The sequence below is a fragment of the Lycium barbarum genome, chromosome 10 (assembly GCF_019175385.1).
Source record: "Lycium barbarum isolate Lr01 chromosome 10, ASM1917538v2, whole genome shotgun sequence".
NCBI lineage: Eukaryota > Viridiplantae > Streptophyta > Magnoliopsida > Solanales > Solanaceae > Lycium > Lycium barbarum.
In genome coordinates, this window is record NC_083346.1 from 102,870,834 (window position 1) to 102,942,922 (window position 72,089).

The 72,089-nt window shown below is 37.0% G+C and overlaps 4 protein-coding genes across 5 annotated transcripts in view; 1 reads left to right on the forward strand and 3 right to left on the reverse strand.

Moving 5' to 3' along the window:
* LOC132613835 (phosphoenolpyruvate carboxylase 4) overlaps positions 1-5,919 on the reverse strand; it is a 13,180-nt gene extending 7,261 nt beyond the window's left edge. Inside the window, exons 1-12 of the mRNA XM_060328117.1 lie at positions 5,617-5,919; positions 3,762-3,925; positions 3,449-3,563; positions 3,277-3,354; positions 3,105-3,173; positions 2,944-3,022; positions 2,784-2,860; positions 2,602-2,697; positions 2,065-2,206; positions 1,190-1,321; positions 349-422; positions 1-209 (exon numbers count right to left, since the gene is read on the reverse strand). The exon at positions 1-209 is cut by the window's left edge and continues 40 nt beyond it. Coding sequence (XP_060184100.1) covers positions 1-209; positions 349-422; positions 1,190-1,321; positions 2,065-2,206; positions 2,602-2,697; positions 2,784-2,860; positions 2,944-3,022; positions 3,105-3,173; positions 3,277-3,354; positions 3,449-3,563; positions 3,762-3,925; positions 5,617-5,772 — 1,391 coding nt within the window. The 5' untranslated portion in view covers positions 5,773-5,919. The remainder of the gene's footprint in view (positions 210-348; positions 423-1,189; positions 1,322-2,064; positions 2,207-2,601; positions 2,698-2,783; positions 2,861-2,943; positions 3,023-3,104; positions 3,174-3,276; positions 3,355-3,448; positions 3,564-3,761; positions 3,926-5,616) is intronic.
* Positions 5,920-33,060: 27,141 nt separating this feature from the next.
* On the reverse strand, positions 33,061-37,656 carry LOC132616052 (uncharacterized). Of its 2 annotated transcripts, XM_060330660.1 has the most exons (7): positions 37,271-37,656; positions 36,440-36,678; positions 36,191-36,343; positions 35,973-36,065; positions 35,766-35,867; positions 34,146-34,469; positions 33,061-33,331 (listed from the first exon to the last, which is right to left on the reverse strand). In XM_060330660.1, exons 2-7 carry the CDS (start codon positions 36,482-36,484, stop codon positions 33,308-33,310), a joined length of 741 nt encoding a protein of 246 aa, XP_060186643.1. In that variant the 5' UTR covers positions 36,485-36,678; positions 37,271-37,656; the 3' UTR covers positions 33,061-33,307. The 2 variants fall into 2 exon arrangements, with proteins under 2 accessions (XP_060186643.1, XP_060186642.1); XM_060330659.1 differs by lacking the exon at positions 37,271-37,656 and having other exon boundaries at positions 36,440-37,181.
* A 14,972-nt stretch (positions 37,657-52,628) lies between these two features.
* LOC132613218 (putative late blight resistance protein homolog R1A-10) lies at positions 52,629-66,744 on the reverse strand. The gene is made up of 5 exons (XM_060327259.1): positions 65,830-66,744; positions 65,371-65,668; positions 65,169-65,266; positions 64,093-64,225; positions 52,629-52,756 (listed from the first exon to the last, which is right to left on the reverse strand). Exons 1-5 carry the CDS (start codon positions 66,742-66,744, stop codon positions 52,629-52,631), a joined length of 1,572 nt encoding a protein of 523 aa, XP_060183242.1.
* Positions 66,745-71,838: 5,094 nt separating this feature from the next.
* Positions 71,839-72,089, forward strand: part of LOC132614481 (putative late blight resistance protein homolog R1A-4) — a 4,074-nt gene continuing 3,823 nt past the window's right edge. The window contains exon 1 of the mRNA XM_060328941.1: positions 71,839-72,089. This exon is cut by the window's right edge and continues 2,506 nt beyond it. Within this exon, the coding sequence (XP_060184924.1) occupies positions 71,991-72,089 (99 nt within the window). The 5' untranslated portion in view covers positions 71,839-71,990.

Here is a 72,089-nt window from a genome sequence, read left to right on the forward strand (position 1 = left end):
ATTCCAGGTCTCTGTGATGAGCTTGGTTCCAGTAGCTTTTGGAAGCTGGCCCTTCCAACCTGGGTCTCGGCAAAAAGTTTCCTTTGGAGAAGCTGACTAGCGCTTAACGAAGCAGAACGCGGTGTTATATTTCCATTTCCATATGCCTTTTCAGTAGTTTTACTGGTATCAACAGCAAGGGAACCCACTTTTGAAGTAGGCTGACCATCCTGTAAAGATTTCTAATGCATGAGAAACCGAGTATTTTTCTGGGGTAAGTAACAATAAGGAACACATTAATTTGTGAAGATAGAGGGGCATAGGCAGACAAGAATGACAACTGTAGTGAAATCATAAAACCATCTTAACCTGATTTTTTAGTGGTATGAATTCTGTCCCAGGAAGAGCCAGTCTAGGATAGTGGGACTCAACATCACTGCATTCTGTAAAAGATCATGTGTTATGTTTATCAGTAACTAGTTAACGTTATTTTTATATTGAAAAACAACTTAGGAGAGAAAGATACAGAATAAGCAGAAAATTGAACTTCAGAAACCATGATAAACAACAAATGTCAGTTTACGATTTGAGCATCAATAATGTATTACAACAGGGAGCATATTATGGTATCTGTTTTTACAGTGATTGGACATTGAAGGATCTTATTGCAATGACACCTAAGAAATCGGTGACTGTTGAAGCATCTTGAAGGAACAGCAAAAAAGTCAACCTGATAGATATACGTTCGTTATTTCTCAAACCCTATTTGACAATCAAGGATATCAACAAAATATCTACCAATTTACTACAGCGAAAGGAAAATAACGAGAAGACTAGAGAAAGTTTATGCAACATGGAGTATATGTGATGCACTATCCTTTTTTATTTGACGAAAAGAATAACTTTCTATGTTTCGAAACAAGTTAACTTTAAACTTCCATTTTAACCTTAATGAGATTATTTATAGCCATACAAGTATCTATGGCATGTTTTAAACCACTAGTTTCAAAAGTTATTCTCTGTTTCCTAAATTACATGGCCAGTCAAGCACCATCACATAAAATGGGAAGGAGAGCATATCAACTTAAGAGTACGATGAATAATGACCGAGCTGAATGAAGAAATTTGAGCCTTTTGAAGGCATTATTGAATTGGATGCTGGAAGTTGAAGTTCTCAGTATAAATGAAATGGATAATGAATCTGTACTACCTGTGCAAGAGGGCAGATCAGCTCCGGTAGGGAGCTTTGTAGGGAAAGGAGGAGCATGTTGTCCTTGATGTTTTGATTGACTCCAATTGGAAGATTGATTCCACGAATCAAGGTGATCGTCAGAAGTATTTCCTGGAAGGGATTTCAAGAGACCATAAGAAAACACAAATACCTGATGCAAATTCAGTACTAGTTCTTAATCCAGATGGCCTAACTGCTTGAGAATGTCATTAAAAAAAAAAAGGCAAATAGATATCTGAAAAGGCCTCCATCTGCTCTAAAAAATAAGCTAGAATCTGTTGTATCTAGCATAGAGCTTATTTTAGGAGTCATAACACATCCCTTATCAAAGAAAATTTTTTGGACCATGCCAAGTAATAGAATATTTGATTGACATACAAGTTGTACATTAATAGTAGCATCTTAACAAACATGACTAGCAAATAAGGTCCAACCTCAAAACAATAGAATTAAAATAATGTCCAGCGAGTTTCAAACCGTGCGCCACTGGCCCTCGGGGATTTCTCGGTTATCAAAAAAACAGGAATAAAAAGTTTCGATGCTAACTAAATTAGCACACTTTTGGTGAAGGAAAACTAAAGAAAAAGAGATCAACCAACAGGGAACACTTGGAATTTTTATTTAGACTTCAAAAGGAAAGAAGAAAAGAGAGTACCATCGGGTACCTTCGCTTTCTTGATAATCTGAATCATGTTTTTTAATATTTGGAAAGCTGATTGATTAAAAAGTTACCAGATTCATTTGTCACTCACTGACTTAAACATATAGTTGAAAACCAAAAGCCAAACATTACCATCACCTAGCAAGAGGATGAACCACTGAGCAAATTGCCAAAAGAGTTTTGAGAAACAAACCTTTTTCTAAGAGATCATGTGCCAGTCTTGCAAATCTTTCACTGCATTGATTCATGGAAAGTTCAAATCTGAGGCTATCTATTTCTCTTACATAAAGATCTATAGCCATCCACCTGGACAGAAGAGAGACATCTTTTGTGACCTGAAATAACAAAAAACATATGTTAATTTTATAGATGGAAATTACTGCATCAGTACAAGTTATGGATTTGCTTACACAAACAACGAAATGCAGGATCAAAAGAACTCTGCTTCTCGTCAAGAATGTGCTGAGCAAAAGTTTATTTTTTTCTTATGATTGTTTACTGAACTTATACTAGGAAGTTTCATCACTGGTTATGAGAAAAGAAACATTACCCAAGTAGAAGCAGGACTTTACCGTGACATAGGTTCTATTTTATAGTGGGATTTGAACACAGAAAAAGAAAGAAAAAAAGAAATGTATGCAAACTCCATATTCACCAGAGTATCAAGAAATAATTGAGTTTAGAAATACAACAGTAAGTCTTTTACATGGATAAGCATATTAAACTTAACCTTTGCTGTGACATTTGGATTTCCGTCTCGATCGCCCCCCATCCAAGATCCAAATCTTATCGGCGTGCAAGTCAATGGTAGAGGCCTTCCAGTATGCTAAAAGGAGGAAGCAGAACCAATTATAACATATTGTATTTGTATGCCTTCGTTATAACTCTGTGAAAGATCATATTATAGAAAACCTTTTTCAAAGCATTGCTGACTCGACGTAAATAATGGGGTACAGCTTTCCACAGCGTCTGTTCCACAATATGTAAACCTGAAAGGTTTTAAACTTGGTTGTGTTTCTAGAATGAAAAGATGTCGAAATCAGAATTTGTACAAATCTCCAAAAAGAAATACCAGCCCTAGCTTCATCGACTGGAGTAGGTTTGTGCCGTCGGAGCTCATCTGTTTGCCATATAGATGTCATCTCTCTGACCTACAATAATCACACAGATTTTTGGATCAGTAACGATGTTCAATATGTGGCTTGAATATCCACAACACTTAATGGCACCCACCAGATCTTCAATTAGCATCTCTCTGTCTTCAGTCCCAAGATCAGGCCTGTCATTATATTCCAAAAGGTGCTGCACAAAATAAAGATTCACAGAGCAACAATGGTCAAAGATGGTTTTATCTAATATAAAACTGTACTCTTTTCCGGTAAACATTCTGGGAAAGAAAACGCACTGCAATCCTGATGTGTTTGTATTGTAAGGTACGACGGTTTATTTGTGTGGGATGTGCAGTGAGAACAATCTCAACCGCCTGCAATAAGGAGAAAATTTGCTTAATCAGAAAAACCCCTGATAAAAAAACTTCCACATTTCTTAATCTGATAAATTGGATGAATAAAGCAGACCTGCTTGCAAACCGTGTCATAAAGCTGATCTGGAGGAATACCACTCTGCAAGAGGTGGTTGAAAATGTCATCACAAGATTTTGACATTTGTGCTACTCCTCGCGCCTTGCGTACTCTACAAACATGAGTCAGTTATCAAAATTACCTTTATGTGGTTCCTACACCTTATTATTGAAAGGCCAAAAGACAAGCAGTTAATCTATCACCAGGCAAATTCAACATTCAGAATTACTACCGTAACTACGATATGCAAGCCATAATGCGCTTGCTAGGAGATGAAATAGCTGAACAACGGGAAATGCGGGCAACTCACCTATGATGTGTTTCTGCAATTCCCATCAAATTAAGATAATGGCTAAATGTGCGGGCAAGAGCAAGAGCTTCCTCTAGCGTCATTTTTGACAACTCCGATGCCAGTTGTTTCTCAAGAAGCTCTGCTGTGTCCTCAATTCCCGCCATTCTCATGTTACACGCACCCTGAAGATAGAAAAAAAAAATCTTCCAATTAGTATAACCACATATATATACCCTATACTCTGAGTTGTAAATTCTACACTACGCACAGACCTTTTGAACAAAGAAATCAATACACTGAGACAGCAACAAGGAATCACAAACAGACGTTCAAAACCCAATAGATTTAGCAAACTTCTCCATTGTATTAATTTTTCAATACAACAACAAACCCAGTGTAATCTCACAATTGGGGTCTGGGGAGGGTGGTGTACGCAGACCTTACCTCTGTTTCTGATAGACCCTAGGCTCAAGTAAAGCATGTAGTCCCTCCGTATCAATTTATGTGACACAATTCGAATTTCGAGAGTCAGACTTCTTTATTTTAACCATGAATTCAGACATACAATATTTAAGATTTTTGAAAAATTATTTACATATTTAGAAACTACATAAAAAGTACTATAAGTCACAATAATTAACAATTTAATGTATTTAAAGGACATGCGAATAAATCGCAGTAAAAAATTTACTTGTTCGACTCTCGAAAAGCGAAAAATGTCGCATAAATTGGGACAAATGGAGTATTAATTTTTTAATGTGGGTGTTAAAAGGGATTTCAAAAGATCAGCTATAGATACTAAAACTTGCTAAGTCTACACATATAAATCATTCAATAAGTATCAGCTCTGTATCGAAACACATAAAACAAACGCATCAAAGAACATCAAACACTAAATCCACATGATTTTGCGCACATGCATGTACAAGGGGAAAACTACAAACAGAGAAATAGCAAATCCAGAAACTACATAACCATCAATGCATGCAGGGAACCGATCTTTCATGGAAATGAAATGGGACCCACTATTTTTAGAAAAAAAAAATTTATTATTACACAGGGATAGTGGATTACAAGGTGGGGAATCGAATCCTAACCAACAAGGTAGAAAGTTCAGATAGCCAACCAAGCTACTAAGATCCCCATGAAACGGGACCCACGTGACAAACATTCAAGGAACATTCAACAGTACTTCAATGTGTTTATAGTTCTAAAATAAACAAAAATATCATTCCTCTCTAAACATCGAAGTAATTCGCACAATTTTGCGAACATACTGAGGAACAATCACATATTTTTAAAAATATACAGCTTTTGAAACTATTTACGCCGAGTAGACCATATACAACATTATACCTAGGGAAAGCATTATGTATACATAATATATCAACCTTGTATAGAAGTGTGTAATAGTGTATAAAAAGGTGTTTATACACAGATACGTGCTAAACATAACACAAACTCAAAATATGGGCTATGTGGCGTAAATACTTTCTCCCAGTAGACATAGAGCGTAATTTTCCCCAATCCTCCAGAAAAATACATAACCATCAACACATGCAGAGCACAGATCTTTCATATAAAATAAAATGAAAAAACAACATGATAAATAATCAAACGGAAAATCAACAGTACTTCAATGTGTCCTAAAATAAATAAAACAAAATCATTCCTCTCTAAAAATCGACGTAATTCATACAATTTTAAGAACAGACAAAGGACCTGATCATCACAAAATATTTACTCAACCAAGAGAAAATTTACACTGTGTATATAGGTTAAAATTATTATTTGAATGTAGAGATAGTAGATATTGAAATCCAGTGGTAAAATAAAGGCATTGAAGGAAAGAAAAAAGCAATGAAAAGTGGACCTGAGCAAGGACACGAATGCGTTCAACTTTTTCCATGAATTGAGGGCCAACTTCTCTATTAAGAACATCGTTGAGTAGGCTTTGAAGAAGCCTACAATCATCTTCAAATCCCTGGAAAGATATTTCTTCTTGTATATCATCTGTTACGTCCGTCATTCTTACTGTTTTCGGGCGGAGATTGGGATGGAGCTGAGAGAGAGTGAGACACTGATATTTCTCTCCCTGCTACCTCAAAGTCCGTCCTCCACAGGATGCTGACAAGTGGCATTTTCAGCGGAATATCCTATACATTTCTTTTTCCATTTATATATTAGTTATGTGAGATTGTTTCTTATTCATCATTAATGTATTAGAAATAATAAATTTTTTGTAAAAAATTCGTTGTTTAGAAAAATACCCTCCATACTATACTCACAGGCTTATCTAGCCTTATATGAACGGGTTCGACTGAACCACAAATTTTATATGCAGACCATTTATTTATGTGTAAAATATTACAAAAATTATAATCAAAAACTTTTATATTGCTAATATCATGGTTTGCCATGTATTAATTATACATAAGATAATACCAAATAGGGTATATAACTAATATTATAGGTTGAAAAAGGACATCAAACAAAATATTATAGCAATACACAAAACTAGTGCATGTATTGTTTTTTTTTTTTTTCCTAATGCATCCTACTAAACGACCCCTAAGTGAGTGTTTGGTACGAAGGAAAATGTTTTTTATGTATTTTTTCAAAAATAAGTGATACTTTAATTTATTTATTTTGTGATGTTTAATAATTAAGCGGATGATATTATTCTAAAAATATTTTATATTATCTATGGATGATGGGTGGGGTGGGGTGGGAGTGCGGGGTATGGTGTGTTAGGAGGGTGAGAGAGAGTGAGAGTGTGTGTGTGTGTGTGTGTGTGACAGTGTGAGATGAAGGAAAAGAAAAGTTGCTTTATGAGAGGATCTGATATTTTCTCCCTACCTGAAGAACGGAAAAGGAGATGTTGACAAGTGGCGTTTACAGCGGAATATCCTATGCAATTCTTTTTTCGATTTTACTTTATATATATAGGAAGTATATGCATTATTTTTTATTTTCTCATTTGGTGACCTGTATCCCTATCGGAACCTAATTAATTTAGTGTTCAATATGCACACTTAAGCTCCAACTAATCCGAATTCACACCGAATAAGCTCCATTGGTACCTAAATCGCGGAAGCGCTCCCTAATAAAATATTTTTCATTTTCGGAGTTCAAACCCAAAATCTCTTATTAAGGGTGAATGAATCTTATCCATTTCATCACAACTCTTCGTTGATGAGGAGTATATACATTAATAATGGATTTTTACTCAATCAATTTTGTTCACATAACCTTACATTTTCCAGATTATTAGTCCATTTTTTATGGAGAGTGATTTATAATTATAGTATCTTAAATTATTTAAATAGTATAAAATTATTTTACTATCAATATATAAAAGTTAAGTTAAATTCTTTTTACGAAGTGAATATAGTATCTTTGTGAACCTCTTGGCATTCCGGTAAAAGTTGAATTAATAGTGTTATTCAAGGTGATGGAGAATGGATTCTTGCTAATACTCAGTTGTTAGCCTCAACAAAAGGACTTAGAGTCTGTTTGGATGAGCTTATTTTAAGCAGCTTATAAGTTAAAAAAAATAAAAATGGGGTAGCTCAACTCATTTTTTTTTTTTTTTGCTTATAAGTTGTTTTGAGCTTATAAGCTGCTTTAGATAAGCTAAGTCAAACGGATTCAATTATTTTTTTCAGCTTATTTTAAGCACAAAATGACTTTAAGCTGACCAGTCAAATATTCAAAAAAATTAAAAACAACTTATAAGCCAATCCAAACGGGCTCTTAAAGTTGCTCAAACAACTGGATTTACTATACGACAAAATAATATTGATTCTACAAAGGTAATCGCCCTTTTAATTTCTCAAAAACCAAATTTACTCTAATATTCTTAGTATTTATAGGATGATGTTGCACCAGCTTCGTGATCCGATCATCTAGTGGATTTTACAGGGTGCAAAACCAAATAGCATACTTATTAGTCAAAGATAATGCTAGAATGCAGTATAATCATCATATTTATCTAGTAATTTCTCTTAAATTTGTTTCTACCTTCATGTAAACAAATAAATTAGGAATTGTTTTGCTCGGATAGTTGGGAATAATTGTATTTGTCCTTTAAATGATCTAGTACCGCTAACAATGCGAATCTAGGATTTTTAGAGCATGGCTTCACCAAAAAAAAAAAAAAGAGGAAAAAAGTGTGTTTAATGGGAATTGTTTCCTAGTCTTCTTGATAAATAACTCAACTTTCAACCAAGTGTACCATTTAGCCTTATTGTAGTATGTGTTCCTGCAGATAATATTATACCAATTTTAGAAAATATATACATAAAATACCTAGTTTTATGGAGAGATCATGTGCTTATGTGCCCCAAATTTAGTTACTAAATTCATCCCTGCTAACAATACTTGCTTTCAAAATGATGCACAAGTAGTATTATACTAATATTTTCCTAATTAACCAAAAAAAGAAAAACTTGAACATCAATTTTTTAATTTTAACTAAATATACATATTGTTCAAATACTTATTCATCCTATAGCACTATGCTAGGTGTCATCTTGAAACTTCCATTGCTTTCCTTTCCTATTTTGGGCATTTTGTAATAAGGGAATTATCACATTTAATCGCCTAACAACGAACAACGATAAAACAGAAGCATATGCGTGAATAATAGTTGGCTTTTCAGTCAATATGCAGACGTAAGCTTTTATACTTGGGCCAGACCGAAAAGCAATTAAAAGTTTAGACCCCTTTTTGAACATGGTTTGAAATCATAATTTGAAACTATGTTTGAACATATAATTTGAACATTTGAAGTTGTATTTTTTTTTTATAGACATAAAAATCCCACAAATTATGAAAATTATTAAAACATTCTCAATTCTTATATAATCTTACCAAATGAGCAAATTATAGTTTATAACAAAATTGGTACACTACTAGAAGACCTTTCTAAAAAATCAACATCAATTAATCAAACTTTAGTTCAATAAAAACGAAAATTTAACATGATGAGTAATGTAACTACTCGTTAATATAATCTTTCCACATAAATTAAAGGTTGGTAGACATAAATAAAGGTTGGTGGAAGTTAATGAGATTGGTAAATGATTGATGGGGGTAATTGTTAAAAATATCTACCGACTTATGAGTCTTTTTTACAAAATATAAATTTATGAGTTAAATTTTATATTTTAAATAGTTGAAACTATGATTTCAAACCCCAAATCATACCTTTTTAGATGATTTGAGGTTTCAAATCATGATTCCAAACGTATGTCCAAACGCTGATTTCAAACCATGTGTTGGCCAAACGCCTACTAAGAAAACACGGCCTTGAAAATTGTCTATTTTGTCTTTTTCTTTAAAAAATCAAAGCTTATAGCGTAGTGTGTGCAGAGTGAAGACTCTACTCAATAATTGATCACTAGGGGACCATTTCACTACCAAATTGACTAACAAATATTATGAAAAACAGTACCAAATGGACCAACAAATATTATGAAAAGCAAACCTAACGAACTTCTTGCTACACTAGGGGCGAAGCATAGGGTTCATTGAAAAATGAAAAAAGTTCAAATATGTCATCGAATTATCGAAAATGACTCACTCATCAATAGTTTGGCTCATTTATGCCATCAAACTATTGAAAATGACTCATTTATATCACTCATTAATAGTTTGTCTCATTTATGCCATCGTTGTTACTAAAATGATCCATCCATGCCTTTTTTCATTTACGCCGGTTTTATAATACCAGATATGACACGTGGCCTCTAATTAGAGGTCTACGTCGTTTAATTAAACTAGCCCAATTTCAAATCTCAAATTAATAAAAAAAATTGATCCATGCACCCTACCCACCCACAATTGTAATCTAGTTGGAGATCACGTGTCATATTTGGTATTGTAAAACCAACGTTAATGAAAAATGGCATAGATGAGTCATTTTGATAACGGGCGATGGCGTAAATGAGTCAAACTATTGATGAGTGGCATAAATAAGTCATTTCTGATAATTTCATGGCATAAATGGGCCAAACTATTGACGAATGGCATAAATGAGTCATTTCCGATAGTTCGATTGCATATTTGAGTCTTTTCTATATTATGTAGTAGTATAATTTTTTTTCATATATATATATATATATAAGTTGTTCAATCACTTTTGCATAAAACAATGAATTTCCTTGTTTGAATTTCTAGCAAAAAAAAAAAAAAAAAAAAGCCTAGTTGCGCCGCTGGCGACATAGCCCCCCTTCAAACACATTAGGAGTAAACTTTGGAACTCTTTAGCCAAGATTTAGTTATGGTAAAACCAACCAGAGCTTAATAGGGAATAAAGTATATATCCCCGTACTAAATGATCGATTCCGAAGCATGAAGATCATAGCATTTAATATTTGATGTGAATCTAAAGAGTGATTTCTTTATACTTGGTCAGGAATTACATAAAAAGTATTATGGTTATACTATACAAATATCGTTTATAAAAAATTCTGTTCGCGCCAGAGGAGGGTCGATTGAAACAGTAGCATCAATAATGTTTGGCTAATAAAGTATTGAAGTTGCCTCATAATGTGTTTTCAAAAAGGCAATAATAATTTACTTAAATGAATGCCCCAAGAGTAGAGAACGAAAAAGACAAGCTATCTTTTTCATTGGACAAAATTCACATCATTTCGAGTGGGATATTTGCCCACAGATAGCTAGTGTGGGGATTCATTAGCATCGTACCACTCACTTTGACCATATCCATAAAGTCCCCAAAAAGTTGGATCACCACCAAGTTGCAAATACATGTAATTATATTACTAGAGGAATTTCTCTTTTAAAACTAGACGATAGAAACCCGTGCTAGGACGGGCTCAATATAAAAAATAATATTATACTTTTTTTTGTCTGTCTAAAAAAAATAATATATTTTTATGTTTAGAAATCATTTAACTTGAAGTTTTCTCTTTTACTTTTAATGAAATGATTTAAATTCACATAAATATTTATGACTTGTTTTCGATCACAAGTTTTAAATATCTTTCCTTTTAAAAAAAAAAAATTTGTGTCTAGTCAAACTATGTCACATAAATTAGGACCGAGAGAGTACCTTTTAGTAATATAATTATGAAATTTTTATTATAGAAAGTATTATAATTCAATTAATTGAAAATATTAATAAATTATTTTACTTAGTCCGCTTCTCCCATATATGACTTTCCTGGTTTGGTTCTCCAATTGAAAGATTTGAAATACACCTTCTCCTACCGAGTTTCATGCCATCATCTCTTTCTACTCAACAACATTGAAAGTGCTTTCATATGTCACCATCTGTTGTAGTCTTGAATTTTAAGTATAGACCAACTTCATCATTTTAAGAAAATATGTGTATATGTTTCTTGACCGTTTATATTTCGTCTTCTTGATGTTATTCCTCATTATTTGTGTGAGACGTATGTGTCTAAACTTATACCCAAAAGTATAAGTTTTAAATCTTTTGGTTTTATGACTTCTTTAAAGGTTTTTGTGTTCAATTTAAATCGTTATTTCTTTTTTCCTGAATTTCTCTTCTTTAAAGTTTCTCTAAGCATACTTTTACCATTTTCTGAACTTATTATCATTATTTAAATGTGCTATGTTTTTTTTTTTTGTAATTGTCTCCTACTTCTTCACGTGGACCCCACCTTATTTTTTTTTTAATTTCTACTATTATAGAAGATTGGGCCCCACCTTATTTTTTTTTTAATTTACTATTATAGATCAATTTAAATCGTTATTTCTTTTTTCCCGAATTTATCTTCTTTAAATTTTCTCTAAGCGTAACTTTACCATTTTCTGAACTTATTATCATTATTTAAATGTGCTTTTTTTTGTTGCAATTGTCTCCTACTTCTTCACGTGGACCACTTAATTTTTTTTAATTTCTACTATTATTGAAGAGTGGGCCCACCTTATTTTTTTTTAATTTACTATTATAGAGCAATTTAAATTGTTATTTCTTTTTTCCTGAATTTCTCTTCTTTAATTCGCTAAGCGTACCTTTACCATTTTTTGAACTTATTATCATTATTTAAACGTCCTATTTTTTTATTTTATTTATTTATTGCATTGTCTCCTACTTCTTCACATGGACCTCACCTTTTTTTTTTTTTGCAATTGTCTCCTACTTCTTCACGTGAATCCCAAATTAAATTTTATTTTGCAATTGTCTCCTAATTCTTCACGTGAACCCCATCTTATTTTTTTTATATTTCTACTATTATAAAAGAGTGGGTCCCACCTTATTTTTTTTATTTTTTAATTTCTACTATTATAGAAGAGTGGGCCCCATCTTAATTTTTTATTTTATTTTAAATTTACTATTCTAGAAGAGTGGGTGGACGACGATCCAATCCACTCTTCTAATATGGTAGAAATTTTAATTGGGACCATAGTAATAACTTCTGTCATAATCCATTTTGTCTGATGCTTAAATTACGTTTATATACTTGTATAATGTTATATATTTAGGCTAGTTTATGAAGAAAAATGAATTGTCGTTACTTCACAAGTGTTGAATTAACAAAAGTGACGAGTTTTATCAGCTATGGTCAAAACTCACTTAAAATGTGATTACGTTAAACGATGGCGGAAATGTAATATTTAATAATTGTTAAATTTTCACAAAATACAAAAAAAGTCCACAACTTAATATATAACTCCCAACTGATCACAATATTTTAAAAATAATAAATGCAGCCTTTTCGGATTGGTACTTCTCAATTTCGACGGTTTTCTCTCGGTTTTCTTCTTCTCTTCTTCACTCCTGTCAGTTGCGAAAATTTCCATTTTCGTCGTTATTGTTGTTGTTGCTCGCCATTGTTGTTGTGGGTCTTCTTCATTGCCTCATTGCTTGTCTCTCTTCGCTGGTGCTGCTTTTCTCTTTTTTTTTTTTCCTCTTTCACTTGGCTCAACAGTTCGGGTTTGGATGTCTAAAAGGAAAAATGATGATTTTGGTTAAAGAAGCAGAAGAAGAGCATGAGTTTCTCTTCAAAGTAGCATATATTGTTGTTGCATGCCTAACAAATCCTTTATTTGGTGATGTTATTTATGTTGCGGTTGTGTGTTCTTAAATATTGTGCCCGTATACATGGTAAAACGGGGCTTTACACGTGGCGTCCAGCTAATAGAACACGTGGCAGTTAGAGTAGGAAGTGTTGGGTCATTTCAGCGAACCAAAGAAGAAGACTACGTTTTTTGCCCGAGGAAAATCCACCGAAGTAAATCCGATCCGAAGTGGTAGCCTAACAAGCTCATTAAATGAGGACATCATCTTTTGCAGCCGTTATTTAACCGGACCAGATTCGGTGCAGACGTTACGATTGGCATTCAAGGCAGCATTTAAGATTCTTTATTAGTCATTATTGAGAATGATTATGGGCTAATGGTTGATTCATTTACTGAAACTGAAAACCTAGACATGAACATGAGCATGTGTACATACGTATATATATAACATAAGTAAAACACATGATAAGTAGGGAGAGCATTTTATAAACCGACACATGATATCACCACGTGGATACGTGGAGTCTGGTACCTCGCCGGACCAGCAGAGCCCCTATACCTTGCCAGGGTATAAGGTGGTAACGTACCTGATGGATCCATTCAGTGTAAAATGAAGGCATCGTCCTAACTAGGCGGAGCGATCCTTGTCCTATGGTGGCTACATAGTTTCAGGCTATCTGAGCCTTCTCGGTAATTCGTGCAACTCCCAAAAACATTAACATAATATAATTGGCTAAGAAGTCCATGATTTTCGTGAATTAACTTGTACTTATCTTGTAATAATGATTTCACGAAATAACTTATAAACATGGTTTCATGAAATAGCTTGTAAACATATTCTTGATTCATGAGTAATAACAATAGTTCATAATCATATATGTGTAATTGACTTGAAAACATGGTTGTAACTTGCAAAATAAAATCATAAGTTTCATATGAACATAATGAGAACACATGAGGAAGAATTCATGATTCATGGATTAAGCTAGGATTCCTAATATCCGTAATGGAAGAGTAGGAATACAATAACGAACATAGATACAAAATTCACGTACATACATACATAATTTCGGGCTACCAATATGTTGGGTTTAATGCCCTAGGATTCGAACTTCATGGATTTTACGAAACGGATCATGGGGAAGAACGTAGAGATTCCCACATGTGGATGGAAGTTCTACATACCTTAACTTCCCGCTTTTGAGCGTATCACAATGTCCTTCAATTCCTTCAACTTCAATCTATAGCAATACAGGTCATAGGGATTCTATATTAGCAACAATATCCATGCTTTGTTCATCTAAGCATTTTATCAAACACTTGGTGGGTATGAAGCTCTATAACCGTCATTAATGGTGTTTTCTTCACCCAATCCCCATTCTATTACTTCTAACTACTTCTACAATCTTAATTAGATGTAATTAACATCATTCTTCATCACCCATATGAATACAACAATCCCAAGTCAACAATCCAACAACTCTAGCATAGTTCATATAATTCTCTCTATCAGACCCATTTATTTTTCTTCCAATAATTCATCAATTCACAACTATAAATGATTAGGGAGTAGAAACATTACCTTTTATGAGTAATCACCACGAAATAAACATCCCCAAGTTCGATCTTTAGCTTAGAATGACGGCAACAACTTGTACTACACTTTATCCTTCACGAGCCTCGGGATTCGGGGCCTTAAACTTGGTTGATTCTCTACTTTATCTCTCTAACTCTCCTCTCTCTCACTTTATCTCTCTAAGATCTGAAATTATGGGGAAAATGGGCTGCTAGGGTTAACATTTCCCTTAAATACCAAGGGGAAATGGGTTTGACCCAACTTGAAAACGGGTTGGGACTTTTCTGTCTTAAAACGTTCATATCTCCCTATCCCGATGTCACTTGTGAACCCACAACCTATGGTTGGAAAGGTATTTCAATTATCTACAACTTTCGTTCTTTGGGTTTTCCCAAATTTCCAATTTATTATAGGGTTATGGCCTCCCGAAGTCAGGTGACCCGAAACGTACTTACGGACCAAGATACGGTCACTGTTACGGTCACGTAACACGAGGTACGGACCGTAACTTGGTACCGTACCTTGGTGAAAATTTCCAGTGAGGTTCTGGAAATTTTTGGTGTGTTACGGTCCACTGTTACGGCCCGCAACACGTGTTACGGTCCGTAATGTCACCGTTACGCTGACAGAATTTCCAGCGAACAGTCTTCAGTAAAATGGGCATAACTCTTTGCACAGATGTCCATTTGACCCCCATAATATACCGTTGGAAGGATATTTCAAAGGGCTACAACTTTCATCAAGGAAGTTTTCCAAAATTCCAAATTAATAATGGGGTTATGGTCGTTGGAAGTAGGACCTTCTATAAACTCACTTGCAAACATGCCCCGTAGAGTGGTTTTCAACTTTGCTTTGCCAAAGACTCTTCTCATGTCTTGATTGGGTTTCAAACACCATTTATACACTATTCAAATTGGGTTCATTATACCCCCCATCTTATAAGACAAATCTTAACCCGGATGTACGAGGTGTTACAATATCTCCCCCTTGGGATCATTCGTCCTCGAATGATGGGTCGTGGTTAAGAATATGGCTGGACATAACTTGAATATATGAACGTGAAGAAACATGACACGGAGCATGGAAAACTGACATGACATAGTTTCATGAAAACATGAGTGCTAAATCGTGAGACATGAATAAAGAATACATGAACTTGAACGTGAAACGTGAGGCATGAATACATAAGGGACATGACATGAATACTAAAGGTATTTACCTTGAAGTCTATCTGCTTGCTCTTTAAACAAGTGAGGATATTTGTTTTTCATGTCTTCTTCGGCTTCCCATGTAGCCTCTTCAACCTTCTGGCTCCTCCATAAGACCTTTACTGAGGCTACTTCCTTAGTTCTCAACTTGCGGACTTGACAATCAAGAATGGCTACAGGGATCTCCTCATAAGTCAACCCATCCTTAACTGTTATAGTATCAGTAGAAACAACCAACGATGGGTCTCCTACACACTTCTTCAACATGGACACATGAAATACGGGATGTACAGCAGCCAAGTCTTGTAGCAACTCAAGTTCATAAGCCACTAGACCGACCTTTCGTAGAATTCTGTAAGGTCCAATATATCTGGGACTTAGCTTCCCTTTCTTGCCAAATCTCATGACACCTTTCATAGGTGAGACTTTAAGGAACACCCAATCATCAACTGAAAATTCTAAATCCCTTCGTCTCACATCTGTATAAGACTTCTGGCGACTTTGAGCCGTTTTTAAACGCTCCTGTATTAACTTGACTTTCTCCATGGCCTGATAAACCAAATCTGGTCCTAACAACTCTGCTTCACCTACTTCGAACCAACCAATTGGTGATCTGCACCTTCGCCCATACAGAGCTTCAAATGGTGCCATCCCAATACTAGCATGATAACTGTTATTATAAGAAAACTCAATGAGTGGTAAGTGATCATCCCAATTACCTTTGAAATCCAAGACGCATGCTCTCAACATATCCTCCAGAGTCTGAATAGTACGCTCTGCCTGGCCATCTGTTTGCGGATGAAAAGCTGTGCTGAGGTTCACCTTGGTACCCAATCCTTTCTGAAAGGATTTCCAGAAGTTCGCTGTAAACTGAGCACCACGATCTGAAATAATGGACACTGGTGTCCCATGCAATCTGACAATCTCATTGACATACAGCTTGGCATAATCTTCTGCTGAGTCTGTGGTCTTGACTGGCAAAACGTGTGCTGACTTAGTAAGCCGGTCAACGATCACCCAAATAGAGTCATGTCTCCTAGCTGAACGAGGTAAACCTGATACAAAATCCATATTGATCATTTCCCATTTCCAGACAGGAATATCAATATTCTGAGCCAAGCCACCAGGCCTCTGGTGTTCGGCTTTCACCTGCTGACAGTTCAGGCATGTAGCTACAAAATCTGCCACATTCTTCTTCATATCGTTCCACCAGTAAATCTCCTTGAGATCATGATACATCTTAGTGGAACCTGGGTGAATGGAATACCTGGAATTGTAAGCTTCTGACATGATTCGCTCTCTGAATCCATCTACATCTGGGACACATAATCTGCCTTGGTACCTCAAGGTACCATCATCTCCCCCTTGTTCAAAAGCCGTTGTCTTATGCTTGTGAATCCCCTCCTTCAGCTGCAATAAATAGGGATCACTAAATTGTTTCTCCTTGACTTCAAGGACTAAAGAGGAACGAGCACTATTCTGAACAACCACACCACCATCTTCGGAGTCCAAAAGTCGAACTCCAAGATTGGCCAAACGGTGAATTTCCTTTGTCATAACTCTCTTATCCACGTCCACGTGGGCTAAACTTCCCATGGAATGCCGACTAAGAGCATCAGCTACAACATTCGCTTTCCCCGGATGATAGAAAATATCCACATCATAATCCTTAAGCAATTCGAGCCATCTCCTCTGTCTAAGATTTAGCTCCCTTTGCTTGAAGATATACTGCAGGCTTTTATGATCTGTGAAAATATCAACGTGCACTCCATACAAATAATGACGCCATATCTTAAGTGCAAAAACTACAGCTGCCAACTCTAAGTCATGAGTCGGGTAATTCTTTTCGTGAACCTTGAGCTGACGAGATGCATAAGCTACAACCTTACCATGCTGCATTAAGACACATCCGAGACCAACTCCCGAAGCATCACAATAAACCACGAACCCTTCAGTTCCCTCTGGCAAAGTCAAAACTGGAGCAGAAGTCAATCTCTCCTTCAACTCTTCAAAGCTTCGCTCACAAGCATCTGACCATTGGAACTTAACTTTCTTCCGAGTCAACTTAGTTAACGGAGCAGAGATAGAAGAAAATCCTTCTACGAAGCGTCGATAATAGCCTGCCAGACCCAAGAAACTTCTTATATCAGAAACTGAGGTGGGTCTGGGCCAACTCTTTACAGCGTCAATCTTCTGAGAATCAACTTTAACACCTTCACCCGAGATCACATGGCCTAAGAATGCCACTGATTTAAGCCAAAACTCACACTTTGAGAATTTTGCAAAAAGATCGCGATCTTTAAGAGTCTGCAACACTATTCTGAGATGTTCTGCATGATCGACCTCATTACGGGAATACACCAAAATATCATCAATGAAGACAATGACGAATAAATCGAGATAAGGTTTAAAGACCCTGTTCATAAGATCCATGAAAGCAGCTGGCGCATTTGTCAACCCAAATGACATAACAAGAAATTCAAAATGACCATAATGGGTCCTGAAAGCTGTCTTCGGAATATCAACTTCCTTAACCTTCAACTGATGATAGCCTGTTCTGAGGTCAATCTTGGAATAACATTGGGCGCCCTGCAGTTGGTCAAATAAGTCATCTATTCTAGGAAGAGGGTACCTATTCTTAATGGTGACCTTGTTCAACTGACGGTAGTCTATACACATACGTAAGGAACCATCCTTCTTTCGGACAAATAAGACTGGCGCACCCCAAGGCGAAACACTAGGCCTAATAAACCCCTTGTCCAGAAGATCTTTCAACTGGGCTTTAACTTTTTTAACTCTGCTGGGGCTATTCTGTATGGCGGAATAGATATCGGCTGAGTATCGGGAAGTAGATCAATTCCAAATTCAATCTCCCTGTCAGGAGGGACTCCTGGAAGATCTTCGGGAAAGACCTCTGGAAATTCATTTACAACTGGTACGGACTGGAGAGTTGGAGTCTGGGCATCTGAATCCATGACTCGAACTAAGTGATAGATATAGCCTTTAGAAATCATTTTTCTGGCCTTTAGGTAAGAAATAAATCTACCCCTGGTTACTACTGAATTACCCTCCCATTCTATGACTGGCTCATTAGGAAACTCGAATCTTACCACTTTAGTTCTACAACATACTGTGGCATAACATGAAGCTAACCAATCCATACCCATGATCACATCGAAGTCTACCATTTCCAATTCCGCTAAATCAGCTATGGTTCTGCGGTGATAGACCAAAACTGGGCAACCCCTGTAAATACGCCTAGCTATAACTGACTCCCCAACTTGGGTGGACACCTCAAAGGGTTCATGCAATTTTTCAGGTTCAATAGCAAATTTCTTAGCACCAAAAGGGGTTACATAAAATAGGGTGGATCCTGGGTCAATAAGGGCATATACGTCGAAAGTGAAAACTGTTAGAGTACCTGTAACAACATCTGCACGAGCTTCTGTATCCTGACGGCCTGTCAATGCATACAACCGGTTTCGCCCCCCGCTTGCGTTTCCAGATCTAGAAGTATTGTTCCCCTGCTGGGCCTGATTATTACGAGGGACTGCTGAATTTATGGATTGCATCACATTACCTCCAGTACCCTGTCTGGCGGATGGACAATCTTTCTGAAAATGGCCCTTCTGACCACATCTAAAACAGACATCAGTACCCACACGACAATCACCTAAGTGTCTCTTATTACACTTGCCGCACATCGGATAAGTATAAGTCGACTGACCCCCACTAGCCTGAGAGTACGAACTTGATGGCCTGAAATTCTGCTTCTTATCATTGCGGAATTTAGGAAGTGGGGCACTTGCTGTGGACGAAACAGGTACTGCAGACCTGTTCTTAAAGAATTTCCTGTTTCGGTTCCCGCTGAACTGTCCGCTAGACATGACCCTCTTGTTGAACTCCTTGTCTTTCTCTTTTTGTATGGCTTCTTCCTCCTTTAGCCTTGTCTCATTGCCTTGTACAAAAGCAACCATCTTGGAAATAGTCATTGTCCCATTCTGTGCAACAATATTGGCTCCATCATACAAATGGGAATCAAGGCCTCCAACGAATCTTCTCACTCTTGCCCTCATATCGGGTAACATGTGTGGGGCATGCTTAGCCAGGCTAACGAACTCCAAATAGTAATCTTGAACAGGCCTGCCATTTTGTTTGAGCTTCAGGAATTGTTCAACCTTAGCCTCTCTGACCTCTACTGGCATAAAGTGGTCCAGGAATGCACTAGCAAATTCATCCCATGTAGCATCAGGCGCATTCTCACCTCGGGACAATTCCCAAGATTCATACCACGTGTTAGCAATGCTCTGCAGCTGATGAGCTCCAAAAGTAGATGCTTCGGTTTCTGTAACTGTCATAATCCTGAAGATATTTTGGAGATCATCAATGTAGTCCTGAGGGTCTTCATCTTTTTTGTCCCCGTAAAGACTGGGGGATTCATTATGAGAAAATCCTTCGTTTTAGAAGACTCTCCATTACCTCCTGAACTTGACCCAGATTCCTGACGTTGGGCCTGAGCTGCTACCAGCTGGGTGAGCATGTTGATAGCACTCCTAACATCCCCGTCTGAAGCACTAGGAGGTGTAACGGTAGGGGCGGTTGGAGCTGTTGCCCAAGTAGGAACAGTATCTTCGTGAACTATTTCCGCGGCAGCCCTTTGGCTGGTGGCTGTGTTTCTCTTCTTGTAGTTTCTTTTGTAAGGCATTTTCTGAAAACACGTACACGCACGAATTAGGAAGCCATCCTAAAAATACTGCTCTAACTGCACGATCTAGAATATGAAAGAAACGAGACAATCCTGAATGTCTTGGCGGTCAACTGTTTATATGTGTGGGGCCCTCACACATATAAAAGAGACCCCATTGGACACGGTTTCATAGACTCCCTAAAGATCCTTGAACCTAGGCTCTGATACCAAGCTTTGTCACGCCCCGAACCATGGCCTGGACGTAACACGACACTTGGTGCCTGACTGCATGTGACCGAGCGAACCACATGGCCTGCTGAATCATCATGATACATAACGTAAGCGGAATATAACATAAATGCATAATGAGCCTTTATAAAACATGGTAAGTCATAATACTTAATAAAATACTTGTTTAAACATGAGTGAGCCAAAATGGCTATACGACTCCAAATGTCTGACATGACATAACTGACTTGTCTAGTCTATGAAACCTCTATCATGTGTCTGATTTGAAAACATACTTACTGGGACAAGGCCCCCAGCATACCTTTAGATGCAAAACTAAATAAGGAAATACAATGTCTAAACCCCGAATGAGATGGGGCTCACCAATAATGCTGGTACATGCAAATCCTAATGAGCAGAGTCGTCGTCCTGTAAGTTCGTACCTGCATCGTGAAATGCAGGCCCCCGGACAATAAAAGGGGACGTCAGCACATTGAATGTACTGGTATGTAAAGTAACCGAAAGAAACAACATGGAACATGGAATAACATGATAAGAACTGAAACTGAAAACCTGGACATGAACATGAGCATGTGTACATACGTATATATATAACATAAGTAAAAACATGATAAGTAGGGAGAGCATTTTATAAACCGACACATGATATCACCACGTGGATACGTGGAGTCTGGTACCTCGCCGGACCAACAGAGCCCCTATACCTTGCCAGGGTATAAGGTGGTAACGTACCTGATGGATCCATTCAGTGTAAAATTAAGGTATCGTCCTAACTAGGCGGAGCGATCCTTGTCCTATGGTGGCTACATAGTTTCAGGCTATCTGAGCCTTGTCGGTAATTCGTGCAACTCCCAAAAACATTAACATAATATAATTGGCTAAGAAGCCCATGATTTTCGTGAATTAACTTGTACTTATCTTGTAATAATGATTTCACGAAATAACTTATAAACATGGTTTCATGAAATAGCTTGTAAACATATTCTTGATTCATGAGTAATAACAATAGTTCATAATCATATATGTGTAATTGACTTGAAAACATGGTTGTAACTTACAAAATAAAACCATAAGTTTCATATGAACATAATGAGAACACATGAGGAAGAATTCATGATTCATGGATTAAGCTAGGATTCCTAATATCCGTAATGGAAGAGTAGGAATACAGTAACGAACATAGATACAAAATTCACGTACATACATACATAATTTCGGGCTACCAATATGTTGGGTTTAATGCCCTAGGATTCGAACTTCATGGATTTTACGAAACGGATCATGGGGAAGAACGTAGAGATTCCCACATGTGGATGGAAGTTCTACATACCTTAACTTCCCGCTTTTGAGCGTATCACAATGTCCTTCAATCCCTTCAACTTCAATCTATAGCAATACAGGTCATAGGGATTCTATATTAGCAACAATATCCATGCTTTGTTCATCTAAGCATTTTATCAAACACTTGGTGGGTATGAAGCTCTATAACCCTCATTAATGGTGTTTTCTTCACCCAATCCCCATTCTATTACTTCTAACTTATATCAGTCATCTGAAGTGGTATGTTGTTGAAGAAAAGAAAAGGTATGATTTAAGATTATTTAATAAGTGCATTTTGAAGTTTTTTGAGTTTTTACAGGAAGAAAGATGAAAACTCGGAGTAAATCCACACAAGAAAAAGGTGATCCAAGAACTGAAAACAGGTGTTGCACTTTTTTTCCCTTAGACTGAGTTTTGTCCCAAAAAGGGTTTTTCCGACAAGGTTTATAATAAGGCAACAATGTAAAGCGTGTTACTATCAAGAGGATCTCGGCAAGTGACAGCTTATCATAGCATTTGAATTTTCAGACTTCAAACACAAGTACTAGGGGGGATACCCTCGGATAGAAGTGTTTAGTTTATAGAGTTTGTTCATTTTTATAAGTGTAGTGGGAAAGAAAGATCGAAGGAATATATCTCCAATGTTTTTTCTTGTAAAGATATAAAGGTCGAATGAACCTTGTCTGAAAATTCACGAAGTATGAATGAAATGTAGATCCGAAGTATTTCCTCCGAATTATTATTCTGTTCATGAATGAATCTTGATGATTAATTGACATAAAGGTCGAATGAACTTTGTCTAAAAAATCGTGTAATATAAATATTGATCCGGATTAGTTCCTCCGAATGTTTATGTTATGTCCGAACTGTAGATTCGTCGAAGTCTTCCATAAGGGACCGTCGAGACTAAAAGGGTCAGAATGAAAACTGAATCCTTCACTTGAAAGGATTAATACAGTCCAAAATTCAACATAAATAAAAATCATGCTCGAAGTGAACAAGAGACGTCTTGTTTACAAGCATAAATTAAGGCCCAATGCATTTATTAAAAACATACAGGAATTAATTCCGGATTAAGTTGAAGCGAGAAGTTTGCTTCATAAAACTATCTGAGGTAGATAGTAATAATAATAAAAGTCAAAATATTGGCGAAAGTCAGTCGAGATAATTCATTCATAAAAGACCGAAATAGTCTGGAGAATTACAGTGTTCTATATATATACAAAACAACACAAAAGCAGAAATTTTTAATGAATCACTCGAATTCATCATCTGAATTTTTGAGGTCAAAATCTTCAAGGTCATCCTCGGAGCTTCCAGCAGCAGCCATCCGTTGGTAAGCTTGAACCTCGAGTTTCTTGGCTTCGGAAATTTTTGCATCCCAATCCTGAAGGCCATTTCGAGTTTGTTCTAGGGTAAACCTACGAATATTCCATTTAGTATGTTCAATCCTTAGAACGGAGCGGTTAAGTTGGCACGAGCTTGTTCTAGACAAGTCGAAATTTCTTCGTTTTCTTTAACGGAGGCATCAGGATCAGATTTCAACTTGGCAATAATGCTAGTTTGTTGGCGATTCTCAGCTTGGGACTGCATAAGGCTTTGTTCGAAGCTCAGGGAAGCATCGGTTAACTCAACTATCCATTCATCATCAATCACGGAGAGCTCATTATTGAGCCTGTCAACCTCAGCAGAAAGAAAGGCTTCATTCTTTTCTTTAAGAAATAAAGCCTCCATATTGAAATCAAATTCTTTCCGGAGGTCCTCGAGGTCATAAAAAATTTGATCTACCTTTATCTCCAAACTGACCTTTTCAGTCCGAACTCGTTCAAGATCTTCCATAGCTCGGGAGTAACTATTCTTGAACTTAGTTAGCTCGATTTTCACTGAGGGAAGCTCTTCTGCGGACTGATTGTTTCTTCGTTCGATTTCTTGCTTAAGATGAAGAATCTATGTCTTTTGAGTATCCCGCTGAGCTCTCAAATCATCGTTTTCTTTGAGACAAAGGCTCCGATCCCTCGATAGCTGACTGTGTGGAAAAAGTCGAACCAATTAGAAAGAAAAAAAAATCTTTTTATGGAAATACGTAAGTACAAACCAAAGGAAAGTTAAAAACTTACCTTGTGAGATGGGTGCATCCCTTCATTGATTAAACACCTCCAAGAGACTCCACTCATCTTCTCTTTATCGGATTCGGAGACCAGAGGCCTTAAATAGCTGGCCATTCCAAATGGTTGATCGAGGAAGTTTGTATCTTCAGGAACAAAAATAGTAGCCGATCTAGGTCGATCTGGATCCACGCTTGGAGTTGGAAAAATATTAACTAGATAGGCACGCGAATAAGTTTGGTTCCTGGTCAATCTTGAAAATGAGGGGAATCCTTGTGGAATTGTAAGATGCTCAAAACTCGAGGCATTCATAAAAGGCTCCGACCCCCCGATAGTTCTAACCCCCTAGAACTATTGATCAAGGTCATCTAGACCATTTGGTGAAGAGGGAGCATCTGATGGAATGGCAGTCGGAGTAACTGCCGGGTCAGTTTAGGAAGAGGAGATCCGTACTCACTTGAGAAGAACATCATCATCCGTTTATTCCTCATCAATCTCCACCACATCTACAAGCTATTGTCAGGAAGGAGCCTCAACCGCTTCAGCTGACTCGTTAGTTGTTGCAGTGGACTCAGAGGGAGCAATTGATCTCGGATTCCTTTTTCTCTTGGGAGCCGAAGGAAAAGATGATACGGGGTGGTCTAGCAGTCCTTTTCCTTGGAACTGCAACTCGAGAGATCAAATGGGAAGATGAAGCCTGATCTAATTTAGGGTCATCCATGACCCTTGGAATAGAAGATCCCTTCAAAAGACCTGTTAGGCGAAAGATAGTTTAAGTTAAAAAAGAGAAAAAGGGAAGAGGAATAAATTCTTCCAAAAACCCCTTCGGGCCAAACTAACCGTGATTAGTAGCCTTCCATCGATCCTTGGAAATAACTTTCCAAGAGTGGTTAGCTTTGGTTGAAACTGCCAAAATGGCCTGAACCCACTCATGTATATCTGAGATAGTTACAGGGGTCCAGGCTGTAGCTGCATAAAAGGACGATAAGTAAAAAAAAATGGGGTTACTTACTAGATAAGTTCCATACCTCTGGGAAAGGCATATGAGTTGCCAGAATAATTTTAGCAGTCGGGATTGTTACAAAGTGTTTTGTCCAGCCCCAGTTATAATCTTCAGGCTTCTGTGGTAAAAAATCGAAGGAATGCAACTAGCCTCCATACAAACGGACCAACTTCTACTAAACACACGTTGTAGGTACGACACAAGTCAAGGATTGTGATATCGATTGGAGGGTTAAATTTGAGAGTAAAAGGGTTGGTATATACATTGGAGAAACCCGGCCGGTGAGTAAGGATGGATTCATTGTCTAAAGGAATAATAATTTTGGAAATTACTCTTCCAAAGTTTGGTTGGTGAACAACAATAGAGTTATCCTCTGGTGGCATTTACCAACCACAGTCCTCCCACACTTGTTTCTCAAAGTCAGTTTAGATAGAAGAGGGGTAAACTTCGACTAATGCCCCTCGGTCACCTTTGGACTTAGCCTTACTAACTGCAAATTCTTTAGAAAAATTGAAGGAAGAAGGAAGCATGTTGAAGGCTCTGGGCTCAGCATTTCCGCCGGTGCCGACTGCCGTTGACAGAGAAGAAGGCAGAGAAGAAGGGAAAGATTTCCTGCCGAAGTAGAAGCGGCGTTAGTAACTTTCTTGGTGGTTTTTGGCTTTTCGCCATTACGAAGACAATTGGTAAAAGCATTCCAGTAAAGGAAGTGGTTGTCACGCCCCGAACCATGGCCTGGACGTAACACGGCACTCGGTGCCTGACTGCATGTGACCGAGCGAACCACATGGCTTGCTGAATCATCATGATACATAACGTAAGCGGAATATAACATAAATGCATAATGAGCCTTTATAAAACATGGCAAGTCATAATACTTAATAAAATACTTGTTTAAACATGAGTGAGCCAAAATGGCTATACGACTCCAAATGTCTGACATGACATAACTGACTTGTCTAGTCTATGAAACCTCTATCATGTGTCTGATTTGAAAACATACTTACTGGGACAAGGCCCCCATCATACCTTTAGATGCAAAACTAAATAAGGAAATACAATGTCTAAACCCCGAATGAGATGGGGCTCACCAATAATGCTGGTACGTGCAAATCCTAATGAGCAGAGTCGTCGTCCTGTAAGTTCGTACCTGCATCCTGAAATGCAGGCCCCCGGGCAATAAAAGGGGACGTCAGCACATTGAATGTACTGGTATGTAAAGTAACCGAAAGAAACAACATGGAACATGGAATAACATGATAAGAACTGAAACTGAAAACCTGGACATGAACATGAGCATGTGTACATACGTATATATATAACATAAGTAAAAACATGATAAGTAGGGAGAGCATTTTATAAACCGACACATGATATCACCACGTGGATACGTGGAGTCTGGTACCTCGCCGGACCAGCAGAGCCCCTATACCTTGCCAGGGTATAAGGTGGTAACGTACCTGATGGATCCATTCAGTGTAAAATTAAGGTATCTTCCTAACTAGGCGGAGCGATCCTTGTCCTATGGTGGCTACATAGTTTCAGGCTATCTGAGCCTTGTCGGTAATTCGTGCAACTCCCAAAAACATTAACATAATATAATTGGCTAAGAAGCCCATGATTTTCGTGAATTAACTTGTACTTATCTTGTAATAATGATTTCACGAAATAACTTATAAACATGGTTTCATGAAATAGCTTGTAAACATATTCTTGATTCATGAGTAATAACAATAGTTCATAATCATATATGTGTAATTGACTTGAAAACATGGTTGTAACTTGCAAAATAAAATCATAAGTTTCATATGAACATAATGAGAACACATGAGGAAGAATTAATGATTCATGGATTAAGCTAGGATTCCTAATATCCGTAATGGAAGAGTAGGATACAATAAGGAACATAGATACAAAATTCACGTACATACATACATAATTTCGGGCTACCAATATGTTGGGTTTAATGCCCTAGGATTCGAACTTCATGGATTTTACGAAACGGATCATGGGGAAGAACGTAGAGATTCCCACATGTGGATGGAAGTTCTACATACCTTAACTTCCCGCTTTTGAGCATATCACAATGTCCTTCAATCCCTTCAACTTCAATCTATAGCAATACAGGTCATAGGGATTCTATATTAGCAGCAATATTCATGCTTTGTTCATCTAAGCATTTTATCAAACACTTGGTGGGTATGAAGCTCTATAACCGTCATTAATGGTGTTTTCTTCACCCAATCCCCATTATATTACTTCTAACTACTTCTACAATCTCAATTAGATGTAATTAACATCATTCTTCATCACCCATATGAATACAACAATCCCAAGTCAACAATCCAACAACTCTAGCATAATTCATATAATTCTCTCTATCAAACCCATTTATTTTTCTTCCAAAAATTCATCAATTCACAACTATAAATGATTAGGGAGTAGAAACATTACCTTTTATGAGTAGTCACCACGAAATCAACATCCCCAAGTTCGATCTTTAACTTAGAATGACGGCAACAACTTGTACTACACTTTATCCTTCACGAGCCTCGGGATTCGGGGCCTTAAACTTGGTTGATTCTCTACTTTATCTCTCTAACTCTCCTCTCTCTCACTTTATCTCTCTAAGATCTGAAATTATGGGAAAAATGGGCTGCTAGGGTTAACATTTCCCTTAAATACCGAAGGGGAAATGGGTTTGACCCAACTTGAAAACGGGTTGGGACCTTTCTGTCTTAAAACGTTCATATCTCCCTATCCCGATGTCACTTGTGAACCCACAACCTATGGTTGGAAAGGTATTTCAATTATCTACAACTTTCGTTCTTTGAGGTTTCCCAAACTCCCAATTTATGATAGGGTTATGGCCTCCCGAAGTAAGGTGACCCGAAACGTACTTACGGACCAAGATACGGTCACTGTTACGGTCCCGTAACACGAGGTACGGACCGTAACTTGGTGAAAATTTCCAGTGAGGTTCTGGAAATTTTTGGTGTGTTACGGTCCACTGTTACTGCCCGTAACACGTGTTACGGTCCGTAACGTCACCGTTACGCTGGCAGAATTTCCAGCGAACAGTCTTCAGTAAAATGAGTATAACTCTTTGCAAAGATGTCCGTTTGACTCCCATAATATACCGTTGGAAAGATATTTCAATGTGCTACAACATTCATCAAGGACGTTTTCCAAAATTCCAAATTAATAATGGGTTTATGGTAGTTAGAAGTAGGACCTTCTATAAACTCGCTTGCAAACATGCCCAGTAGAGTGGTTTTCAACTTTGCTTTGCCCAAAGACTCTTCTCATGTATTGATTGGGTTTCAAACACCATTTATACACTACTCAAATTGGGTTCATTATACCCCCATCTTATAAAACAAATCTTACCCCGGATGTACGAGGTGTTACAATTGGAAAGATCGATTGTGATAGGGGATGATCGGAAAAAGAAGAAGAAGTTTTGAGAGTTAAAAACTTTGAGTTTGAAGTTAAAATAGTTAAAGTGAAAATGGTAGAGAGGTTTTATAGCTGAGGTTGTCATCATTACGGTGACGCTTCGGGAACCTGCACCGTTTCAATTTGGCAATTGAAAGCTGACACGTGTCCGAAGTCACAGTGTGATAAGACGTGCATCAGAATGTGGAGAAGTGGAGGCATTTGGTTTCCCGCTTAATTTGAAAGTTATTGTTTTCGAAAAAGATGAAATTTCCAAGAGAAGTTACCGACGTAGTTTTTTCGATTTAACGAGATTAGTTCCGGAATATTTGTATATATGCAAATCACAAACGAACAAAAATTCAAACGAAAGCAAAAATGGAAAGCAAGACAATTGTTATGTCATTTGAACGTATTTCCAAAAATTGGGTCAAGATTCCGGTTAAAGTATCGAATAAAACATAATAGGGAGAACAAAACAATTCCGCTTAGTATCTAAGGCATTAAAGTAAAAAAGGCTAGGCCTACGGAGCAATGTTAGCAGTTTCTAAGTCTTTCTCCTCAGACAGAATAGGCCCGGATGGTTCCATGCCTTCGTGGGTCCCTTTTGCAGATGAGTTGGATCGAAGACGTAGTTCTTTACACTGGATCTTGAAACGATTGCGGGAAATTTTGACACTAACAAGATGTTCTCGTATGCTTGCAATTTCTGCTTCTAATTTAGCATTCTTGTTTTGAAGGCCCATGTAAGAAGTGGTCATGGATTGAAGGAAATCCTCTCGTTCTTTTAGAGATTCGGTCGCATCATCCAAGCGCATTCTAAGGGAAGCTTCGAGAGAAACAGAATCCTAAAGATTTGACTTTAGTTGTTTATTTTCAGCCTTGAGGCGCTTGTTTTCTTCATAAAGGTCCATATCTTGTTGAGATGAAGTGAAGGAGAGAGCAGTACCTATAGCTAAGGTTGCAGCAGCATGTCCCAAGGAAAAAGAAAAAATGTATGAGGAAACGAAGAGAGGGGAAGAAAATTCGAAAGAAAGGTACAAATAAAGGAAATACGTACCTGAAGGAGTATTTCAGCCAACTGAGTTAGAGATGACTCTAACTTGGGGACAGAATATTTGGGACCACGTGATGTTCCTGAAGAGGCTTCGTCTTGAGGATCAAAATTCCTTGAATCTAACCCTTTGGTTGGAGAGCCCGGAGGAGTAGCAGGTTGTTTGGTGAAAGGGGTCATATGCTCCATCGGAGAACTTTTCAGCCTCGAAACTGTTAGGCATTGGGTCATTGACTTCATTAATCTGCTCGTCTTCATTAAGTATGATTACTGGGGGTGTTGTATGTTGCCGAGTCTGATTCATAGTTTCTAAAAGAAGACAACGGGTTCGTAACCGAGAACCAATACCCATAGAAGTAATTGGGTTGGCTGGAACCTCTCTTTGTTTGCGTTTTCGACTAGAGTAAGCAACATTTTCTGTGGCGTCAACCTGAGAAGGGTTTTTCTTTGAAATAGGATTTTTTGTAGGAAGTCCTGGAGATAAAGATAGGGTTATGATTTTAAAGAACATTAATAAATTCATAGAGGGGTTTAAACTTACCTTGGTTTTTTCCTCTCCACCATTCGGAGGTGATACTTCTCCAGGAGCGGGTTATATTGCGAGAAGCATCAAGCAATGCAACGACCCACTCAAAGATTTTAATCACGAGTTCTGGTTCGACTGAAACCACTATGAAGGAAAAGTTTATTTTCAAAAAAATTATCGCTATATGACAATAGATCATGAGAAGAAGAAAAGATATGGAAAGCTTACGAGTAGGATTCCATGATTCAGGAAAGGGTTCGGATAGTTGACGGTGGAGTTGGTTTTTTCGGATCATGACAAACCGATGTAGCCAGCTTCTACCATAATCATCCTCTGGATCAATTAAACTACACCTCCCACGAGGGTATAGATCCACTAAACCACCTCGAATAACTCGAGGAGCGTATATGTGGATCAAGTGGTCCAAAGTAAAGGAGACATCAGCTATGTTAGCTAGGAGTTGAATACAGTAAATCAATCTCCAAACTTGTGGAGCAATTTGTCCGACGCAAACTCTGTAGCGACGACGAAAGACCTCTATGATTTGCGGAGTGGGGAAGGAATAGCCAATTGCAAAAATATAAGTGTAGGTCATGGAAAAACCCTCAACATGTTGAGTCATTCTCATCTCCTTACCAACCTTGACAAGGTCAATGTCGGCAGCAAATTTTCACTCTTCTTGGACCTTGGGAAGAATTGTTGCATCGATAAAGGATTCCATTTCTTTTCAGATTCAAGATGGGTAGAGATGCAGAGTCGTCATGGAACTTGAAGCCGGCGAGAAGAATATCAGCGGCAAGAAACTCAAGTTCTTCTTTCGAGTTGGGGGAGGACATCGAAATACATTCTGAATGATGAAATGGTGATGCAGAGTTTGCTGGTGATTGGGTTAACAATGGAAGAGAAGACATAGTTGGTGGTTAAAACTTTTTCTTTTTTTTAAAAGGGGGAATTTTAAGAATTATAATGTAGGGTTTGTTGTAGAAAGAAAGTGAGTGAGTGGCAAGAATGGATGAGATCCTTGCCTTATATACACTCGGATCGGGAAGTTGAAAAGATGGAGTTCAAATGGTAGCAGTTTCCAATGGTGCAATTATTAATATTCTACATCGTGCAAAGAGCATTAAAGCTGAAGCCGATGGCTATCTTTTCAGGCGGTGGAACCAAGCATTTTGTGTTCCCGCCATCAGGCAGCTTCAGTGATGGTTCAAATCCATTCTTCGGAGTCAATGCTTTCCACCGAAAAATGGAAGGACTATCTGTATACACGATAAAACGCGGCTTTACACGTGGTATCAAGCTAGCAGAGCATGTGGCAGTTAGAGTATGAAGTGTTAGGTCATTTCAGCGGACCAAAGAAAAAGACTAATTTTTACCCGAGGCACATCCACCGATGTAAATCCGATCCGAAGTGGTAGCCCGACAAGCTCATTAAATGAGGGCATCATCTTTTCCAGCCATTATTCAACCGGACCAGATTCGATGCAGACGTTACGATTGGCATTCGAGGCAGCATTTAAGATTCTTTATTAGTCATTACTGAGAATGATTATGGGCTAATGGCTGATTCATTTACTATAAATAAGGACAAGTTACTTGTAATCCATCATCAAAAAAGAAAACACAAGGCAATACTATTCTATTTCAGATCGCATTATTAAAAAGCTCTTTTTATCTTTTAGAAGTTTAATTCACTCGTTTTTCCATTATTCATTTGAAGCTTAAATAGTATTCGGAGGCATTCCTTTCTACGGAATTCAGTCTGAAAGCTCCCAGAGGTCCAGGCTTGTTTTCTAGTTTTAACCTTATCTTTTCTTCATTTCATATTGTTATTTCATAACTTTGATAAATCAAATCACATATCCTTTAAACCGCGTACAAATTCAATTGTACCATTTTCAGGGGTAAACAGTGTCTGGAAGTGAAATTTCTGTTTTTGCTGTTGTTGTTGTTCTCGTTGTCATTCTATGATTTAAGAAAAAGGGGTTCGCATTAGTTTTGATTTTTTTCAAGCATCTGAGGACGCTGTTGAAGCAACTTCAACACTTGTTTGAGAAAATCAAACAGTTGCTGAGATTGTCGTAATTCTTTTACATTCATTTAACAACTTGTTTTACTGGCTTTTTTAAATGTATTTTAATGTAATGTTTTTCTTCACTTCAAGAGTCAAATCCTGGACAATTAGATTCCTTTCCTGTGCTGGAAGAGCCCAACTTATTAAATCGGTCCTCTTTTTCTATTCAAGTTTTCTGGGCTCATGTATTTGTCCTCCCTAAGAAAGTGATTAAAGTTATAGAAGCTACATGTAGATCTTTTCTATGGTCTGGTGGTACTGAGCTATCAAAAAAAGCACTGCTGGCATGACACAGGCTTTGCTATCCTAAAACTGCTGGGGGTTTGAATAATTTGGAAATCTCAGTTTAGAACAAAGCTGCTATAAGTAAATTGTTATGAAATATTTGTACTAAGAAGGAGAAACTATGGGTTAAGTGGATTCACTACTATTATGGGAGGAATAGGAACCTAATACCGAACCAAAGCAAGAATCATGGATAGTTCAAAAAAATACTTAAAGCTACAAAGCACTTCACTCAAGCAGGATATGACTTAGAGGATATAAGGCTCATGGACCAGTTCTCAACCAACGTATTCTACCAGAAGCTTAGGGGTCATTTTCAGAAGGTACATTGGAGAAAACTTATTTGTAAAAACTATGGATTGTCAAGATGGATCTTTACACCACAACTAGCTGCTCATTCTTAGACTATCAACCAAGGACAGGCTATTTAAGTGGGGGATTATCACTACAAAAAAAGGTGCAATTTGCGGAGGTTTCTAACCTCCGCTATTTGTTGTCATGGAGGTTCACCAAACCCCTGCAATTAACACCGCCACAATCAATTTGCGGCAGATTACTGCTGGGGTTTACCCAACCTCTGTGACAGCAAATAGCAGAGGTTTCTAACCTCCGCAAATTGGATTTTGACCTCCGCAATTAACTTTCAGCCTATGGAACATTTTGGGTGCTAAAGAGGTTACAAACCCCCGCAATTTACTTATATTATTTGGGTTTTAACCCCCATTGCTTAAAATATATTATAGAATTGATATATTTATTACTAGAAACAACCTTTCAAACCAAAATGTCAACATTCCACTAACCATACAAAATACTCAGATAAGTAAATGTCATCACCCAAATTGTCACAAATCCACTTAAAACCTGAATATATTTAAAACTTAAAATCAGAATATCAACATTCTATTAACCACACAAAATACTAAGTAAATGTCATCACCCAAATTGTCACAAATCCACTTTAGTCAACTAATCATATTACGGGATTACTAGAGCTAGAAATCTTCTTGCATCCATGGGTCCGCTAGCTGCTATCTGCGTCACTCGGCTGCCAAAAAAAAGAAGAACGAGAGATTTGTGAATACATTACCAAGATGTGATCATTAGCGGTCAAAAGAACACAATCAATTCCAAATTATAACTGGCAAATAATACACTCTTTTCTTCTTTATATCAGCCGTAAAGATAGTTGACAAAAGACATCAAGAGAATTATAATATGGCTCTCTGAAAATTAATCGGTGACATGACTGGAAATTTTTAGACTATACTCGAGCAAAGGTATAACAACTTAGTGACCGACCTACATGCATACAAGGTCTGCAGATGTGATTGACTAAAAATTAAAAAGTATATAGAGTTTCGAGCATGAATCCTCATTGGATATATAAGGCAATGGTATTATCAATTTCCTTCAATGATCTGAACTGGTAAAATTAGTCCTAAAATATCTTTCCATTTTCACAAGTTAGATGCATTATGACTCAAACTTATTATAGTACCTCACAGATTCAACCCCTACCATTGGTCTGAAGCTCAATACAAGCAAGAAATATCAACCTAGCCTGACCAATGGCAAGTCTTACTTCCAGAGAAACATCAAGGTAGATCTACTTGTCTTACTTTTTAACATAAAAATGACCCATATTACGTAATGATGTAGACTGAAGGATATGAAAGTAGAATCATTGCTGAGGTTTATGACTTCTGAGATGCCAAAAATTGAGCAACTGAGTACTAGTGCAAACAAGCTCTATTAAGTAATTAGATTAAGCTATTAGATAAAGTACAGTCAAGCAAATTTTAGGGAAGTGAAGAGCCCAGTAAATCAAGCAGAAAATGAAAATGAGCAAATTGTTTTACCGTTATAGGAGGAGAACCAAAGATCCCAGCAAACTGTTCTGGTATTGACCCTTCCTTCATTATCATGTAGGCTTTGAGAGTATTCAACAATTTATCATACTTGTCTTGGCATCCGAAAGAAGAACATCCAGCATCGTTACTTGGAATTCTAATACCACCAACACGAGGTTTTGTTTGTTTAAAATGAGTACTTGGAGTAGCTCCTAATCCAAAACATCTTACCCTCCCAGAATGCTCTTTTCCTAGCACCTTACCCACAGCATCATTGGGAGAAATTTCAGACTCATCCATGGTACTTTGACTCGTTGCTAGCTGAATTTTTTCCTAAATAAAACGTGCATAATAAAAAAAAATTGAGTCAATATTATACCAATTCTGTTTTCCTAATTCTTTTTTCTCTTCATACATCAGATCCCATCAAACACTTCCTCCCCTTCCCCACTGTCCTAAATTCTTTTCTTGAACCCCACCAACAATTTTCACATAACAAGTTTTTCAAGATTGAACTTTTTTTATCATCATCATCAATGGACTCACAATTCAAGAACAGGTCACCACCATCTACTATTCAATTCCCAGTGAACCTTAACTACTCCACTACTCATCATGATAAGAAGAGGAAGAGCAAAACAGACCATATCAACCTTTAACTAATTCCCAACTTAGTTGACATCATGAACAACTACTCAATGTTTTAATCTAAACTCAGAACTGGAAAAATGATATATTGGCTGTACTCAATTTCCATTTTAGTTTAAGTAGAAAGGGGCAGCCCGGTGCACTAAGCTCCCGCCAAGCACACATATCAATACACTTTTAGACATAAGATCAAAAAAGAGTAGATAAATACTTTAACATGGAGAATCTAGGCAACACAAATAGCAAACTCCAACATATTTTCAGAGGAAACAAGGTGTACAACTGGGCAGATCCCAAAATAGCAAAATGGAAAAAATGAAATTCTCCACAAAGAATACACATGAAACTATGAAACAGTGATATCTTAAAAGAAATTCATATTCAATACTAACACATACCATCAGGAGTCTGCACACATCTTTAAAGCAACGGATGGGTTTCAAAATACCCGAAAAGTATTTAATTTAACTAAGGAAACTGGATTTAGAGAGAATTTCTGGTAACACCCTCCCACTGTCATTCATATTTTGGCCATACATTTCAAGGAGAAATAAACATTGCTGTAAGTAAACAAGGGATTAAGATTTAACTAAGTCATAGATGCGTTTGTATGAACTCTACCATGTATTATTACTTTGAATAAATTGAAGCCTCCCTAAAGCACAAATTTAGCAACTTAACAATGCACTAATGGATTAAGAGTCGTACTGTCGTATTTATGCAAATTTGATAATCAACGACTAAACAAATTGCCAAATTAAACTTATCAGTACTTAGATGAAATATTAATGGCAACATAAATTTCGAGAAAACGAGGCATATGCTCACACAACCAGAGAAGGGAAAACAACAAAAAAATACACAACCATAGAGGAAGAGCAAAGAACCAGGCATATGCTCATTCAAGTTATGTTAATTTAGCTATATTAACATAACTTGAATGGGCGAGGAGAAGAAGAAGAAGTCATGAGCGCAACTTACACATATTTCTTTTGCCTCCTCATTTACATATGATCCATCTTGTTTCTTGTGTGTAGCAAGATAGAGTTGTGCTCGTCCAGGCCTTCTCCCTGTCTCAGCAAACTATGTACCAAAAAAGATAAGTAGGATTAACTTAATTAATATAGAAGGAACAATAAATAATAAGTTCAATCAGTAAAGTAAGATAAACAAGGTGACATTATTTACCATTTCAGCCCTTCTTCTAGAGTTCGGTTTTGAGCCACCGGTGTGTGGAACTGTTTGCTTTTTTCGATTTTCGGCATTTGTTTTACACATTTTCTAACAAGATACATTAAAGTAAATTATAAGCGAATAATCACATTTTTTTTTAGTGTGAGTTTTTAGAAAAATGCCTGAGTATCGTCTCTCAAACGGTAGTTCACAAAAGAAGCCCACTGCTATACCTTCTGGAACATTATTCCTGATCTCATCTTTGGTCTTAAGTGGGTCTTTGAACTCATTCCACAAGGCCGCCTATTTCCAGCCCATTTCTTTTCAATAGAGCGATAAGCATATAACCGTGAAACATCCTCAGTTGTCATAAAATGAAAGTGGGGCTTTGAAAATAAAAATTGGTTAGTTTATCTTTTACATGCAAATATAAAGTCGAGATATAAAATAAATATATGGTTGTAAAATTATAGAGCTTATACCTTTATAATGTTATCAAAGCAGTCGTTGAAATATGATTGAGGCATATCCGGCCATTTATCAAAGCTAATTGGAAATATGGAACAGTCAGTTGCTAAAATACCACAAAAGCCTGCGAGAACGCCCTGTGCTTCGTCTATTGGATCCAGGAAATGAAATGGAACCACAATACGTTCCCCCTGAGGTAAATTTAACACTTCTGTTTTCTTCACTTTGAGCTTTTTGGTATTTCCTTGTGAATCTTTCATTGAAAAGAAAAAAGTTTCCATTAGAAATAGGAAAATTAAAAAAAAAAAAAAAAAAAAACTTTAACTACTTCTGCTGTCAAAAACAGTGATCAAAACTGAAGCTATAGCCAAAAAGAATTTTCCTTTTCCCATCTTCAGTTCACCGAAACCAACACGTGCAATTAGGACTATTTTCATAGGGGTAACAATGCAATAGCTTCACCCGAAGCCTAGTCCGGAAATACTCTGTGATGAAGCAGAAATCTAAGATCGAAGTAGAATCTAAACATAAAACTAAAATCAAAGTAAACACAAACCTAAAGCTTCGTTCAAAATCGAAGCTTCGTTCTAAATTTGAAGTAAAATCGAAGCAGAAAAGTAAAATCAAAGTAGAAAACTAAAATCAAAATCAAAGCAGAAAACAAGTTTCAAATTTCGAACAAATTTCAAATCAACATCGAGAAAACCACATCGAGTATCTTAAGGTTGTGGAGGTTTACAACCCCCGCTAATTACATAATTTTGTGGGGGCCCTTTTAACCTCCGTAAATTGATGCAATTAGTGGAGGTATTAATACCCTCCGTTAAAAAACCTCCGTTGGTTACCTCTTTTTTTGTAGTGATATATTAAGGACAAGACTTGCTCTATGTGTGATCAACATGATGAAATTTTTTCCATCGGTTCTTCACTTGTGATTTCTCTGCCCATGTGTGGGGGAAACTGTTAGTATGGATGAGTATTAATAGAGGTCCCGTAGCATGGGAGGATGAACTGAACTGGGCAACACAAAATGCAAAAGGGAAGACTGCAAAAGATGAGGTCTATATAATGTTGTTGGCTGCTGCTGTTTATCATATCTGGAATGAGAGCTATAACAGAATTTTCCGACATCAAAGGCAAACACATGCTGGAATTGTCAAGAAGATCATTCAAGAAGTGCATATCAAGGCTGTCCTAGCTAGTATTGTAATTACAGCAGTTGTTAAATGCTGTTTGCAGGTCGGACTACTGGGACTATGTCCAGTAGCAAGGCCATTTTAGGTAATACATGATCTTATTTACCAAAAAAAAAATAAAAATCTGGGAATTAAATTTATTTTTAATAATCTAATTTATAGTTGTTCATCCTCAATATTTTTCAATTAATTACCAAGTCGCCAATATGCGATTAGTTTCCTATCATTTTAAGCTTACACTTTTCTTCACTTTTTTTATACCTCATGCACAAATTTTAGTACTCCATATATATGTGATTTTTAATAAATTTTTACTAGTTTTCACGGATTGCACGTGTGATTCACAGAATGCACATATGATAAACAGAATGAACGTGTAACGCACGGATGCACGTGCAACACACACAAAATCTAGTTTTACTAAATATATACTTCCAAAACTTTCACTATTAAATGATAATGCTATTTGGTGTATAAACACTAGTGGCTGACTTTGACTTTTGCAAATCACATTGCAACTCAAATTTTGGATACGGAAAGTTGGTCAGAGTCAAGAGTGCCGACATAGGTCTTGTACTACATTGTTGATGATTTTATAATACTAATTATGTTTAACATGGTCCTGTAAATATAGATAGGCAAAATATTCCAACAACGACAAAGATACAGGATGCCTCTGCAGAGGAAAGGAAACCAGTTGATCCCGATGTCATTATCAACACATATGTTTTCTTTCATTTCATTTTCTGAGAAGAAATGTGTGGAGTGTAATATGTGCTTGACTGATTTTGATAGTGGAGAAGTCCTACGAGTTCTTCCTTGTCAGTTTGTATCACCATGATTGCATTCGTGGATAGATGTCGACTGGTATTATATATTCAGTTTCCATTGTGTCACCGCAACTATAGTTTTATAGTTTAGGATAAATATTGCAATTAATGGATAAGTTTACATCTACATTCCGTGTAACAAAATAGTCTATACTTCTTTTATGTCATTATGAATTTAATCTCATAGTTGCTTTCAATTTGTCCAAAAATTTCATATAATGATATAGATTAATAATTGTATATAAAAAAATAAACAAAACTTGAAGACAACAAGTTTAATCTACCAAAATTTTCTTATCTTATTGAATTGTGAATTTATTGTGGATTTGAATTTATCTAGGATTTTTCTGCTTGCACTAACGAAGATTTACATAAAAATAAAGAGACTTGAGAAAAAAGAATGAAACATAAGTCTTATACATTCATGCTTGTTTTACTAGCTTTATAAAATGTATTTTAATGTAATCTTTTTCTTCACTTTAAGAAAATTATTTGGGGAAATTGAATGTATGTAAAACTCTTCTTTATGTTGATCATCTTCATAAAGCTAGAAAACATCTAATATTTTTTTAAATTAATTATCAGTCACCGAAATACGAATACTTTCCATCATTTTGAGATTACACTTTTAAAAAAAATAAATTATTTGATACCTAACACACAAGTTTTAACAATATATGTATGATTTTTACTAAGTTTATACTAGCTTTCAGGAGATGCACACGTGTAACGCACGGTACAAGAAAAAACTAGTTTTATTAATGAAATTTTTCTTTTTCCGAAAATAAGTGATTTTCTGAAATACCGCCCTTTTACTCAGGTGGCTCATGGGTGTTGAGGATATTATTGGGCCATGAAGATATGTTGGGGGGAAATTTGCACGATTGTCTTTATTTGGAGGGAGGTCTTTAATTTTTGTCCCTCAAATTGCTGGTTTTTAATTTTTGCCCTTCGCCTAATACCCCGAGGTTCTGGCCAGAGTTTCGTAGCAAAATTAGGCCTATTCAGGCAAAAGTTAGGCCTTAAGCCTAATTTTGGCCAAATGTTAGGCCTTAAGGCATAGGTTTCGTGAAAGCCTTGCCTTGCGATTTTTTTTTTTTTTTGACTAAGCGGGAGCTCAAACCCAGAACCTCAGGATATTTCTTGCAACTTTTTTTAGCGAAGGACAAATATTAAAGACCAGCAATTTGAGGGACAAAAATTAAAGACCAGTGCGTTTGAAGGAAAATCCGCACAAAAACATGTATGTTGGGCAATTGATGGGCTTCTTGTCTGCGAGAGTCATATATAAGACATTTTTTTGCGCGGATTGCCCTTCTTTTGCAGTGGCGGATTCAGAATTTTCATTCAGGGTGTTCGGAAAAATAATTGAACCTAAATATACACTGTAATATATGTTCAGGGTGTTCAAAAGTTAATATATGTACATAAACACATAAAATTTACCATAAATATACATTGTAATTTTTTGTCCAGGGTGTTCGGGTGAACACCCTGAACTCTTGGTACATCCGCCCCTGTTCTTTTTGGGTGGTCTTTAAATTTTTCCCCTCAAATTGGTGGTCTTTAAGTTTTATCCTTTGCTTGAAAAGGTGGCCGAAAATAACGAGGTCCTATGGTCAAACCCCCGCTCACGCATAAAAATAAAAATAATTTCGCAAGGCAAGACTTTGAGAAAAGTCTGCCTTATGCGGCATAAGTTGCCTTAAGGCATAACTAAGCCTTAAGGCATAAAAGTCTGCCTTATAAATTGCCTTAAGGAATAAAATTTATGTTGGATCCGGCATAACTTTAGTTATGCCTTAAGGCGCTTATGCAGGATCCGACATAACTTTCCCCAAGCCTTGCCTTGCGAAATTATTTTTCATTTTTATGCTAGAGTCGGGGTTCGAACCCAAAACCTCAGAGTTTCTACGCGAAGGGCAAAAATTAAAGACCAGCAATTTGAGGACAAAAATTAAGGACCACCCCGAATGTGGGACATTCCTGCAAATTGCCCTATATATGACTGGATATAAGCCTGTTGAAGGATCAGTTGAATAAGTCGGCCCAAGTCAAGATATTTAGGTGAAAATGGTGTGGGTTGGCCCACTTTTTGATCCGAGGGTAGCAAGTAAAATCTTGCATATATGGCAATAAACAAGGAAAATTTACTTGGTGTAGCTACCCCTAAGACTTATATAAGGATAGTAACTATCCTTTCTTATATTTAAGTTTAGTAGCTATATTATTCAAATTTTACAATTCATAGGTACTCCACTTTTTACTAATTAATTGTGCTGCCCCCATATCCCTACATACACGCTACATGTTTATCTCTCTTCCTAAATATAATCTCTCTTCCTAAATACACGGCAATTAACTCCCCAATTCTCTTAATTTCTTCTATTATTCAAATTAGTTTCTATCATATCTTCAATTCTCATATCCGTTTTTCAATTCTCATATCAGTTTCTCGTTATGAAGATTTGAGCAACTAACAATTTTTTTTAAGTGGGTACATGACTCATATTGAGAGTGTAGATGAAATTAGTGAAAGGAAAGAGAAAAAAACATGAAGGTCATGGAGAAACAATGTTGTTAATGGATTTCTGTTTTGGATGACCAAGGAAATAGAGATGTCGAATAAGAGAAAAAGGAGAGCTGAAACATGTTTTATTACAGTGTTAATAGTTCCTTAGGTGCTGTAGCATCATCTAGGAGCAATAGAATAGGTCATTGGTATAGAAACACCATTGACGAGAGGTGTGGAGTTTCATGTCCACCAAGTGTTTGATAAAATATTTCAGTATATTAACAAACAATATATTTAATTTTCAGTATATTTCAGTGTATTACTTCGCTGTATTTCAATGTATTTATCTTTTTTTTTTTTTTTGCGTAAATATAGTGAATGTTCCAAATATATAGCCTATTTTTGTTCCACTTTGTTTTCACGATTTTGTATCTCCCTGTATTTCAATGTATTTTTGCATTTTGTATTTCTAATTTATGAAACACTTCTGATAGATTTCGTTATATTCCATTATATATACGCATCCTACAACTTTATATTTCTTAAACAATCAACCATATTTTATTGTATTCCAATATTTATTTTTATGTATTTGGAAGTTTGTAGATCCTTGGTGGTTTTTGAATTCAAAAAGTTTTGATTGTGATAAAAGTTGAGAGATATTCGTGAGCTGTTATGGAAGAACAGCTGTTATGCTTGATTTATGGGAAGTTTTAAATTGAATCCCAGATTTTTTTTTAAAAACAATTATTCCATAAATAGGGCCTGATTTTACTCTCTAGTGATTTGCGTTTCTTGTATTTCACTGTATTTCATTATATTCCATTGTATATGTGCATACTACAACTTTTGAATGGAGTGATTTTGTTGAGTTTTTTTGAATTCAAAAACTTTTGAATGGAGTGATTTTGATTGACAGACGTGAGCTGTTATGGAACCTTATAAGGTTTGCGTGAATCATGGAAGCATTAATACAAATTACCATTTAATTTGAAAAAGATTTTTATTGCCTTAAATAAAGCCGTTTTTTACTCAAAAGCGTCGCTGTATTTCGCTATATTTCTCTGTATTTCGAAAACGCGAAATTTACTGGAAATACAGCCAAAAGTAGTTACAAATTGTAATTTTTCAACTTGTAGCTATAAATTGTTAGAAGCTATTAAAAGGTAGCTATTTGTGTAAGTTTTACAATAAACAATGTGAAAAGTATAAAGTATAATATTATGAAAAAAATCATAATTGGTGTTTATGGGAACCAGTGTTTTAAAAGGCGGGGGAGTGAGGCGGGGCGAGGCATAAGCCCTAAGGATCTTTAAAATTTTAATTTATAATATAGTAAAATAGTATAATGACACAAAAAATTATAAAATATATATAAATAACTTTAAAAAATTAATAACATGATTAAAGAAACTCATAGAAAGCTAAACTTCTAACATGATTTTACAAGTATAAATAATTGCAATGATTTAAAAGTTATTATGAGATACAAACCATGTTTAACCCCTTAACTTTCAAACAATAAAAGAATCACAATTTGTAAAGCATACTATTATCATATATACTGTGCAATTTACCTCCCTAAAAGAAAATAATTAATAAGCTTTATCAAATTATAATTAAAACATCACTCCTTCATGAATAAAAATAAAATTACTTTCAACTAGCAAAATAATAAACTATGATAATTTTGAGACACATGACAAAAACGTGAAAACTAATGGCAAGTGAAGATGTAAAATTCGGCTATATATTTTTAAAAAGAAATGTTAAGTGATGTTCACCCTCGTAGTGTTCTCAAATAGTAAATATGCAATACTACAATTCGTTATTTGAGTTATTCTCAATCGTCTTATTTCTATAAATGAAGCAAACTATTAAGCATCATTCATTTAATAAAGAATTATGAGGGTCAATAATGTTAATTGGGGAATTTGACACATAATTTGTGTAAGAACTCTTAGACGAGCCCCGAGCGTTGGGCGTTAGGCGTATTTAGAACGTACAGTCGGGCGCTTAGAGCGTAAGTATCACAGAACTAAGCCCCACACATAAGCGTCGAGAGATTATGCCTATGTCGTGCCCTAGAGTGAGCCCCGAGGCAAGTTCCAGAACTGTCTTTTAAAACACTGATGGGAACTAATACAAACTAGGTCACTGCACCTCAAATTATTGGCGACAGATCAATTAGCAGTAGTATAATTCTAGAAATTTTCACAGAAGGAAAATTACAATCTGAACTAATTACTCAATGAGAAATTTTAATTTGTGAGTCGCATAACAAATATTACTTATGTGAGACTAGTTTATTACTTGACAAGTGGATTCATAGGTCCCACAAGCTTCGTTAAGGCTTCATTTGTTTGCTTGGTATCCAAATCTTAATAACTCAGATTTCAACCATTAAGTACTTTTTTTTAAAAAAAAAAAAAAGGAAGAAGATTCTATCACTTATTGAATCTAAACACATCTGATTCGCTCAAATATGGGAAGGAGCCTTATTTTACCTCAAAGCATGCCTTTTCATTTAAGATTTCTTCATCAAATATATATGTGTGTGTGAGAGAGAGATACTCTGTGTCTTGGATTGGAAGGGTTGAGGATAGAGTTGTGTTATCAAGTTTGATCAAATTTTGATATCAAATTTTCTAAAATATTTTATTGATATAATATTTACTACTAGTTTTTTTAAATTTTATATGTGAAATTCCTAAAATAAAGATAAATTATATATGTAGAAAAATTATATATGTTCAGATGTCGTAAAACAAACAGTCTTAATTATTCACTGTTCAGATCTAGAGGCAATATCTTAATCATTCAGATGTTCATTCAGATTCAGACGTCTTAAATCTTAATCTTAATGAAACAAATGAGGCCTAAAATAGATTATAAAAAAGGGCATTATTAGAATTGAATGCTAAAATGAAAAATCTTTAATTCAAGAATATAATGAAATTACCTTGCAGTTTGTTAAAGTTTGAATATGGCCGCTACGTGTCGACCGTGAGAGTGGTGAGACATAGTCTATGCAGGATGAGACTCTTCTCCATTTCTCTTCCTTCAATTTTCCCCCAAGTTTCTACTTGGATGAGAGACACATGTCAAAGTTAAGAATTAAAGGTTGAGAACTAATTACCCAAATCAGGGTCCCAACCATGATTAGAATAACAAATATTTCCTTTATTTACTCTAAAAATATTTGGCAATCCCAAAATTCTAGCTAAAATATTATCTCACCTATAAATTGATCTTAAAATTTTCTCCTTTTACTAATTACGTGCTCTTTTTAGTTCGGTGATCAAGTGTTAATAGTATTTTTAGTTTTCAATATTTTCATCTGGGATCACGTACAACATTCATGTAAACTAATCATGTTAAGTGAATAAGTTTGCGTAAATAAGCAAGAATTATGACTAGAATTTTTTTGGGAACATATCCAGATCTCCCATATTTGATAGAATGTAAAGAGGACGTAGAGGAAAAAATTAAGAAGAACTGTTTAACAAAAAAAAAAAAAAACGGTTCAAAAGAAGGGAAAATAGAAGAGCACGTAATAAAATAGGAAAAGAGAGAAAATTTTAGGATTAATTTATTGGTGAGATAATGGTTTAGCTAGAATTTTGGGATTGTCAATATTTTTTAGAGTAAATAAAGAAATATATATATGTTATTCAAATCATGATTAGGACCTTAACTTGGGTAATTAGATCTCAACCTTTAATTCTTAACTTTGACATGTGTCTTTCATCCAAGTAGAAATTTGAAAAAAATGGAGAGAAGAGAAATGGAGAGGAGCTTTATCTTTTTATACTTAAATTTGCTTAATTGTCTTCTAGCAAAATATCTTAAATCTTAAATTAGGAAAGATATAGACTTTTAATATTGCCCTTGTTTTATAACCTGTTTTAATGAAGTTTGTGGGACCCATGAATCTACTTGTCAAGTAATAAATTAGCTTCACATAAGTAATATTTGTTATGCGACTCACAAAGTAAAATCACTCGTACAGTATTCCTATAAATTCCACACAACTACGACAATATCACAAATTTTCATAGACTGTGGTGGCTCAAGAGTAGCAATTTACCAAAAAATAATGGTATCACAAAAATCTCAAATTGCTGCTATTTTTATTTTGTTTTCTCTTCTTCTTTGTCATGCCAAAGCTAGTAAGTATATATGGTACTACAATTCTATTCTTCTTTTTCACTTTTAAAAAAAAAAAAAGCTACGAAATTTGCCGGCAATCTGCTGCTAAAGACTTAGCAAATGAGAATCCTCTCTCCTCTCTCCTCTCTCCTCCATGACTTTTGAAAAACCCTAGAGCAGCCATGGCTGCAACGCCTTCTCCCCAGCCTTTGGCTGTGGGAGAGACAAATTCAACCTCTAATACATCCATTTCTTATGCAAATCTCCTAAATCCTAAACAATTTGCCCAAGTTACCACAAAAACCATACTAAAACCCATCAAAACAGTTCATGGAGAACCTACTATCACGTTTTCAATAGAGGAAAGACAAGATTTTGCCATCGAAGAAGGATTGCATCAAGCAGTGGTGGTTAAATTATCTCATGGAGCGCCAGATTTAAAGGACTTAAGGTCACTTCTGCCAAAACATCTTGGTACCAAGGCCAATTGCTTAATTGGTTTACTTGCTCCAAGGCAAATCTTGTTGAGGTTTGACCAATATGAAGATTTTGTACTAGCTCTATCTCGCTCAGTTAACTATCTGCTCTACAATGGACAAGAACATCAATATAGGGTATTTCCATGGTCAATTGGATTTAATCCTAAGGAGGAAACGACTAAGGCTGTGGTATGGATTTCTTTACCTGATTTATCTCCTGATTTGTTTGCAAAGAAGTCTTTATTGTCTATAGCGTCTGCTGTTGGGAAACCAATAGCTATAGATAAAGCAACTCAAATTAAATCAAGACCTAGCACAGCTAGGGTAAAGGTCATACTCGATCTATTAGATAAGCTTCCAAATCGTATAAGGCTGCAGTTCGTGGATGGAAAATCTGGTAAAGTTGTCGAGATTTTCCAGGAGATTGTCTATGATAATTTGCCTTTGTATTGCAACTATTGTAAGCACCAAGGTCATGATGAAGGTAGTTGTCGTCTGTTATTGAAAAGACATAAAAATAACAATCAAGCTAATGGGGAAGATGATGGAAGTGTTGAAAAATTTCAAGGCGATTTGCGTACAATTTTAGATGTGAAAAAATTTAAAAAAGGGACTAATCAGGTAGTAAAAGGAGTAGATCTTTCGAGTCCCACTGTTAGTAATGCATTATTTGAAATTCAAAATAATGATGCGAATTTGAATGGTGTGTCGATTAGCAAAGCAGGGCAGCAACAACTTGGAAACGGAGGAACTAGTGCACTGGTTGCTTCCACTTATGAGCAAAATCGTGCATCAGGTGAAAATTATGGAAATAGAGGTGTCTCGGAGGTGCTTTCGCAAAATTCTGGGCATCAGTTGACGACAGTTAGGGAAGCGGCGAAAGCGCAATCTGAAGTCGCAAACGTCGATCGAATTGAGGTAGTGGGTGCTGCCAATTCTGAGCAAAATCGTGCAGTCACAATGGAGGTTGATACAAGTAATATTGTTCATGAAATAGCTTCTGGAAAAGGAGGTGTATCAGAGAGTCCATTGCAAAATCGTGCAGCCACAATGGAGGCGGACTTGGATACTGGTTTAGTGTCAAAACCAGTTGGTGCTACAGTAGATAAATCGCCATTAATGGCTCTTAATATTGGTGCTACTGATATGGAAGAATCTGGTCAGCAATTAAATAGCAATGCAATTGAAAAAGCAGGGGCAACACCAAGAGTTGTGGTCGATGCGTCACGACTTGATTCGGGGCAAAAACTGATTGATACAGGTGATGTTAAAATTGCTGAAAAATCTGGGCAGCATGTTTTGCAAGTTGAAAACGAGAATGGAATTAAAAATTGGACATTGGTTGCACACAAAAATTCAGGCGGAAGTCGTATTGGTTCCTCAGCTAGTTCTCCAAGTCGGGGAAAGGGTGCGACAGGAAATGTTCAGTCGTGCATCGATCCTAATTTAATTCTACCAACTCAAAATGTTTTTGAACCATTGTCCAGTACTGAAAAATTTCAATTGGAGCAGTGTGTGGAGAAAAATAATACTTTTATGCAAGCTACAAACAATTTAATTGTTTCGGAGGAAAAACCAGGGGAAACGAGCCCTCATAGGTGGGCAGATTCAGTTGAGGTAGAGGAGCATATTACTTCTCCTCCTAGGAGTAAGTTAAGTCCTCAAGCACCCGTATTTGTGCCTTCAAGTAAGGCAAATCCATCTATGACAATTAGAGATACATTAAAGGTAATTGATAACTCTACCAAGAGCTTGTCCATTACCAACAAGGATATGGGAGTATTGGCAAAGAGCCCTGAGCTAAGAACTGTAGTTTCAGGAGTTAATTCAACTACAACTTATGATATTGACTTGGGCTATGACATGTTCGATGGGGATGATGAGGAGGATATGCTGGATATATGTTTTAATAAGGTGGCTAAGGATGGGGATCTCTCACCTAGGCAACAAAGAAGTGAAAGCAACAAAAGCAAAAAGAAGCCACATGGAAGACAACATAGTTGGGATGGTAAGGTGAACGAGGAATTTGTTCCAAGGCACCTACCAATGCGACTGGCAAAGCAGAATCATATGATAGTGTCAACAACTTTAACAAGATCCAATAAATCTCAGAAGAAGTGATGAACTATCAAGTGTTGTTGGACAGATTTGAAGAAGAAAACAAAAAGAAAATACTTCAAGTTACTTTAGACGGGAAAGCTATCTTTTTTAGGTCATACATATATAACATAAAGTTTGAGGTTGGTAACTCAACTTTATTCTTAATTTTTTTGTTTTTGCATTTCTTAAGCATCCTCATTCGCAATATCATCATAGAGTTCATTATAAACTCTGTGATGATCAGAGAATACCTAGTTGTCTCTAGCTCTTATTTTCTTCATGCTTGTTAATTAGTAGAGTTTCATTACCTCATTAGGATTAGTAAGGTAAGGCCTAGCCCCCCTTGCTTGTACTTTTGTCTTTGAGGTTTGCTTTTAGTGATTAATAAAAATTACCCCTAGGCACTGCCTAGTGGATTGAAAAAAAAAAAAAAAAAAAAATCTGCTGCTAAATGGTCGTAGCTAATAGGTTTTCTGATAATTCATCACTAGCTATTCCATTGTTAAATAAGATTACTGGCAGATTTTTGCTCTTTTATCAACAGAAGTTGTCCGTTGTTAATCTTGATTTTCTTTTGTAGTGAACTTTTGCTTCTTCTTTATATATATATATATATATATATATATATATATATATATATATATATATATATATTTTCTGTTTTCGCTATCTTCTTTTTTCAATGTAGGAAAACACCAGAATACTGGTTCAGAGGATACATGCAAATTCGTAGGAGCATGCGAAAATAAAGGAGAATGTACACCATCATGCAAGCGTTTGGGCTTTTACGTGGCTCTGTGTGTGCCTAATACTGAATATGATCATAGTGATGGTGGAAAAACTTCTTGTTGTGCCTATATCTAGTTAACTTGTTGTTGGCATACAAATATCTGACACAAATCGTAGATGCCAATAGTATTCGATACGCTCTTAGGGAATATAGTATCTTAGCTTATTTACTTTTTTTCTTTTTGGCACAGAAATCTCTTGTGCGGAGACTGATTTTTATACTTGTAAATTTTGGACAAGCGTTAAGACAATAATATAGCTTTTCATATTTATATATTTCTTACCTATGACGTGAGTTTTTACTCTATGTTCTTCTATTTATATATATTTTACTTTCTTACGCGAGATTGTCCATTGCAAATCCTCAATTGTCAGTGCTAGTAAAAATTATCATGCTATCAACTTTGATTGTGTAATAGTTCTGCCAATAACTTGTTATTCGCTGCCTGCGATGTGATTTTTAATGAAACAGAGTGAATAATATTAAAGTTAAAGATTCATATCACGAGACTTATAACTCAGCCTCATTTTAAGTAAAACGCCCGCCTCACGTCCCATCGTGTTTTAAACAGTAAGGTTAATTTTAATTTTAGACTTAATTGAACGACGTAGATTGATTTAACCAATGTTTGTTTAAACGTTGCCTCTCCTCCGTTAGGAGTAGTTGTGTCCAAAATTTTAAACCGTACTTCTCCTTAGTTATTACTGTTAATCTCATATATTCTTATGCCCACGTTGTTTTCTCCATTCAACTAGATGGCCTATGCCCGTGCTACGCACGGGCCCAACACTTTGAATTATAGTGTATCTATGTATATGTAGTTGTGTTTGGATAGTGATAACATACATATATATATATATATATATATATATATATATATATATATATATATATATATATATATTTATATTGATAATAAACATACATAAGTTTGTACTGTTTTTATGGATATATATATATACTATGTTCAAAACACGATTAATGTAACATTGTAATTTGTGCTCTGTATCTAAAACTTTATTATATTTGTGTTTGCTGCGAATACAAAGTCGGCAAAAATTTATTAATACTTTTTAAAAGAGAAGACTTGTTTAAAAGGAAACCATTTTCCTCTCGTTGAGATAAAACAATAGCAATATTTAAGCATCAGTTGATACTTTTAATTTTAATTCGATTAATTTAAAGGTGTAAAATACTTATTATTTTTTATCAAATTTTGATTTGGATAATTCTAATTCAAATTATTAAATTAATTTTACATCTTTAAAACGAAACAAAGTAGAAATTGATTTTCTATTTAAACGAAGAAATACTGTTTTTTAATTTTTGGTAAATAATCTCGGTTTAGCTCATTTTACTTGTCATGTAGTTTTTTGCATGGTTTTTTTTAAGGAAACGTCAATTAGAATTATAATTTGACTAATTTATCTTATTCATTATTTGATCTTCATTTGATATTAATCTTTTTTCACATTTATTAGAGTAAGAATAAAAATGAAAAAGTAATTAAATTCTATCTTATTTTAAAATATAAATATTTTAAGTATATTTATTTTAGTAAGCATAACAAATAAATGACATGGCGGAATAGCAAATACAGCAGTTAAATATCTAGATTAGATATCAGGCTAATATAAGAAAAGAAAGGAAATTGTATGTATTTGACTACTTAACCTTTTGAAGAAAAGCAATATTATGGGGTCCATATTTTTTGCTGTGTAATAATTTCATTTGCTTCCACTAATGAGTTGATACGCATGTGGCAATGAATCCACTATTATTGACTTGATGGGGATACTTTGGGAATTACATGAATATTGTTTGATTTTTTAATATGGGATGCACTTTTTTTTGACATTGTTTTTTTTTTAATATGTGATTCACTTTTTTTTGATATTGCTTGATTTTGTTAATATGGGGTTAACTTTTTTTTTTCCCGTTACTTTGGAGATGGTGGGTTCCACTTTTTTTTTAATATTGATTTGTGTTTACTATGGGGCCCACACTTTTTTTTTAATGGACTGACGACGAAAAAGTGAGCCAACCGGCTCTTCTATATAGTTAAAATAAAATGTCATTCCTGCATTACTTTCATATGCAATCATTTTCACTTCCCATTACTTCCCACCATTATAGTACCATGTTTGAGAAAAAACATTAAAAAGTCATTATTAAATTAGTTGCTTGACCATATTAAATTTTTTATTATTTTATAAATGTGAAATTTAAACCATTGGTCCATGACCGTTGACTAGAAGCCCAGGAGGAATAAAAAATATTTCCTCCTCTTAAATTGCCGTAAGATCATTTGTTATGTGCAATTAAGATTCAGAGTATGTTAATGAATCCATAAAAGTATGTTAATGAATCCATAAAATTACTTACTAGGATAAGAGGAAAAGTTCATCCAGATTGTTGAATAGAAAAATATGAACACTTTAAAAGGATAAAAAAGTTGTTCCATCAAGAAAGATCTTTACGCATATAAAATTATACTACCTTTTATGACTTCAACTTCACTGCTCATCCGCACTCTTATTTCTTTCGGCAACTCTAAGATCTTAGAGTAAATAACTTAAAATAATGTTGAACCTAAGAAAGTAGTAAGCGCTTAAGAACTCGACAAAAGGATAACAATCAGTCAAATAATTATGACTTAATCTCAAACTAATGAAGGTCCACAATTTCTTTTCCATATATTCTTGTATGGGATGTCATATAGTAATTCGAATATATTCTATGTACCGTTAATCTACCATAATTCCTTTACTTAGACCTAGAATTTGTTAAGAAAATCACATAGATGAGTTTACATAGGTGTCAAAAGCAAAAAGGATAAATATGTGATGCAAAACAAAGCACTCCTTGAGATAAGACTGGCACCCTATCAGGGAACTCTACTACATAAGAACCATGATGACTGCAATTGCTATGAATTGTAGCGCTTCAATATTGGTATCAATTCAGTGGCGTACGCAGAATTTTCAATAAGCGATGTCGATATTCATAGAAGAAAGTATTTTGTCACATCATGTATAACATAAGTAAGACATATCTCTGGCCCATTGGTTTAGTTTAGTTTTAAGCTAGAAGAGGTCTTGGATTCAATAGTACTTGATCACAATTTTAAGCAAAAGATGTTATTTTTCCAAAATTGCTTTGGGTTTGCACATCAGATTTCACCTGATTTCACATAATTCTCCTTTGTCATAGTTGGGTAATAAAATCATAAATATGGCCTAAAGGGAAATAGAAGTTCTACATACAGCTAATAAGAGGAACAAGAATCTGTTTTACATATCTGTACAATCATATTACTCGTTACTTCTGATGAGGAAATTAAGTGATTTTTTCTTTACCTCATGTTTCATCAGTGTTTAGTAGAATTCGACTAACTCAAGAGCTCGGTGGACATGATACTACGACCTCCTGCTTTTAGATGATCCTTTGTTCTAAGAGTCACACTGGTCCTGCTTGGAGATGGTCCATGCATGAGAAATCTTGCAGGCTAACAAGTAGCACTAAAATCATCTTTACCCAATTTCTTATATTGTTTTTCAAATTTTGAATTACATGGGCCTAAAACTATTGTTTCTACTAGTGGAACTAACGTTTGAAGTACCACCAAAGGTCTTCACTACTGGCGGAGGATTTTGTATAATGTTCCTTCCACTTCTGAAATAAAATGGACTTAAATATTGGAAGGAAGGGAAAATTGGAAGATGAATCTTTTCCCCGGAGCTGGAACAACTTGTTCTTCCTGACCCGGTAAGCAAGACAAAGCAAGTCAATGTGGGAAAAAGCTCTCGATGGCCACCGGGGACCGGCCTCGTGAACGCATTCGCTAAAGGCAACTAGATGCACCTCGAGGTGCTGCCGAGGAACTGAGGGACCTGAAATTGGAATCGGAAAGGGCGTAATCGAAGAAATTTCCCCATAAGGCCCCACCGTCGGGGCATAAGGAACCAGAAAAAAGAAATGTCAACACTCAAGTATGCAGGCATTCCGGGTCACACTTTGGCCAAGTATCCTACAAAGAGACTCCCGAGAGCCATGCTCTCATTTGGGGATGTGCGGGGGGTAATAATTTGTTTGTATCAACTAAGTCTCTGTCTACTTCCCACGAGTCTTTTTTGCAATTTCATCCATCTTTTTGAACCTGATACCTTTGCAGAGGCCATATCTCAACCCTGTTGGCAGCTCTATCCAGAAAGAGATCGGAACTACTGTATCTACTATTAGGACTATCAATTGAAGTATTATCAAAGTCTTCACTCCCAGGAGAGGATGGAAGCGAAACAAGATCTGTATCTCCCTAAATGTCCTGTAGCCTCCTGTTTATAGATGTGGTGCACAACACACCGATAAACAAGACTCTACTAGACACGATCTGTGGACACTCCGAGGACAAACCGCTCTGATACCACTTTTGTCACGACCCAACCTCGTAGGCCGTGACTAGTGCCCGATCTGGGCACCCGAACCCATCTATCAAATATTATCTCAAATTCTATCAACTCATTCTAGTATATGGCGGAAGCCGACAAGACTTTATTTCAAATTTAGGTAATTTCCAGAAAATTTCGGCAGAGTTTCCTTTGTTTTACGGACTATCCAATATACCCTGCACGCAGAAAATACCAACAAGAGCCACACAGGGCTAACCAAGCAATATATACACATATGCGGACCGGCCGCCTCGGCGTATGGGATCGCCCAAACGACATGTACATACATCCATACAGAAAGACCCTAACCCACAAACATGTCCACAGACCTCTAAACAGACCGACAGAATCATATGACGGGACAGGGCCCCGCCGTACCCATGAACGAATATATACAAATGCACTAATAAATATATATACCAAAAGTATAAGCTCCGGAAAGAGAGGAGCACTCCGAATAGCAGAAAGGGTGTCCTAAACAGGTGGATCACCAGGCTGTGCGTCTGTACCTGCGGGCATGAAACGCAGCCCCCGGAGAAGGGGGTCAGTACGAAATATGTACTGAGTATGCAAAGCAGAAGGTACAGAAATAAATCTGAATAATAATCGAATCAGATATATAGAAAATAATACATATCAAAATGTTTATTTCCAAAGTATAAATTATGCATAGGGCACTGGAAAATGTGGTCGCCCGCCTGTCGATGGCGCCACAACACAGCATAACACCAGAAAGTTTCAAATCTCCGAATCCCCGTCACACATCACAACACAGCATAACGCCAAACACAGCATAACGCCAAACATAAGTGGAACCCGGCCCTCGAGCGAGGAGCACGGTGAACCATAAACACAGCATAACACCGGAATGTATCAAAAAGCGCACGACAACAGAACCGGCCCGGGAACCGGCGAACGATATCATAGTAGGCACGAGCGGAGTAGTGAGGAATCATATGCATAAAATCATTATTATAAATCCGAAGGATAAGTAAAATAGTCATATTCGAAATCGGAATAATAATTATCACTTTTTGATTCAAAGTTGTCGAATTTACATAAAGGGCGTCGCGGGACCCACGGACGAGTATAGACCCGAACTGAGCCCGCCTATGAAAAACATCATGGCTCATATTTCATAAAAACATACATAAGAGTGCCAAAGAATATATATATGGATCATAACATGCTCGGATCTCGAATTTGGAATTCCCTTAAAGCTCTAATCTAGCCTATGTGAAACTAAGGCATGCCAAAAGAAGGAAGGTTGCTTTACATACCTCAAACGCACTCAAGATAGCCAATCTTAAGCTAATCCAAATCTACGCCTCGGGCTCCCCAAGGTCTACAAGTATGCCAACGAATATCCATTATTAACCATAGGCACTTAAGCAATTATTCATTCCAAACTAACTCTAAATTCTACAGAAAATTCGACAGCATTTCCCCTGTAAATAGGCCATCCCGAGAATTTAACTCGCTCAAAATCAACAACAACAACCACAATAACCAACCTAGCAACATCGACAATCAATCCGAAAGGCAAAATAATAATAGTAGCTCTCTTTTACACCATTCGACAACTTTCCAATTATTCAATTCTATGGCTTACATTCAAGTCACAATGTCGTTCATACGTTCGATTATTAACCCAAACCCATACTAACAACATTCAAGAACATTCTAACAATTCACATAATATTTCCAACAACCCACAATTTTTTTTTTTCAAAAGTGGCCGAAAACAGCCCCTAGCCGAGGGCAGTCCACTGTGCCCATTTCTCAATTTCAATTCGTGTTTTGTATCGACACTCCACAATATAACGATGTAATTTTCATAAAATATACAATTTACGTCAAACGCACAACTATCCTCAAAACAGTCCACAAATTCTCAACATCAATCTTGAGTTATTAATTGCTCATTTCCAACTAGAATTCATAACGACGACAATTGAAACGTTAAGCGATATTAATGCGATCTTCGACGTATTATATGGCCCACATTCGTCCACACTACACATACATATACATGTATCGATGATTTTTATTCTTTTCCCCACTCGAGACCAATCTAACATAATATAGAATTAATTCATCAATTCCATTTCTCACACCCATATACACGGCTAGAACACCCATCACACAACCCACTTTCAATCATACTATATTTCATGATTTCCATCCCTATTAACATACCATAACATGAATAAAATGTTCAAAACACAAAAACAAGAGCAAAACATACCTTTCTTCTTCAACCCACCAAATAGTTAGGGTTTGCTAATTGACATAATGGATGGCTGGATGACCCAAACAATACTTCCACGCTACTTAGGGGCTTCAATATAGTGGGTTTGTATCAAGGAAATAATTTTGGAGTGGCTTGAATTTGATTTGGGTTTTCCTTTGTTCTTGGCCGTGAGGTGCTTGGTGATGGCCTTCAATTTTCTTGATATTTTACTAAGTGTTGAAAGTGACAAAGATGACTTAGAAGTCCTCTTTTTACCTCCACAAAATTCCTCCATGTGTCCTTGGGCCCACACATGTGTTGGACCAATTAAAATTGGCCACACAAGGTGTGGGACCATTTAATGGACCACACGGCTAAAAGGGCCAATTATTGCACAACATTTTTAATTCCAAGTTTATGAATTGCGGTCCCAATTTTTCCTAAGTGTCCCATACCAATAAATTCATGCACAACTTATATCTCAAAAATAAAATCGAAGGTTAAGAATCCCGACTTTGTATCCCGAAAAAAAAAAATTGTCCTTAGCTTATCATAAATAAATCTGGATTATTCCACTGTACAAAAATACGGGTTCTAACATCCTCCCCCCCTTTAGAACATTCGTCCTCGAATGTCAGATTAACCTTACCGGTCATACAACAATTTGGGGGAGTTTCCTTACTAACTATCACAACAATACAATCATTGATCAACGATTCATTTATCAAACAACATAGTCAAATAGAGAATTGGATTACCTGTAGGCTCTGAAAATAAATGAGGATACTTCTTCTTCATATGCTCCTCAGCTTCCCAGGTCATTTCCTCTCGGTTATTGTTCTGCCACAGCACTTTAACAGAAGCCATATCTTTGTTCCGCAACCTTTTTACCTAGCGATCCAATATGGCTATAGGCTGCTCCTCATAAGATAGCTCCTCGGTGACCTGAATATCATCGATAGGAAAGACTCTGGAAGGGTCACCAATACACTTACGAAGCATAGAAACATGAAATACCGGGTGTACCGCTCCCAAGTCAGCTGGCAAATCCAATTCGTAGGCCACCTTGCCTATTTTGCGAATAATCAGATAGGGCCCAATATATCTCGGACTGAGCTTTCCTTTCTTGCCAAATCGCATAACACCTTTCATCGATGACACTTTCAGGAACACCCAATCGCCAATCTGAAACTCTAACGGTCGACGTCGCTTATCGGCATAAGATTTCTGTCGGCTCTGGGCTGCCAACAATCTTTCTCGAATAAGTTTCACCTTATCCACGGCCTGCTGGACCACATCTGGGCCAATTAACTCAGTCTCCCCAACATCAAACCAACCGATCGGTGATCTACATTTCCTGCCGTACAAGGCCTCATACGGTGCCATCTGAATACTGGAGTGGTAGTTGTTATTATAAGCGAATTCAACAAGCGGCAAATGGTCATCCCAGCTACCCCTGAAATCAATAACACAGGCACGCAACATATCTTCCAATGTCTGAATAGTGCGCTCTGCTTGACCATCGGACTGGGGATGAAATGCTGTACTCAGACTCACGTGGGTCCCCAATCCCTCCTGGAATGATCTCCAGAACTTAGCTGTAAACTGGGCACCTCTATCAGAAATAACAGACACAGGAACTCCATGCAGTCTCACAATCTCCTTAATATATAGCCTGGCATAATCTTCAGCTGAGTATGTAGTCCGGACTGGAAGAAAGTGAGCTGATTTTGTCAGCCGATCAACGATAACCCAAATGGAGTCGTACCTCCGTGGAGTGCGAGGTAAACCTGTAATAAAGTCCATATTAATGACCTCCCACTTCCACGTCAGTATCTCCATCTCCTGCAATAGCCCACCGGGCTTCTGGTGCTCAATCTTAACCTGCTGGCAATTTGGACACTGAGTAACGAACTCTGCTATATCTCTTTTCATACCGTCCCACCAATATAGGCATCTGAGATCATGGTACATCTTCGTCGACCCTGGGTGAACAGAATATCGGGCGTAATGTGCCTCGCCCATAACCTGTCGCCGCAACCCTGCAACGTCAGGTACACACAATCTGCCTATGTGAAATAACACTCCATCAGGTGAAATCTCAAACGGAGTCTTCTCCTGTGCCAGAGCTGCATCTCTGTACTGTGCCAGAGTAGGATCCTCATACTGATGCCGCTTAATATCTTCTGTAATAGAGGACTCAGCAATACCTCGAACAGAAACCCCAACATCTCCCGAATCAGCCAAGCGAACTCCAAGACTAGCCAACTGATGAATATCGCGAACCATTTCTTTACTCTCTGATGGCACGTCTGCTAGGCTGCCCATAGACTTGCGGCTGAGTGCATCCGCCACAACATTAGCTTTCCCAGGATGGTAGAGAATGTCAACATCATAATCTTTCAGCAACTCTAACCACCTCCGCTGCCGCAAGTTCAGCTCCTTTTGCCTAAAGATGTACTGAAGGCTCTTATGATCTGTATAAATGTCAACGTGAACCCCATATAAATAATGTCTCCACATCTTCAAAGCATGAATGACCGCGGCCAGCTCCAAATCGTGAGTAGGATAATTCTTTTCATGTTTTCTGAGCTGCCGGGAAGCATAAGCTATCACCCTGCCGTGCTGCATCAACACACATCCCAAACCAATACCAGAGGCATCACAATAAATCACATACCCATCTGGACCCTCCGGAAGAGTCAGGACTGGAGCCGTAGTCAACTTCTCTTTCAGCAACTGGAAGCTATGCTCGCAAGCATCTGACCACTGAAACTTAGCTCCCTTCTGAGTCAGCCTTGTCAAAGGCGCTGAAATGGAAGTAAACTTCTCCACGAATCTCTGATAATAACCAGCCAATCCCAAAAAGCTACGCACCTCTGTCGGCGTCGTAGGTCTAGGCCAATTCTTTACGGCCTCGATCTTCTGGGTATCCACCCGGACGCCATCAGCCCCAATAATATGTCCCAGAAATGCCACTGAAGATAACCAGAATTCACACTTAGAAAATTTAGCATATAATTCCTGGTGCCGAAGTGTGCCAAGTACCGTCCTCAAATGGTCCGCATGCTCTGCCTCTGACCGAGAATAAACCAGAATATCATCGATAAATACGATCACAAACATATCCATGAACGGTCTGAATACCCGATTCATCAGGTCCATAAATACTGCTGGGGCATTTGTCAGCCCAAAAGACATAACTCCGAACTCATAGTGCCCATATCGGGTCCTGAATGCTGTCTTGGGAATATCAGCCTCTCGTACCCGTACCTGATGGTAACCCGATCGCAGGTCTATCTTCGAGAAGTACCTGGCACCTTGCAGCTGATCAAACAAATCATCAATCCTGGGGAGGGGATATTTATTCTTGATGGTTACCTTATTCAACTGTCGATAATCAATGCACATCCGCAGCGAGCCGTCTTTCTTCCTTACAAATAATACCGGAGCTCCCCAGGGTGACGCACTAGGCCGAATGAAACCCTTCTCCAATAAATCTCTCAGCTGCTCTTTCAATTCTTTCAATTCTGCAGGTGCCATTCTGTACGGAGGAATAGAGATAGGCTGAGTGTCTGGCAACAGATCAATAGCAAACTCTATCTCCCGTTCGGGAGGAAGACCTGGAAGCTCATCTGGGAATACATCTACAAATTCATTAACCACTGGGACTGACTGAAGAATCGATGCCTCTGCCTCTAAATCATGAACACGGACCAGATGATAAATATACCCCTTTCTGATCATTTTCTCAGCCTTAAGGTATGAAATAAACTTACCCCTCAGTGATACTGTATTACCTGCCCACTCTATAACTGGCTCCCTTGGGAATTGGAATCGGACTATCTTCTTTTGACAATCAACATTAGCATAGCAAGAAGCTAGCCAATCCATACCCATAATCACGTCAAACTCGATCATATCTAACTCCACCAAATCCGCCTTAGTGCAGCGGCCACAGATAATCACGGAACAATCTCTATAAATCTGACTGGCTATAACAGAATCCCCTACTGGTGTAGCTACCTCAAAAGGCTCTATCGGTTCGGATTCTATCCCAATTTTATCAGCAACGAGTGGAGATATAAATGATAATGTAGAACCAGGATCAATCAATGCATACACATCACGAGAGAAAACCAGTAATATACCTGTGACGACATTAGGCGAAGCCAGGAGGTCATGTCTGCTGGCTAAGGCATAAATGCGGTTCGAAGGTCCGCTAGAACCCGAAGCTCCGCCACGACCCCTGCCGCGACCTGCTGGTGCTGGAGTACCTCGCCCCACAAGGCGCATCGCCACCGAGGCTGAAGATGAACCACCGGCTGACCCGGTAGACTGAGCTGAACTGCCTGTACCACCTCTAGCCGGACAGTCTCTCATCTGATGGCCCTGACGGCCGCACACAAAGCATGCACCCGTAGCTCGGAAACACTCTCCCGGGTGCTGTCTCCCACAGTAGGAACACAAAGGTCTGGGTGGCCTCATCTGACTGCTGGAACCTCTGTCCAACTGTGAACCTGAAGCCCTGGAGCTCGGGCCTGCCCCTGAATATCCGGCACCCTCAGATCTCCTGCCGGTAAACTGTGGGGGTGTACCCCGGCCTGACGGAGGAGGATGTCTGCCTGACTGCCACTGCTGAGGCTGTCCGCCTCGAGAATCTCCAGAATAACCTGCGAATCTGACCCTCTTGGGCGGCCTCCTGTCCCGATCTCTGCTAGAATAATCAGCTCTATGTCGGTCCTCCATACCCAGGGCATAAGCCTGTAGTCGGGCAATATCCATGTCTGCCTGCAATGCCACCGCCATACAGCCATCAATCAAATAGCGGTCTAACCCCATCACGTATCTGTGCATCCGATCGGCCATATCTGCTACTATGGCAGGTGCATACCGGGCCAAAGAATCAAACTCCATATTATACTCACGGACGCTCCGACCTCTCTGCTGCAGATGCAAAAATCGGTCAACCCGCGCCCGCCGTAACTCTGGGGGCAAAAAGTGGTGAGTGAAAGCAGTCACGAACTCGTCCCAAGTAGCTGGGGTAGCACCCTCACCCCTGGATATCTCCCAGGACTCATACTAGTGAGCAGCAACATCCCGTAGTCTATGCGAAGCCAACTCAACAGACTCAGTCTCTGAAGCCCTGACCAAATCTAGTGAGCGCCGCATCCCCCGAATAAAGTCATGGGGGTCCTCGTCGGGCTTAGACCCGTAAAACGCTGGAGGGCCACATAATAGAAACTCTCGAACCCTCAGGCTGTCACGCCTATCGTCATCATCATCATCTCTCCGCCCGCGTCTGTGAGCCTGTCCCGCTACCAGAGTGGTCAATAACTGCACAACCTCTCTCAGTGTCCTGTCCTCCGCCCCTGGCTGAGGAGCTGGAGGCGCGGGAGCTGAAGCCTCTGGAGATAATGGTGAAGCTGCTCCAGACTCCTCTGACGATGAAGACGTAGCAGAGTCGGCTGGCCGGGACGTAATATCACGTATTATCTGAGCAAGGGTCCGAGTACCCTTCTGAGCCCGGCTGGTCTCTCCTACTACGCCCTTTTTCTTCTGGGCGGCCGTCGCCTTTTTCGGAGGCATCACTGAAAGAAAAACAACAACAGATCAAAACAGAATCATCCTAATAGCACAGTTCTATCGCACGATCTAAGATCAGAAGAAAAGACAACATCCTAAATGTCCTGTAGCCTCCTGTTTATAGATGTGGTGCACAACACACCGATAAACAAGACTCTACTAGACACGATCTGTGGACACTCCGAGGACAAACCGCTCTGATACCACTTTTGTCACGACCCAACCTCGTAGGCCGTGACTAGTGCCCGATCTGGGCACCCGAACCCATCTATCAAATATTATCTCAAATTCTATCAACTCATTCTAGTATATGGCGGAAGCCGACAAGACTTTATTTCAAATTTAGGTAATTTCCAGAAAATTTCGGCAGAGTTTCCTTTGTTTTAAGGACTATCCAATATACCCTGCACGCAGAAAATACCAACAAGAGCCACACAGGGCTAACCAAGCAATATATACACATATGCGGACCGGCCGCCTCGGCGTATGGGATCGCCCAAACGACATGTACATACATCCATACAGAAAGACCCTAACCCACAAACATGTCCACAGACCTCTAAACAGACCGACAGAATCATATGACGGGACAGGGCCCCGCCGTACCCATGAACGAATATATACAAATGCACTAATAAATATATATACCAAAAGTATAAGCTCCGGAAAGAGAGGAGCACTCCGAATAGCAGAAAGGGTGTCCTAAACAGGTGGATCACCAGGCTGTGCGTCTGTACCTGCGGGCATGAAACGCAGCCCCCGGAGAAGGGGGTCAGTACGAAATATGTACTGAGTATGCAAAGCAGAAGGTACAGAAATAAATCTGAATAATAATCGAATCAGATATATAGAAAATAATACATATCAAAATGTTTATTTCCAAAGTATAAATTATGCATAGGGCACTGGAAAATGTGGTCGCCCGCCTGTCGATGGCGCCACAACACAGCATAACACCAGAAAGTTTCAAATCTCCGAATCCCCGTCACACATCACAACACAGCATAACGCCAAACACAGCATAACGCCAAACATAAGTGGAACCCGGCCCTCGAGCGAGGAGCACGGTGAACCATAAACACAGCATAACACCGGAATGTATCAAAAAGCGCACGACAACAGAACCGGCCCGGGAACCGGCGAACGATATCATAGTAGGCACGAGCGGAGTAGTGAGGAATCATATGCATAAAATCATTATTATAAATCCGAAGGATAAGTAAAATAGTCATATTCGAAATCGGAATAATAATTATCACTTTTTGATTCAAAGTTGTCGAATTTACATAAAGGGCGTCGCGGGACCCACGGACGAGTATAGACCCGAACTGAGCCCGCCTATGAAAAACATCATGGCTCATATTTCATAAAAACATACATAAGAGTGCCAAAGAATATATATATGGATCATAACATGCTCGGATCTCGAATTTGGAATTCCCTTAAAGCTCTAATCTAGCCTATGTGAAACTAAGGCATGCCAAAAGAAGGAAGGTTGCTTTACATACCTCAAACGCACTCAAGATAGCCAATCTTAAGCTAATCCAAATCTACGCCTCGGGCTCCCCAAGGTCTACAAGTATGCCAACGAATATCCATTATTAACCATAGGCACTTAAGCAATTATTCATTCCAAACTAACTCTAAATTCTACAGAAAATTCGACAGCATTTCCCCTGTAAATAGGCCATCCCGAGAATTTAACTCGCTCAAAATCAACAACAACAACCACAATAACCAACCTAGCAACATCGACAATCAATCCGAAAGGCAAAATAATAATAGTAGCTCTCTTTTACACCATTCGACAACTTTCCAATTATTCAATTCTATGGCTTACATTCAAGTCACAATGTCGTTCATACGTTCGATTATTAACCCAAACCCATACTAACAACATTCAAGAACATTCTAACAATTCACATAATATTTCCAACAACCCACAATTTTTTTTTTCAAAAGTGGCCGAAAACAGCCCCTAGCCGAGGGCAGTCCACTGTGCCCATTTCTCAATTTCAATTCGTGTTTTGTATCGACACTCCACAATATAACGATGTAATTTTCATAAAATATACAATTTACGTCAAACGCACAACTATCCTCAAAACAGTCCACAAATTCTCAACATCAATCTTGAGTTATTAATTGCTCATTTCCAACTAGAATTCATAACGACGACAATTGAAACGTTAAGCGATATTAATGCGATCTTCGACGTATTATATGGCCCACATTCGTCCACACTACACATACATATACATGTATCGATGATTTTTATTCTTTTCCCCACTCGAGACCAATCTAACATAATATAGAATTAATTCATCAATTCCATTTCTCACACCCATATACACGGCTAGAACACCCATCACACAACCCACTTTCAATCATACTATATTTCATGATTTCCATCCCTATTAACATACCATAACATGAATAAAATGTTCAAAACACAAAAACAAGAGCAAAACATACCTTTCTTCTTCAACCCACCAAATAGTTAGGGTTTGCTAATTGACATAATGGATGGCTGGATGACCCAAACAATACTTCCACGCTACTTAGGGGCTTCAATATAGTGGGTTTGTATCAAGGAAATAATTTTGGAGTGGCTTGAATTTGATTTGGGTTTTCCTTTGTTCTTGGCCGTGAGGTGCTTGGTGATGGCCTTCAATTTTCTTGATATTTTACTAAGTGTTGAAAGTGACAAAGATGACTTAGAAGTCCTCTTTTTACCTCCACAAAATTCCTCCATGTGTCCTTGGGCCCACACATGTGTTGGACCAATTAAAATTGGCCACACAAGGTGTGGGACCATTTAATGGACCACACGGCTAAAAGGGCCAATTATTGCACAACATTTTTAATTCCAATTTTATGAATTGCGGTCCCAATTTTTCCTAAGTGTCCCATACCAATAAATTCATGCACAACTTATATCTCAAAAATAAAATCGAAGGTTAAGAATCCCGACTTTGTATCCCGAAAAAAAAAAAATTTGTCCTTAGCTTATCATAAATAAATCTGGATTATTCCACTGTACAAAAATACGGGTTCTAACAAAGCGCGCGCGCGCGCTCACACACACACACACATACACACACACACACACACATATATATATATATATATATATATATATATATATATATATATATATATTTCATTTATTTTTTTTATGTAATTTTACTTATTTAAAAATATTTATTGTAATTATATTATTTTAAGAAATACTAAAAATTAAATACCCATGGGGCTTACGCCCCGTGCCTCGAGGCTTACGCCTCGTCGAGGCGTATGTAAAACGCCCCGCCTTACGCCCCCGCCTTTTAAAACACTGGCAGCGGCCCAATGAAGATAGATTAGCTCTTCATCTTCAATGCATCTGTTCTTGTGCTGTCCTATTAGTTTCATAAGATCCTCACTCTTGACATTAATTACTTCTGCCCTCATCTTTGCAACGACATTACTCTGCAGCACCACAGAAAAGAGAGTTCAGGAATTAGACTGAACCAGTCATTACACAAACCAGAAGCATCACTCAATCAAAATTTTCAGAATAGACATCCAACGGTTCAGCAGTCAGATTGGAACGCAAAGGAAACAGAAAGAATAACATCAAAACGGATATAAAAATAGCAAACTAGAAAATGGGCCTATTTGAGTTGAGTATTCATCTGACTCAACCACCTCTGGAGGCTGCACAAAAGGGGAAAGTAAATTGGAATGTAAACCTCCATAAAGAACACAAAGTGGGAAGGAAACTGTTGGATTCATTTCTATTAGAAACGAGAAACAAAAACAGAAAAGAATGGCCAAGATCTTCCACAAAATACAAGAGTAAGTGAGTATAAGGTGCTTGCAGTTGATTCTAAATTATGATCTTCCACAAAATACAAGAGTAAGTGTAACAAGTATAAGGTGCTTGCAGTTGATTCTAAATTATGTTCTATACTTTTCACAGACTTGAACATAAGCATAAAACAAGGAAAGAAAAATGAACAGTAAAGATTGAAGATTGTCTTAAGTCTGATACAGTTTACATAAGAAAAAATATTAGAGAGGCTAACTATCTTACCTCAGTCATATTGGAGATAATAACTATTTCACCTGTCAAAATGGAGAAAGGCCAAATATCTTGTAGACCATATGAATAATAGGAGATTAAAATATAGCGGTATATCAGGTTGTATATGCCTAGAATAAGCAGGTAATTTCACATTCCATACAATAATGCATATATTGAACTAGACCATACAATTAATTTTAAATATACTCATTTTTTGTCCTACTGTACCAGCAAAGTGTATGAGATATGCATGACAAGGAAACTAAAATATGCACTAGAAAAGAAAAAACAAAGAAATGAAGGCAAATAAAGAAGGAGCAGATATGCAGATGTATTTGCACTCACAGCCATATTGCTCGTATGATTATATGTCATATCTGATTCGTTGGTGGAAGCAACAGCAACTTCTTCATCTCCTTCACGTTTCATGTCAAAATATTGTACTGCAAGTGGCACACACCATTGAGGTCCAATATACATAAAAAGAAAGACAGAGAAAACGAACACATGCAGCCAAGCTCTCTTAAATCTCATGAATTTTACATACCTCCAGTATTGCAGGTACGGACAACAAGAATTTCATTTCCATAGCTTTGTTCTTCTTCTAGAATTTCCTCTGCAGAAGTGACGGAAGCTTGGCTACAGTAATGATGTTCAATCAATTCTAATGTGGGAATATCTCCAATCTCTGTAGGAACCTCCAAATAATAGCAATGCCTTAGGATTAGACACTCAAGGCTAGGAAGACTATCACTGGTTGCTTCCCAGTGCACCAAGTTCGTCATGAAAATGTGTAGCAACTTGAGTTTCATGAAGCCTCCTTCATTTAGATTCCAATTTCTCCCCTGGAAAGCAAAAATTTTTAATCTGAGCACCTTGAGATTGGGTATGTTACCAAGCATAGTCATATCCTCCCATAGAAGATGTGTTCCTACAAGAGTCAAACTTTTGAGGTTTGTTGGAAAAAAAACTGTAGCGGAGCACACAACTTTTGGAAATACTCTACAGAAGATGGAATTGCGAGATGAATTCTTAGCTTCTGGAGATCAGCTAAGGAGACAAGACTACCAATAAATTTAGACCATCCATTATGATCTGGATGGATCAAAACTCCCAATTTCTGTACTCTAGGGACTGCTGAAAAGATTTCCTTCCAATTGGAATTAGCAGTGCGTGTCGAATCAACTGTTTCTAAGTTTTCAAGACCCAAAATATTATGTGTGATGGAAGGGGCATGCACACACATTCCCCCAGGATTGAAATGTCTCAAACTTGACAACTTCCAAACTTCCTGCGGCAGGGATAATTGATTAATCAATGTTTGTAGATTCCATAGGTTGGATATTGATGCTGGAACATCGGTACCAGTGGTACAAGCAACATATCTCAACTGTACTAGTTGTGTTATCTCACTTGGAAAACATGAAAAGCGAATACTTTCAAGATCCAGTACCCTTAACAGTTGAAAACGAGAATTGATCTTTTTGCAGCATTCAGGGTCCTCTAGATAAGTATTGGGTTCGCCCAAGCACAAGATGGTACGAACTGAATCCAAACTATCTTTCTCTAGTCCAAGATTCTTGTTTTGTAAATCATCTGGATGCAAACATAATCGCCGTATAACCTGCTTACCTTCAGGAGACACTTTGAAACATTTACCTTTTACATGAAAAAACTTGGCATCTTCTCCCTCTCTCAAGCATAGAAGTCGAACAAGGTCATGAATTCTACAACTTCTAATTTTGCCACTGGCCCCTCTTCTACTAACAATGATCAAACTTCTGCTAACTAGATCCACTAAACACTCTTCCGCAACCTCTTCCAACTTTTTATGACTAGTTGTTTTCAAAAAACCTTCTGAAACCCAAATCCTAATCAACTTATCCGCATTAATGTCTGCATCTTCTGTAAAAAGCCCCATCTAAAGAAAGCAAGCTTTTAAGCTGCAAGGCAAGTAGTTGTAACTCAAAGCCAATATTGCTAAACACTGCTCAGAGGTTGAACCTACATGTGAAATCACATTTTCTGCTGCTTTTTCCCAATCATCATATGTCTTGGGAATCTTAGAGAGAAGCCCAGCAATGACAACAACAGAGAGAGGTAATCCTTGACACTGTTGTGCTATCTGCTTCCCAATTTCTTCCAGTTGAGCAGGACAGTCTTCCTTCCCGAATACCTTGTCAGACAGTAAATTCCAACTACTTTCAGAATTAAGGAAAGGCACATGATGAGGAGGGCAACCATTACTAGCAGAATCAGCTACTTCTAAAAGCCTAGTAGTTATTATTATTCGACTTCCATTATTATCATCAGGAAATGATCTAGTAACATGGTCCCAGGCTTCTATGCTCCATACATCGTCCAAAACTATCACATACCTCCTGCATTTCAATTTTCTGTACACTAGCTCTAATAATTGGTCATAGGTCTTCCCGTGATATATTAACTTTGCACTGGGAGTAACAAAGCTTAAAACATCTAAAAGCATTTCTCTTGCATCGTATTCTTGAGAAACAATAACCCACGAAGAAACATCAAATCGACAAACAATTGATGGATCGCTAAAAATTATTTTGGCAAGAGTGGTCTTACCAATACCGCCCATGCCAACAATTGAGACAACATTCAGCTCCGATGCTTGCCCTGTGAGTTGATCTCTTATGTTGCTGAAGACATCCTCCATTCCAACAAGAGTAGTTTCCTCATCCAAGACATGCCCTGATGAGCGGAGAAGCGAAGCATTTTTTGATGGCAGTTCTTTGATATGTTGGTAGTCATTCTTGAATTTCACCACCTGCTCTTGTATGGAATCCATTATTTTTCCTATTTGCTGCAACTCATCATAAAGCTTACAACAAGTGCTGTATTGATTGTCTCTGTTGTCAGCCAAATGGATTCTTCTTAGACACAATTCAACTGTATCTTCTGCTTTAAGTCCTGCATCTCTAATCTTTTCTTCCAAAAAACTTCAATGCAATGCTTCTTCGTCATTGATCCGTCCCATGTCCTCAAGGAAAGTTTGCAAGAAAGTAAGTGTTCCATAAAGAGAATCAACAGGTCCCCTAATATTTTTAGAAATCAAACTTGGATTAAATTTCAAGACTTGCTCCAGACTTGTCATAAGTGAAGTTACAACAGCATGAGCCATCTTTCTCTCTCTCTTTCAAGATTTGTTTGTGTAAGCACATATTAAGGAAAATGTGTCTAATTTCCTCCTTCTCAACCAAGTAGTACTCCCTCCTCCGTCCCAAAATAAGTGTGGCTTTAGCTCTTTTTACATTCATTAAAAGAACAATAAATACAAGGTGTCATTTACTAAGTTGCCTCTATTTATAAGTTATTTTTGAAAATTGAGCACTGTTAAAAAAAAATAGTTCTTTAATGTAAGAATATAATTGGATTGGAGGGGACAAATATTTTTTTGCTAAAACGATACTTATTTTGAGACGCACGGAGTTTTTTTTTGCTTCTACAGCAATACAAAAGCATCATAAATAGTCAACTGCTTGCATTTTTTAGAAGCACGAGAGCGTAATTTAAGGCTATATAAGTTCATAAACAGGCTCGTGCTACCCATGTGAGAGTTTTTTAATACAGGAATCTTGACTTCATTTTTTATTTCTATATATATGCAATGCATTTGACTATTTACGGTTTCGAAAACTATGCAGGAATAAAGTAATCAAACAAAAATATTGTTGATTTTTGAATCATACCCTAAAGTAATTCCGCTTTGGGGGCAAAGCAACATTAATTGATTGCTTCAGAAGATCAACTAGCAGAGGTTCAAAATCAGCTGGGCTGTGAAATAATAACTATTGTAGTATCTTAGATGCTTATCTTAAATACATGTCTACAGTCCTAGATTCTTGTTATAAAAAATGTGTAGATGTTCTACAATTTTAGATACTTGTAGAAAAGAATAGAATTGTCTAGATTTTTTTACTTAGAAACATGTCTAGCTAGCATCATCTTACACAAGTATAAATAAGTGTGATCTTAGAGCCTATTTGGATGGGCTTATTTTAAGTAGCTTATATGCTGAAAACAGCTTATAAGCCACAAAAAATAAGTTGGTTATATTTTTTGTGGCTTATAAGCTGTTTTCAGCATATAAGCTATAAGCTAAGTCAAATTGGCCTAATTATTTTTTTGAGCTTATTTTAAGCATAAAATGACTTTAAGCTGATCAGCCAAACACTCAAAAAAGCTGAAAGCAGCTTATAAGCAACTTATAAGCCAATCCAAACGGGCTCTTAGTCACTTATAACCAAACCACTTCAAAGTCATTCAAGTCAATTCAAAAGTCTTCTTTCATGACAAAGTTCATCTGAGTTAACGATCTTGAGCTAGTAGAAGATATTCAATTTAATTTTTCTTCCGCTATATTCGCTACAAATATTCTGAATAATTTATCTCGACACCTCCTCCAAGAACTCACGAAAAATGGTGAAAACGAATTACAGAGACCAGTGAATAAGAAGTTTGTCTTCCCCTATTAACAAATTAGTGAGGATATCGTAAATTTATGGCTCAAATGTTGTACTCGGTCGGCTCAATACTCGGTCGGTTTTGTTCTGTTTTTATCAAAACCAAACTAATTATATTGCTATGGTTGGTTTGGATTTCACAGTTTTGTCAAAAAAAAAAAAGATTTTCTTTTGACAAATCCATACATCCTGCGGTATTTTTTGGGTAATCTAACACTTAAAAGACACTTTTTACAAATATTAATGACTCTAGTAGCAAGGTACAATCCAAAATCCTCTTGAAACCCATTCCCTTTGATCTTGAAGAGGAGAACGAATTTCCTCTTCACTGGTCTTTATTATTTGTATGCATCTTTTTGATCACCGAGTTTTTGGAGGAGTAATCTAGTTTATATAAACAGTGATTGCCATTAACGGTAAAAAATATTTGAATTTTATTTCTGTGTCTGCACATTTGGAGTTACTGGTTTTTGGGGACGTGCGTTGCACGTTTGTCCCCCATCATTATATATAATATTGATAATTTAAAAAAAATGTTAAGTTATAGAATAGAAAATGCTGCAATTAATCAAAAATGTCGATTTTACCATTTAAATTTTATTCATTAAATAAAATCCATAACAGCGGGGTGGTGTATTTTTAATCTAGCAAAAAATGTCTGAAGCTAATTAAGATAATATAACATTTGATGATATGAATATGTTGATGAATTCATGCTCTAAATTTAATAAAAGCATGTAAAATAGTCTTAACAAAATTAGAAAAAAACATGAAGAAATACATATGTCAACAAAACCTGCAAATAGAGCATAATGACTATACATTTATCTTCGTCCCAAGCGTCCAAATGTAGGATTATTTGTTCTGATCTAAAAATACTTTCTCAGAAGAAGCAATGAAAATAAAATCATATAAAATCTAACTTTCATTCACTAATTAAATATTTTGCTTTACTCAGCCAAGTACTCACAGTTACACATCAAATTTTAAATCTCGTAGCCTCCAAATTCAAAGAAGATAACAATAAAAGAATCAAATACAAAAAACATAAAATGAAATTGAAGTTGTAACACCACAACAGTACCTCTAAATTCTATAATTTAAATGGATTGACAATTGAAACGTTAATTAGGATACATACATACAAACACAAACAAAATTCATACATTTCAAACCCCCAAGCAATAATAGAAAAAGCACATAATTAAGCAGAAGATAAATGAACAAATATAACAAATAGGATACATGAAGAGTTCATCTGGCAACATAATATTTGGCCTTGAAACAACAATATGCTAGAACTCCAAATTGGGTAGAACGTACATAGCAAATATACTAATGTATAAATAAGGCCTTCTAAATTTCCATTGCCCAACACCTTGATAATCAAGATGATAACTCATTTGTTATTGCCAGCAAATAACCAGTGATGTTATTGTAAATCAATGGGGAAAAAATATTATTTTCACATGGCACACGATTCACAGAAAAATGTTGTGAGGTAATTGTACTTATAAGCCAAAACTTACATTTATGGATTGTGCAAAAATATCAAAAGCCACGCTAATGAAAGGTCAATTAACTGATTTACTTCATAACTGTTACAAGTGAAACAAACACGATACATTAGAGAAACTTTAATTTCAGAATAACTATTAATAACTCCACTAACTTTTAAGTGTGTATTTACTGTTAGAAGTTGCAGCATACAACTCCAAATGCCAACCAAAAGATGGAAACGTACATATATATAATTAAATTAAATAACTCTTTATTGTCTTGCTATTTGTAACTTAGGAGTAGAATTTATAATATATATTTACATATTTGTACAATAATATAAACTGAATATGCGAGATAAAAAGGTAAAATGGCCGATTAATTACTTTTGAAGGATATTTTCGTAATCCAACTTTGATGCTTGGGGTTTTCCACTTTTAATATATTATTATTATATTATTATTATTATTATGATATGATGATTATGACAATGATGATACTGGTAAAATGAATTGTTACGGTCACCAAGGTGCAACAAGTTGATTCTTAATAGTGGCTGCATTGCTTCCCATGTTTTCAATGTTTTTGGTTTAATTTTACAATTTCCAGTCCTCTTGCAATACTCCAAGGAAGTATGAAATATGGAAATCAATAATCTTTGTTGAAATATTTTATTCCTGCTTTATTTTCTATACATTGGCTAGTTAAATGCAAATACATAAATAAATTAAGAAATCAAGCAACAAGTTGACTGTTAGTTGATGTTTTTGTATTGTTGTGGCAGCCGGCCAGAACCCCAAAACCCAAGAGTAAACACCAATAAAAAAACTCGCAGAAACACTTAGGGGTCAATTGGTTCATGGGAAGTTTGAGATTAAATTTATACTTTATTTGGCTGAAGGTTTAACTAATTTCATAAATTATAACTTCAACCAAACAAAGTATAAACTTGATCCCGAACTTAATCCTGGAAATATCCGACCTTATCCCGTCAAACTTGGTGTTATTTATCCCACCTAGGAGGTGGAATCAATAAGTCCAAAGATCATAATTCCAGGACTACAATCCTGGGATAACTTAGTCAGCGAACCAAAGACCCCTTAGGTTATTTCCAAAGTATTTTGCTGATTAATTGCTTTCTTGGTTTAAAGCATACAAACAGATCTGCGGGAAAAAGATGGCTCATGCTGTTGTAACTTCACTTATGACTACTCTGGAGCAAGTCTTGCAATTCAATCCAACTTTGATTTCTGAAAACAGAGGACCTGTTGATTCT

Bases quoted from the DNA above. Each gene is read 5' to 3' on its own strand.
- LOC132616052 (XM_060330659.1), bottom strand. From the start codon at position 36,706: ATGGAAACTTTTTTCTTTTCAATGAAAGATTCACAAGGAAATACCAAA. The intron at 36,344-36,439 runs GTATAAGCTCTA...TTATTTTCAAAG, and splicing joins GCTTTGATAACATTATAAAG to CCCCACTTTCATTTTATGAC. The intron at 36,066-36,190 runs GTATAGCAGTGG...GTATCTTGTTAG, and splicing joins CAGGAATAATGTTCCAGAAG to AAAATGTGTAAAACAAATGC.
- LOC132613218 (XM_060327259.1), bottom strand. From the start codon at position 66,744: ATGGGGCTTTTTACAGAAGATGCAGACATTAATGCGGATAAGTTGATT. The intron at 65,267-65,370 runs GTATGTAAAATT...TGCCACTTGCAG, and splicing joins CCGTACCTGCAATACTGGAG to TACAATATTTTGACATGAAA. The intron at 52,757-64,092 runs GTGTTTTAAAAG...CTGGGAGTGAAG, and splicing joins TCTTCATTGGGCCGCTGCCA to ACTTTGATAATACTTCAATT.